The 72,089-nt window shown below is 41.4% G+C and overlaps 1 protein-coding gene across 4 annotated transcripts; it reads right to left on the bottom strand.

The window, feature by feature from the left end:
* Positions 1-12,668: 12,668 nt before the first annotated feature.
* On the bottom strand, positions 12,669-53,454 carry sall4 (spalt-like transcription factor 4). Of its 4 annotated transcripts, none has more exons than XM_078236442.1 (4): positions 53,321-53,454; positions 22,056-24,677; positions 15,705-16,018; positions 12,669-13,913 (listed from the first exon to the last, which is right to left on the bottom strand). In XM_078236442.1, the coding sequence occupies exons 1-4, from the start codon at positions 53,385-53,387 to the stop codon at positions 13,467-13,469; spliced, it is 3,450 nt and encodes a 1,149-aa protein (XP_078092568.1). In that variant the 5' UTR covers positions 53,388-53,454; the 3' UTR covers positions 12,669-13,466. The 4 variants fall into 4 exon arrangements, with proteins under 4 accessions (XP_078092568.1, XP_078092569.1, XP_078092570.1 ...); XM_078236443.1 differs by lacking the exon at positions 53,321-53,454 and adding an exon at positions 45,181-45,578; XM_078236444.1 differs by lacking the exon at positions 53,321-53,454 and adding an exon at positions 43,276-43,392.
* Positions 53,455-72,089: the final 18,635 nt, after the last annotated feature.

Below are 72,089 nucleotides of genomic sequence, written 5' to 3'. Positions count from 1 at the left end.
TATTGCCTCACTGAACTGCAAAGTCTCAGTCTGCCTTTTTTAATTATCTGACCAACAGCTTTAGAGATGATGAGTTCTGGCTCATGTTGGGCACATGGCTGTATCTACACTGCTTCTGCTGGAAATTCTGTACCACTGCCTACAAGACTGATTCTTCTCGTGTGCCTGCCGGTCTCATTGTGCGACACCACCACCACAGAAAAGTGAATTATACAGCATTGGCTTTCACCCTGCCAGCCTCCCATTAAGAAATACATCATTGGACTTTGATTCTGGATCAATGTGAACAAGTATTTATTTTCTCGGTGGTCTCTACACTACAAGACCTACTTTTCTCTAGCTCTCTTACTGTATGAATGCAAAGGCGGTGGTGGGGGTATGATGTGGCAACGCCTCTTTTCATGTTTTGAGAGTGTGCAAATAAACTAAGATGTGGAGATGCCAACATTGGATTAAGGAGGGCACAGTAAGAAGTCTCACAACACCAGGTTAAAGTCCAACAAGTTTATTTGGTATCATGAACTTTTGGAGCACTACTCCTTTATCAGGCGACTCACCTGATGAAGGAGCAGCGCTCCAAAAGCTTGTGTTGCGAGACTTCTTACTGTGCCCACCTTAGTCCAACGCCAGCATCTCCACATCATGGCTACCACCAACACCGCAAACCGCTGGCTCAAGAAGTTTGCACATATCGACACTCGCCTGATGAAGCAGCGCTCCAAAAGCTCATGATACCAAATAAACCTGTTGGACTTTAACCTGATGTTGTGAGACTTCTTACAAATAAACTAATCCATTGAGTTCATCCCATTTCGAGTTTGCTGTGGCGTTATTACTTGAATATTGGATCAGACCCAGAACAGAGGGGTTAGGAAATACGTTACCACTTCTAAAAGGGAGAAACAAATCAAAAACACCTGTTTATGAATGGGTAGTGAGAAGAGAAATGAATGCTGTTTAAATTAAGCCCCCTCCTGTCCATCACACAAAGGAAATGGAATACAAAAGTAGGGAAGTTTTATTGAAGCTATACAGTGCCTTGATGAAACCATATCTGGAACACTGTGTACAGTTTTGGTCTGTATTTGAAAAAAAAAGATATAATTGCATTAGAAATGGTTCACTTGACTCATTCCTGGGATCCAATTTGTCATCTGTTCCCCGTAATCCTCAACTCCATTTTCTATCAAAAACCAGTCTTAACTCTGTCTTGAATAAATTCATTGACCCAGGCTTCCCTCCTTTCTGAGGAAGATAATTCCACATACCAGTGATGGCTTTGAGAGAAAAATATTTCTTATCGATCCCTTAAACAGTAGGCCTCTTACAAGAAAGGTTGTACAGGTTGGGCCTACACCTATTTAAGTTTAGAAGAATGAGAGGTGACTTTATTGAAACATATAGAGATCCTGAGGGGATTTGATAGGAGATACCCAGATAATGTTTTGGGAGAGACTAAACAAGGGGACAGATGTTTAAGAATAAGAGGCCTACTGTTTAAAGGGATAGACAAGGAGAAATATTTTCCTATCAAAACAGACCACTGGTACTTGGAATTATCTTCCCCAGAAAGGAGTGGAGCCTGGGTCAATAAATTTATTCAAGTCAGAGTTAACACTGGTTTTTGATAGACAATGGGGTTGAGGATTATGGGGAACTGATGACAAAGTGGAGTTGAGGCCACAACCAGATCAGCTATGATCTATTATTGAATGGCAGAGCAGGCTCAAGGGGCTGGATTGCCTACTCCTGCTCCTCAGTCCTATGTTCCTATGATCTTACTTCTCTTTCCACTGTTGGGCAGTGGAGGAAGCAGAATCCAAATTAGACCACTGTTCATGTTCTAAAATGGTAGCTTGTGTAGCTCATGTCTGCAAGGTTATTTTAGCCATTGTTTCATGGCCTGAGTGATTAAATTTAATGTCCCATTTCCACCAGTTGAGTCTCAGTTGCTTGCCTTAAATATCATAGGAAGTAGGGTCACATTCCTCAAGGGTTTATTGCCTCTGGTGGGGTCTTCACAGACTTGACGTCTCTAACTCAATAAAGTGGAATGTGGACTGCATAGTGACGCAAATTGGCTGTGCCCGTTGGCTTAAAAAATCTGTTCGTATAAGTCCAAAAATGAAGCGAGTGGATTAAAAATCACTATTTGACATGAGCAAACTTCATGACAGGTTCCATCTCTTGGTGTTGGCTGGCAGAGTCTTTATTGGGCTTTGGGTGAAATTTTCCCATCCACCACAGGAATTATAACAGGTGGGACATGGACCATGCAACGGTCCATTGACCTCAGGCGGGATTTTTTGGCCTTGGGGCAAGCGCAGCCGGAAAATCCCGCCCTTTGAGTTAGCCTCCAACATTTCAACTAAGTCCACGGTGACTGATTTTGAACAATTTCCTCTACAATGCATAGCATGGGAGGTCAGCTGAGCCGACAAGTGCAGCCACAGAATGGCAAGCACAAGCCAAGTCAGTTAACATGAACATTTAATAAATAGTGAACAAAGAACAAAAAAACACAACATTGTTTCCTCCATCATTAGGTCATGTCCTTAATTGCCTGTACCTATCAGTACTTGCTAACTATGATGTATGCCAGTACACTTAGCTCTCTGCCTAAGTTAGTCTCAACAAATAATGATGAGGCACATAAGAATAAAGTGAACCAATGTAATATGAAATATTTACAAGTGCAATTTGATTTTGAAAAACATTGCTGTCACCTTTATGCCCCCAATGAGTCTGAGTCATGAGTTACTGACAATGAAGTTGGACAGGAAAGTTTTGTCTGTGATGCTGAGCCTCCCTGTTTGATCAGGAGGCATTTCTACAGTTCACCTATAGCTGCAGTATTGTCAGCTGACAGTTGCTTACGCCACTGAAAAGCATCCCGGCCACACGAGTGATTGCATCTCCCATGAACACAGCGGCACTAAAAACTTTAACCGTAATCCAATAGGAAATGGTAAAAAGAGAACAGAGGTGATGCACACTTCTAGCTACTCCATTGGCAATGGCATACTGTTGGAAAATCCTGCTCAACAAGCAAGGCATATTCAGAAATGAGGCTCAAGTTAGAAGCATTTTTTTTGTTACAACTTTTCTTACAAGTAGCTTTTCAGGCAGAGGCAAAAGCATCAAAGGGAACAAGATAAATATTTGAAAAATAATATAAAATAATACAGAGAAAGGCCAGGGGAATAGGATTGTTAGACCAAAGAACTCCAGTTGAAGATCTGGCAGCGATGCAGGTACAATGTGCTCAATGTATTTGCTATTGGAAATTTATGATTTAGCTGTCAAACAATTATTGAAAACTTTAGCACCTCAGTACACCTGTGTGGATTATAATTTATTTCCACAATTAACGTCACTTCTAGCCAACTCCTCCAAGTTCATTCAATATAATCTCTGCATCCTCATAAATCCAGGATTTTTCTTGTGTTGCTGAGTTTATGCTGTTCACTTATCTTAGCCAGGACAGTGCTGTTATTATTGACCTCATTGGGCTGATTACTCCTACATTCTGAGACCGTGCCAGTTCACTGAGGGGATCTCATTAAGTTGACCTGGTGCCTGCAAAGCAAAAGCGAAGCAAGTGAATAGCACGCTCATTGGTAGCTTATCTAACACATGAGCAGTAAGTACATCAGTACAGCTGGCACCAGTTAAAGGCAGTCAGCCCCTTTAAAAGGGGAAATGCACTTTATTTTACAACCAGCTTGGTTCTGCACACCACTAAAAATAGCAGGCAGAGGGGATACTGGAAGGGCTCCTCACTTTTCAGATGCAACGTTGGAAATGCTGGCTGAAGAGGTCAGCAAGAGGAGGAACTTCATCTTTCCACCCAGGGAAAGAAGGTAATCCAAGCAGTGGATAGAAATGTCAGAGTACATCAGTGCCAAGAGCTTTGCTTCAAGAGCCTGGTTAGAATACAGAAAAAGTTGTGATCTGAAGGGACCTAACACAATCTCTCATCATTCTCTGCTTAGCCTTGCATTAGCCGCAGTCTCAACAATCAAAAACCTTCCATTCCAGCACTCCTCTATAAATCACTGCAGCACAGTGCCGCTGCTGCTACTCCATCTGCTATCCATTATCACTTCCTTCGCCTTCTCACGTTAGTACCATTTTTCACAGGCCAGCAACACCATGATACCCAATATGCACACCCTATCCCATAGGAGGCCATTCAGCCCATCGAGTCTGTACTGACTCTCCGACAGAGCATCTTTCTCAGGGCCATCCCATCCCTGTCTCCCCACACATTTACCTCACCATTCCCCTGAACCTACACGTATTTAGACACTAAGGGGCAACTTAGCATTAAGGAGCAATTTGTATTCTAGTCAGACAGCCAACACTTTGAAAATCCACCCCAAGAAAACTGTTTGCTATACAGAATAAACAAGGCAGGGACTAGGGTGATTTTTAATTCTCTGTGTTCAGTGTAAGACATCGTCAAATGAAGAATGGTGCATCAAATGTAATTTCCTTGCGTAGAAGGCTTGATCTTGTACAGAGCTGAGATGGCCTTGTGAAAGCCTTGCACCTTGAAAATCCATCAGATCTTGCAAAGCTCAAGACACCCTCTTCTTCTTACCAGCCTCTATTGAGGTTAAGCATTTCTGGCTTCTAACAGAGCAGCAGTGGCTCCTTCATTGCAGTGTCCAGAGCAAACAGACATGTTACCTATGCCACCCACTGGAGGCTAGAAGGGAGCATACAAATTAGTGATGCTCACTGCCATAGGCAGCACTAAGATGCCCTGATGCTGGGCTGCAATTGTTGGTAAACCAGGTGCAGATCTCATGCAATGCCTCCCTGGAGAACAAGAACCCCCTGTTGCACTTTCCCTCTGTAAAGATAGATAAATGCAGTTTTTATACATTCTCATCATGTAAGTCATCGCCACACTTTGCCCTATTCCAGCAATTTCTGCTGCCAAATCTGACACTCCAACACCACCCATGTTATTCATGACACAGAGCCAGAGGGGAAGCTAATCCATTGAAACAAGTACAGAACCTCCCAAAAAGAAAATCTCACAGCTCAGCTCAGTAAAGCAGTAACCACAAAGGGATAAAAATAAACAGAATACTCTTCAGTCACTCATCCAATCCAAACAGAAACATAACTTAATAGAGGTGATCATCCCTTTAAAAAGCTCTTCTGCAGCACAATTCCCAATCGTTAGCTTCAACCAAGAAGGTAATGCCTTGACTGAGTAAAACTGACATTTTCACATATGAATTTATGAAAGACCATTTTTCCAAATGCATGACCACAATTTTAATGTTTACATTAATGGACTCCTTACACAGTCATCAAGGTGACCTAGAAATATCTCAGGACCATTTTAACCGTGGGGTTGATGCACTTGCAAATCTCGATGGGGCTAAAAGCCTCTTTCTGCACTGTAGGGTTTCTATGATCTATGAAATCGAGCAGGGGCTGTTACACGACAAAATGAGTCCTTGTGGTATCTTTGTGAATCACCAGAAGAACAATGTTGCAACAAAGTGGGAATTTTGAGTCCTGTTGATACAAGACTCTACAACCACGGACTTGCTTCCAGTCGTACCTTAATCAGATAATTTCCTAATCCGGTTTCTATACGCTTTGCAGTATATAATTTAGTGGATGGGATGAGAAGTGAAATCTTTTTCCTCCTCCTCAGCTTGGGCTATTGAGGCAAGTTGCAGGCTGTTACCACTGCCCAATTTCAACATGCTAAATCACCACCAAATTTGGGAGACATTTTCACAAATCAACTTTCAAGGGCTAATTTTGCAGCACAATAAAAAGATCTGCTACTGTAACCTTCCTAATTATATCAAGGGGATATCCCGAGAAGGTTCCCACAGCAATGAAAGGCTAAAAAAAAATAAGGTAGTTGGGAAAGAGGTTCTGATAAAACTAATGGAGTTAACTTGCTATATTGTGTAATAAATGTACTAATATGCAAGGGAGCATATTCACGATATCACAAAAATAACTATGTGAGCACCTAACATAGTAAAAAATATCAAAGTACTTCGCAAGTAGTATAAATGAGACAAATACCAATGCAAAATGAAAGGTAATGTCAGGAAGGATGGCTAAAACCTGCTGCAATTCAAGGGGACGTTTAGTGGTAATCTCACTGGGATAGTAATCCAGACTGATCTGGGGACACAAGTTCAAATCCCAACATGGCAGCTGGTGGAATTTAAATTCAATTAGTTAATAAACCTGGAATTAAAAGCTAGTCCCTGTTTTGGTACCCATAGAACTACTGTCGGTTGTTGTAAATATCTTTAGAGAAGGAAATCTGCCATCCTCTCTATCTGATCTCGATGCAACTTCAGACCCACAACAATGTGATTGACTCTAAGATGCCCTCTGAAATTTCCTAGAAAGCCACTCAGTTGTACTTACACCACCCTCCCTCGGTCATGTTCCAGATCATTACCACTTGTGTAAATGAAGTTCTTCCCTGCATCACCCCTGCAAGTCTTGCCTAAAACTTTAAATGTGTCCCTTACTCCTTTTACCCCATCAGCCAAGGATAAGTATTTTTCTTTGTTTATCTTATTTATCAGTCATAATCTTGTACAACTCTGTCAATCTCTTTTACTCCAAAGACAACCCAAACTTCTCCAAATTAACCTTGTAGCTAAAATCCCTCATCCCCAAAACCATTCTGGTGAATTTTCTCTGCACCCACTAGAAGACCTTCACATCTTTCCTAAAGTGCAGTGATCAGAACTGTACCCAACATTTTACAATGGTCTGGTTTGACCACCACTGAAAGTTCAGCACAATGGCTCTGCCTTATTATTTATTACCTGTACTTATAAAATTCAAGATCCCATATGCTTTGCTAATTACTCCCTCAATATGTTCAGCCACCTTCAAAAGATGCCCAAGAACTTCAAGTGTTTTCTTTCAGAAAATCTTCATGTTGCCATCATATCCTAGAGCACAGCAGAATTTAAAACATTGCACAAAAACTAGCTAGTTCCCTTGTGTTTTTACAGCACTATTGTCTGGTTTCTGTATTTCAATCAGCCATGAGGAAGAATTGCAAAATCTGGAAACATAGGGCAGGATTTTTGTACCTAATGAGGGCAGGCAGGTATGTATTTTACCGACGCCATTTTTGCTCAGGAAGAGGGAAAACAGAACCAGAAATTCATCCAATTCAGATCAATGTTCAACAGAACGTTAATAAACTTGCAGAATGGACAGGTTCAATCCAGATAAATGTGAGGTAGTACATGTTTGAGGGATCTAATTTCAACCTCAAATTCAATTCCCGCCTATCTCTTACACCTTTGCTGATCAAGAATCTGTCTACTTCTGCCTTAAAGAGATATTCAAAGACTCTCCTCTGGGTGCTCCAGTTTCTTCCCACAGTCCAAAGATGTGTGGGTTAGGACCATTGGCCATGCTAAATTGCCCCTTATTGTCCCAGGATGAGATTAGAGGGATTAGCCAGGTAAATGTGGGATTATGGGGATAGGGCCTGGGTGGGATTGTTGTCGGTGCAGACTCAATGGGCCGAATGGCCTCCTTCTGCATTGTAGGGTTTCTATGTTTCACAGCTACCTGTGGTCCATCATTGGCGGTACTGTATAATCCTGCCAGCAGGAACGGCCATGTTTCAATTAAATTGCTGCTTACTCTTCTAAACTCCAGCAGATGTAAGCCTACCTTGTGGAGCCCTTCCTCGGGACAACGCTTCCAGGTATTAGTCTCGTAACATTCTCTGAACTTCTTCCAATGCATTTACATAGTTCCTTAATGAGACTAATACTCCACACAATACTCTCATCAATGCTCTGCATAACTGAAGCATAATCTCAATATTCTTGCATTCAATTCTCCTCACAACTATGGGAACACACTTTATTTCACCCATTTTTAGCATTAGTACCCAAGATTTTTTAAAAATTTGCTTAGATATGATTCAAAGTGCTTCCGTACTGAATAAGGTACTAGAATATTCAAACTCCCACACAACGGCTCTCACACGCTGGAGGAATCACTGCAAATATATTTTAAGTTGCTATCGATACTCCCTCCTATAAAGACTGGGGAATTTCACATCTAGGTAAACTTCACATGGTTCAACAGCAGTCACCATCATTTTTCGGACAGTGTAGGGCATTTGAAAAAGCTCAAATGATAACATACTTGCACTTTGGAGAGGTGGTATTTGTGTTTTTCCGACAAAGCGTGCTGTCTCACATCTCCCTCTCCTCGGTCATGGACATTTTATCACATCAGCACCAAGTGAAGAATGCATTATGTCTCTCTTCCTTTTTAACTATGAAATTATTCAGGATTAAACAACCTTTCTCTTAGGCAATTTGAGTTGGTGAATAGTAAGGGTGTGGGGGTGATGAGGACAATACTAGGATCTTTCTTTCCCACCAGGCAACTCACTGATCTGAAAATGATTTTGAGCGATTGAGTTTGTAGTACCCAATGAGCCTGGTAGAACATGCTGAGGGAGGCATCTATATATAGGATGCAGGTCTGGTCCATTAGGACCTTTCTTCACAGACACACTCGTCATCCAGAAAATGATCATAGAAACCCTACAGTGCAGAAAGAGGCCATTTGGCCCATCGAGTCTGCACCGACCACAATCCCACCCAGGTCCTACCCCCATATCCCTCCATATTTTACCCGCTAATCCCTCTAACCTACGCATCTCAGGACACTAAGGGGCAATTTTAGCATGGCCAATCAACCGAACCCGCACATCTTTGGACTGTGGGAGGAAACCGGAGCACTGGGAGGAAACCCACGCAGACACGAGGAGAATGAGCAAACTCCACACAGACAGTGACCCAAGCCGGGAATCGAACCCAGGTCCCTGGAGCTGTGAAGTAGCAGTGCTAACCACTGTGCTACTGTGCCGCCCATGAGGAAGATGAGCTGACATTTAGCCAGTCGAGTGACCTTTTGGAGCCACACATCATTTTTAGATGGTTGTTTTTATTGTCATTTCAGATTGATCATTACATTGTTAATTTTGTGGGCACTCACAGACCAGACCTTCTATCAGCTGGACTGTGTAACATTGAGGTAACAAGGTTTTGAAATACCAGACCTAAGTTGACCCATGTTTGGATGGGCCCCGATACAGTGAAATCCAGATTTCCCAGCATAGAACAGATGGCTATCCATTTCACCCAAGCAAGGCAGCATCTGTACTCATCCTCAGAGGGATTGGCTCACAGCTGCCTCCTCTTACCTCCTCCTGCTCAACAGCCAGTGGCACCCTTTTACCCACATGAAGACCCATCGAGGCAAGTGCATCTGCATATAACAGAGGTACATCACTGCCAGTGTGGGGCTTCCATGTCCTTGGTGGACCCCAGCCATCCAAGAACCCCATAGATATACAGCATCACTGGCATGCTCCTTTCCACAACTGGCCCTGTGGGAGACAGAAAAGTTAGATCAAGGAGAACGCGTCTCTGACAGCTTGTCCCTGTAAAGCTGAGGCTTCTCAATAGAAGGGAGAGTGGGGTGCATGCATGAGTAGAGAGGGAGAGAGGGGATTTGTGCAATCAAATGCGGGAGCATGCATGAGTAGAGGGGCCACGCAATCGGGGGCAAGCACAATCATAGGAGTAGGTGAGGGTGCGCTCAAAGGCAAGGCGAAAGTGATTGGGTGCGAGAGCAAACACCAACTCATTACAAGAGCGAGCATAAGAGCAACACTCAGCAGTGTTGCAGTAAAGTAAGCAGCTTGAGAGAGAGAGAGAGAGAAAGAGAGTAATGGTAGACTAGGACACTAGAGTCAAAGTCTTAAAGCTGCAAAGGGGTTTGTATGCATGTTAGCTGACGAGGTTAAAATTGGGAAGAATATATAGTGAGTCAAAAGATAAGATTCAAGGAACCAAGAAGACCCCAGATGCATGGAAAGTCTGACCAACTTGCTTGGGTATTGTACCATATTTTGACTAGTAGTGTTAAGTATTCATCTTTGATGTTCAATAAACTTTGTTAGGTTGCACTCTAAATTAACATTTTAACCAATAAATTTTTACTCTGTGGTTTAGTATATAGTCCAAATTCTAACAAACGAATGGGTCATTAAGACTGTTTAACTACATAACTGATACACAGATGAGGTAGATAGTCAACAGCTTTTCCCAAAGGTAGGGGAGTCTAAAACTAGAGGACATAGTTTTAAGGTGAGAGGGGAGAAATACAAAAAGGTCCAGAGGGGCAATTTTTTTCACACAGAGGGTGATGAGTGTCTGGAAAGAGCTGCCAGGAGTAGTAGTAGAAGCGGGTACAATTTTGTCTTTTAAAAAGCATTTAGACAGTTACATGGGTAAGATGGGTACAGAGGGATATAGGCCAAATGCGGGCAACTGGGAACTAGCTTAGTGGTTAAAAACTGGGTGGCATGGATAAGTTGGGCCGAAGAGCCTGTTTCCATGCTGTAAACCTCAATGACTCTATAACTGAGCAATGCATGCCAGTCATATCACATACTCAATCCATGACCTGTAACGGTTAGGAAATTTCAGCCAAGGCAGAACCTAAATAATTAAGCTTCATTCTTCATTGCCTAAAATTGTCTGGAAAAACGGCAATATTGGAAACCATATTTTAAACAGTAATAAAATGTCTGTTGGATAAACAGTCTTACGAACAATAAGTAGTCAGATCACACTGATCATTCAGAAAAGTAGTATTTAACAATTAATTGTTGCTCATAGCATGAACAATCATAAAGGGCCGGTGAATACTCTCTATGACAAGCAGTAGTCCATTTAAGCGCATCAATCTCCCCCTTTGCAGCGATCTGTACTGTTGACTGAATGAACACTTACCTGTAAAAAGGGCATTCAGTGAGGCATTGTAACCAAGCCAGATTCCATCCTCACTTTATGGTTATACATACATACATATATATCAGTTAGTGTTTCAAAAATGCAAACCTTTGCTAATTTTGTCACTTCCTTTGCCCAAGGACACTGAAGCAGACTAGCGCCCGCACAATTACTTCTGGTGAGATCAGATAATGCAAAGGATAAAAGCTACAACTTTCATCTTTTGACATGAGGTCATCATAATGAAGATGAGCATCAAATGGCTGGTTTGAATGTTCTCATGCTGAGATTTGTAATTTTGTGTATGAATAACAAGGATCACCAAGTGACTGTGACAATGCTATCCTGCATTTATTCCCATATGCCAGAAAGAAAATCAAGTTTACATTCAGTAGATGTACTAGAGAGCCACTAAAACATTCATGAAAAGACAGCATATTCAAGGCATCAGCAACATGTAACAAAAGATCCATTTTTCATGTAAACCATATGGATTCTGCAGATTCAGTTAACCATGTCAGTCCACTTACATGTGAAAGCACCATGAAAATCATTGTGGTAAACTGAAATCATAAAAGCCAAAGTGAAGCAGTCATTTCAGAACTTTTAAAGAAAACACTGCATTGAAATGGTAGCTTACTCTTCCATGCTGGCATTGAAATCTTACTCCAGCTACCAGAACCCAAAGTATTCCATCTGGAAAGCAAGAAGCGGTGTCCATTTTTCCAGCACTCCAGTTGTACATTCAGTGTTAAACTATAGCACGCAGAAATGTCCCTTTTTTTTAAATAGATAAAGAAAACTGTTCATGTAATGCTCTCAAATCCCTGTCGACAAAGGCTTGGTCCATTTACTGATGTAACCATTGTCCAACTGCACAAGGTATCTACTTCAAGCCAGTTCATTTTACAAAAATGGTCAGATTCTACAAAAGTAACCAGTATGACCAAAACAAAACAAAAAACAAAAACTAAAATTAGAAAGTGAGGTAGTTAACAAAATTTCTTCAAGTTCGGGGCCCACTCTTCCCCACTTCCCTCGTATGCTACACGTGGGTCTCCTTTGGCTAAAGCATAAATGGTGTGCCATCCACAAATCAAACAAAAAAAACTTGGTTAAAACCAACCAAGGTAGGCAATGTTTTAAATCGATCAAGAACGAACTCTTGTTTTAATCAGTATTAAGCATACGCATGTTAATGCATCTTAGTATAATGCTGCAACCCTTTGGTTTCTCTAGTTGACTTTAAAAAGAGTCACATAATAAAGTCCCATAAATATAATTTTTGCAAGATGAATAGTTACTGATTTCTCCCAAATCTCAATTGCGAAAGTTGTCAAAACACCTGGATACATGTAGGAGTTGTATCTCTTCAGTTCACCCCCACCCCTCCAAACCAAAAATATATTGGGACCAAATCTATTTTAAGTCAGTGTATTATTTTACAAATGATAGTAATCCTATTTATTTGTTTTAACCAAATCCTCAAAGCATTTGCACAGAAAGATTAATTTTGTTATAAATACCTTTTCTCCATCTCTAGCTATTTCTCCCATCTTCTCCTAAAAGCAGCAGTAACTGGAGCCGGATTACAATTCTTTTGATGCCTACTGGCTTCTGTACTTTTCCCCAATAGCCACTGTACATGATAGTGCTAGCTACTTGTATGGAATATTTTATAGCTGATGCCAGTCCTGCCCTCGCCCAATCTCTAACCATACTCTTTCCAGCAGATATTAGTGCACTGTGATTGGGATTCATTATTTTTTTATCTGACTCTTCAGCCCAGAAGCAATGAGGTTCAGTGTCATCCTGCAACTAGTACTTTGTTTGAATCGGTTTCCTCCACCTCCCCTAGTTATTTGGTTCCAGTCCACAATTGGCAGAACACGTCCCAGCCTATAGGAATTTGCAAATGTTTCATTGGCTTTAATGATCTTTGAAGGAAGTTAATCCCCAGTAAAATTAAACTTTAATTCATCAAATGTGGAGTTCTATAAATTCATCTTAATTCTGGGATTTTATTTAAAACAAGAGTTCATTCAAGATTTTTTGTTTAAAAGAAACAGTTGTCATTAGAATTCTAAACAGATGGCACCAATTGACATTCTAGAACAGTTACCCGCATAAATGGTTTTAATGTATAAACAGTAAATACAATTACACACATTCTCAAAAAACAATTCTCTATAGTAGTTTATGGAAATGATTCATTTCAATTTCTACTCTTATTTCAAAACTAGCACTAATTACAGGATTTATTTCAATCTTTGGATTCATAAGGACCTTGTAGTAAAAATTCATGAGAAAGAGGCTGTACACATCAAATATTGTAAACTCAAGTCAATATTGTAAACGCTTCACTTTGCAAGACCCGCTTTATTATTTTATTCTTTTTTAGATAAATCCCAGAGTTTTATACAATAAATTTGCAAAGCAATGATTGTACTCATAACATAAATTCAGGAGGTACCCAGCAGTTGTTAGAGACAGCTACAGTAAAAAAAAATCTATTTTACATTTTTGGGGATTATATGAAAATAGTAGCCCATATTGAGGTCTGTGGTTGTTTTTCATAAAACCTAAGACTAAAAAGTACTCTACTCTGCACGTGTGCTACAGAATGTCATTTTTCTTTAAATTAACAGCTATTTTGCTTTCTTCCACAAAATGGGGGATGTGAGGCATAGCAACATTTTCAGAACTAGGTTTTTCCTCATCAGTGACTGCTGGACTAGTGCCAGATTGGGATACATCCACTTTGGAAACTGGAGTGCTAGTGCTCACAACAGAACCACTTGCCACACTAACTGCGATCGGAGGAATACCACCATTCTGAATTACAGAGATCTCATTGGTTTTCAAAGCCAAGCCATTGGCAAGCACGGTGGTATATTGGTTCCAGATGGTTGGTTCAATATTCATTGCAGGAGCCATTAGATCCTTTGGGAACATCTCAGAGATCTTCTTTGGGTCATTGCCAATCAATATCATAGGACTATCGAGTGAAAGACGTCTCCCGCGTCTGGCTGAATTATTCCACATGTGAGTTCCAACATGGACCTGCAATACAAAAAAGAAAGTGAACAGGTTGTGCAAAAAACTGAATCTCAGCATCAAGCATTCCCTGGTAAGGATTACTGGAGTTAATGCAGCTTAAGAGTTCCTCTGGACTGCAAGAGTATTTTCTCTCCTCACTCTCAAATAAACACGAACAGAGGAGCAATTTATATATTGATCTATTTGCATATTAATTATATCGATTACTGTTTTATAATCAACACTATTCACTACTCCCTCAACCCATTGCAAAAACTCACATCAACAAGCTTTTTGACTATGGGACTGGGTGAGGAAGAGGAGGGGTGAGCATAACCAAGGATGAGAATGGAGGACTGTCTGATTTTTTTAAAACAAGGAATCAGGTGCACAAGCAGCAAAGTCACTGCAGCCTGAGGCAGCTGGAAAATTATAGCACTTTTTAAATAAGCATTGCAATGCATATAGGCCACATGAGATGAGTGGAATTATTAGATTTCAATTGGGTAGAAAAATTAGTTTTCACTTTGTTAACCTTCTATTATAGGCAAGAACATGGATCAATGCATTTGTTACAAATCACCAAAGTAACCTCAGTATTTCAGCATTCAATGCAGTTAGTATGAATTTCATCCTGTATTACATGCACTAACAGCAGAACATGACCTTGTTGGATTTATATACATGTGAAACAAGGCAAGGACTAGAAAGAGGGAGATGGAAAAAGACATGAGTCAGAAAAACATTAGCAAGGGAGGATAATCAAAGTCAGAATTTCACTGAAAGCTGGAAATTTCTCATCCCTGCTATAACTCGCTCAACGTCCGGTAGGTTTTTAAGCACTGATGGTCAACAAGAAGCATAAAGCATTACTCACACTTGCCAAGCACAGGAGCACTGAATCATATTTCAGTGCCTCTACTAAAACTACTTTGGAGATCAGTTAATTCAGCACAGACCAGAGATCAAACCTGTGACTTTTTACATCCAAACTTCAAGTATCATATTAGGCAGTGCATTTACCCACTGAAATATTAGTGCGTAATCTGCCCACATTTTAAAATGAAAGCATTGTTTCAGCAAGATGCAAGCGAACCTCACGAATCAACTGCTGTTGCAAATAATGGCCTGGATTTTGCAATAGTGCCAACAGCTCAGAAAAATCAGACAGCAATTTGTACTTAAAATCAGAAATCCAGAAGTTGCTGTCAGAGATATCCTGCTCCTCCACAGGCTGCACTGTAGCAGCCCTTGCAAAAGGCTCAGCTCTGAAAATCACCAATAGAATGAACTTGGGTACTTGTCCCCTAGTTCCACAGGAAAAAATAAGTTAGGATTGGTACTTTTTTTTTAAGATGGCATGCAAGTGATAATTACTACCAAACAACCTTTCTAGCACTGGAAAGCGTACTTTTACAACTGTGGATCCTCATTACTCAGGCAGTTAATTAACATAGGAATGCTGTCGCACATTTCTCTTTAATCCCACCTCTCTTTTATTGTTTTCTGTACATGATCTAAATCGGTTTTACACTTTTGTGTGCTTCAGTGAGGATTCTTCAATCTGATTTGTTGAAAAGCCTGGTTATTTCTTGTACTGCTCACAGACACCATAGATCCCCTGTAGAGGGCAACACATTGAAATCAGGCGCTGGATTAATGAAAAACTACCTCGAGAAACCGGGGTATACTTTGTGGGCAGCTGTGATTGAGGTGAGCAGCGATCGTCGCTCCTTCTCCACTGACCACAAAATCCGGGTCATTACTTTGAGCTTAATATGTACTGTAGCATTTTTCTCAATCTGAACAAGTTACCTTGAGATTTCCTTTCGTTGTAAAAGCTCTTCCACAGATGGTGCATGCAAATGGCTTTTCACCAGTGTGCGTGCGTTCGTGAATCTGCAGAGCACTTGCTGAGGAGAAGCTCTTTCCACAAGTAGGGCAGTTGTGTTGTTTAGGTGTACGACGGGGTGGAGGTGCCAAAATAGGTGGCATGATTGGAGCCACAGCTGATGGGGCAAGAAACTGTGCAGTGGTTCCTGCTGGTCGTTCTCCATGGTCGCTTACTTCCACTTTGATCAGACAAGGAGGAGCCCTGATAAAGGAACCTGCAGGAACTTGAACAGCACCTAAAAACATACAATGGTTTTTCACTGTTTAGTCTAACAGGGTTGTAAATTATACATGGTGGATCCCTTACTAGAATTAATTCTCAATTGCCATACCAGATTTTACAATCTCAGCTCCAAATACTAATTCTTTAGCAGCAGCTAGATGAAACGGAGAAAAGCAGCCAGTTGAAACACACAAATCCACTCATTCATTCCTTGGACTCTTGCACCTAACCTGGCAGCTGTTTACTGAATTCAACTGGAAAAAGTCAGCATAGATCACTTGCACAATCACCTGCAACATTATTGAACACCCTGGGTACGTTGCTCAACATAGAGGAAAAACCCCACTGAACAAAACAAAAACCTGTCAACTTGAGGAAAATTCAAGAATGCTTTAATGAAATGGCCCTTGAACAATGAAATATACATTACTTGATCATTGTCTATCTCACCTGTACGATCAGAAGCAAGCCTTTTTTTCTAAACCCCCTTCTGTTTGACAATATGATAGAGGGCAAAGACTAAAGTGTGCACAGGCATCTCCCTTTACCAGCGCGATTCTGCAAAATTCAGCACCGTATTAACAGTTTGCACTGATCTGAGGGATAACAGTTGGCATCTACAAAGGACAAACACTTCTCTTAAGGAACTCAAATTTATCCAAATTGACCGTCACCTATCTGCCACCTCTTATCAGCATGGAAGAATTGCTTATTTAAATCATCCAGTACCCACATCAGAATCAAGTACTTACAGGTCAAACTTATGATAGCCTAGTCCTTCTAAAACATACAAGCAACAGCACAAAATTTCCATTTCTTTCAAAGAGCTATTTATTTGGCAATGTAAGGACAATACAACACATACTGTCGCTTAATATCTGGATCACAAACTTCTTATTGTCTGAGATTATAACGGAAAAATAGAGAAGAATGCTAAGTGATAAGAACTGGGAAGCAGGGGTGTGGAGGATTGGTCAATGTCATTATTTTGGGATTTATAACCAAAAGTGAACACCGGTTTTAATTTCATTTAGTTTAAATCTCAGTTTGTTATACTATTAAGTTACATTTACCTTCCAAAAGGATTAACTCTCAAAGATCACAGGCTATTTAGATGTTATTGAAATCATTTCTAGTGATGACACACAAGTCAGCACAGTTCTGACGTGAAGTCAAGAACACAATATTAGTTTTGAGACGATGGCTGTCCTGGATACTTTTGTACCCAGGAAGTGGCTCAACTGGACAATACAACTGCTGCAAAATTCCACTCCAAAAATTGAACTGGTGCCCTTCAAGATGAACTAGCAGTCCATCGGTACATCATAGAATCCCTACAGTGCAAAAGCATGCCATTCGGCCCATTGAGCCGACACTGACAACAATCCCACCCAGCACATATTTACCCCTGACATTAAGGGTCAATTTAGCACGGCCAATGCACATCTTTGGACTGAGAGGGGAAACCTGAGCACCTGGAGGAAACCCACGCAGACATGGGGAGAACATGCAAACTCCACACAAAGGCCAGAATTGAACCTAGGTCCCTGGTGCTGTGAGGCAGCAGTGCCAACTGTGCCACTATGTTGTGTAGTCAGCGAGAGGCACTGAAAGACCTCACTATTCAGATGGTGAAGGAGATAAAAGATACTCCAAGGCTAAGCTATGAATCATGTAGCTCATCATAAAACAAGTTCAAGGTTAACTAATTTGTAAGTGAGTGCCCCTAATAGTGGATTATACAAGGTGGGAGAAAATAGATGCATCTCATTCATACCCATGTTCTGTTTATTCATGCACTGTGTGAAATAAGCCAGTTTATCAACTAGCTTTATCTCATTAGAGTGCCTTTCATGCTTCTGAACACATGACATGTGTAAAATCATATTATACATACAATAAAGGGACTTGTTGATCCTCAGGTTGTACCATTTTGTACACAGTAATGCATGCATGCTCAAGATCTTAGAGGAAAACGTTTGCTTGAGGAATAACTGGTGATGTTGGAACCAATATCTAAACATAGATCAATTAAACTTGCAACAGGTAAGGAAAGCGCAAGAAGCAAATGGTCAGCAAAGTGATGAGATCAGAATAGGCTGGGAAGCAAATAGCAAAATTGTAGATGGGGTAGAGATGGTGAATCACTTGTTAATGGGGGAAGCTTTGACTTTGCATGGGTCACAAGGAAGGGCAAGAAAAAGGCAGAATAACAAAACATGTTTGGGTTTTCATCTGTGAGGAGCAACCAAATCAGTAGTTCGGGATCCGGAGGCCTATACTGAAAAGTTGGATATCTGTAGTGCAGTTATTACTATTTATGGCAGCGCAATAGAATGATGTACAATTCAGGTTTCAGCATCAGATACAAATCAGTCTGCATTGTTGTTCAGGCAGTATTTATTTGCTGCCCAGCAGCATCACTCTCCATGGGAAAGCAAATAGAATGTACTTTTCTTATGGGCCACATTTAATTTAGTTCAAAAAGCTATTAAAAATATATATACAGAGACAAAGAGCATAGCCACAATCATTTCAAATTAGTTCAGGGAATCAGCCTGCAGCTCAGCAATTGCAATCTCAACAAATGTAGAAGTGCTCTTCATTGTGAGAGAATTTTTGATCATGGGTTAATTATGAGATCAGCAATACCTCACCCCACTAATCTACATCATGAATGATGTAATCAGCTGGGTGCATGCAAATCACCTGAAGAAGCTGCACAAAAACAAGAAACAAAATCCATTGGGATTTTATGGGACCACACTGCCAGGGAAAGAGAAAGATCAAGTCTGTGGGCCATGAATTCTACAAATTGTCTGACTGAGAGTTTGTGAGAGGAAATAATGGATAAAGGAAATGCAGTTAGATACAGTTATTGATAATCCAGAGGTTTGGGGATACAATCCAGGCCACCTTGCAGTGCAGTTATGCTGCCAAAGGCAACACCTTTTAGCTAGGACATTAAACCAAGGACCCATCTGCCCTCTCAGGTAGTCATAAAGATTCAATGACAGCAACGGAGCTCTACCAGTTTCTAGGCCATTGTTTATTCCTCAACCTAGTGATCTGGTTATTTGTTTCATTGCTGATTACGAAACCCTGATGTGCGCAAACTGACCCCGCCTTTTTCTATATTACAACAATGATTACAACACTTCCAAGGTAGGTACTACATAAGCCACTGTGCCACCGTGGATGGCATGGTGGCTAACACTGCTGCTACACAGAGCCAAGAGACCCAGGTTCAATTCCGGCCTCGGGTAACTGCTTCTCCCTGTGTCTGTCTGTGTGGTTTCTTCCGGGAGCTCTGGTTTTCTCCCACAATTTGAAGTTGTTCAGGTTAGGTGGATTGCCCTTGCTAAACTGCCTCCTACTGTCCCAAAATGTGTACGTTAGGTGGATTAGCCATGGTAAGTGCAAGGGGGTGGGTTTAAGATGCTGAGTTGGTGCAGACTTGATGGGCCGAATGGCCTCCTTCTGCACTGGAGGGATTCTATGATAAGTATAAGTTATTTCAAGGGGATTTGACAGCATGTTTAATACAGGGAAATCAATTGGGGATTAACAAGTGCTTTTTGAATTGGTGTTATCCAGGAAGGAGGTTTGCAAATGACTTTGGGAGGATACAAACACACACAAAATATAAAAGCAGCCAAGTGACTTTGGACTTAAAATAAGTTGTGTTAAAAGTGGGAGGACAAGTTGTAGAGGAAAAATAAAATCTTAAATTTTTTTAAAACAGGTGCATGGAGGAATACAGATGCTAAGTAATAGAAAGCAAAAAAGACCCGCATTTATATCAACGCCTTTTACAAGTTCAGGAAGTTCAAAAGCACTTGCAGCCAAAAAAGCATTTCTGAAATATAGTCACTATTGCAATTTGTATCGACCATTATTCGGCTGTAATTCAAATATTACTTCCACTTTTGGGCACCTTACTTTTAAGCATGAGGTTGAGGCCATGGAAAGAACGCTGAAAAGCTTCATGATACCAAGAGTTAGGAGCATTAGTTACAGAAAAAGAATAGATTAAAAAGGCACTTTTTGTTTTTAAAAAATAAGACCTTAAAAAAAGAATTAAAATAGTAAATGGCTTCCCCTGGTCACAAAGTCAGAAACCATATGACATACAATATTGTTATAAGGAAGATATTTTATATATAGAGGTTTAGGATATGGAACACCCTGACAAAACAGTGGTGAAAATATAATCCATAAAACACAAGTAAATTTTTGAAAAGAAATACAGCTAAAAGGACATAGGGAAAGAGAATGGAAGACTAATGGGATGTACACTTATTGAACCACTAGTGTGTATCAGAGACACTAGAGCTGCAGCCATGAACATCAGTCAACCTTTAACTGCAAGGGACAAGAGATGTGTCTCAGCCAACTGAGGTCATCAAGCATATGCCCTTCCAGCTGGAGCTGCTGGACAGACATCAGGGGCATGGGCCAAATTTCACCCAACCAGTTGAAAGTGAAATCAGTTGCGGAATCCCTAGCTTACCAGCTGTCTGGTTGATATGAACTAATTCAAGACACATGAGCAATCAAGCCTCTGGTCTTAAGGATTGTCAAATCTACCACTGGGAGAAGATGGGGAACGGAGGAAATTTAGAGATTTTGTTCTCTCGCTCAACTATAAACCCAAAATATACTCTGGTCCTGATACTATTGCTCAGGCTAGCAAAAAGATATAGAATCCCTACAGTGCAAGAGGAGGCTATTCGACCCATCGAGTCTGCACCGACCACAATTCTACCCAGGACCTATTCCAGTAACCCCACATATTTACCCTGCACATCCCCCTGACACAAAAGGGTCAATTTAGCATGGCCAATCAACCTAACCTGCACATCTTTGGAATGTGGGAGGAAACCGGAAAAAACCCACACAGACACAGGGAGAATGCGCAAACTCCACACAGAGTTACCAGAGGCTGGAATTGAACCCGGGTCCTGTAAGGCAGCAGTGCTAACCACTGTGTCACCGTGCCACCCCAGGTATCCAAGTTAAAAGGCAGTCAATAATTGAGAGAACCAACTGAAAGTTAAAAGAATATGATGCAATTTAGGGCTTGGTATTTTCAAATATGGGGTTCTAGCTCCATTAACCTCTGATGGATTTGAATCAAGATTCGCTGCTAGCTGTAAGCCACATTAAAAACATGCACACCCAGCTCTTAAGATGATATTTCACAAATTTGTGCCCATTACCTTCACTTTTTAAGGCTGCTAAGGTCATGAATTAAAACAGTGAACAAGAAGCAGTTCTTTCTGATGGCGGAATTGCAAATAAAGCAGTTACAGGCTAAAACTACAATTGAAAGATGCTGTTCATTACAGACCACAAAGTATGTGGGCCAGACAAAAGGGGAGTTGCATTTTATAAAATTCTCAGGTTCAATCTCTGATCTCATGAGTTCACTGATCTCAGCCTACCCAGTGATGGAGGAACTACAGTTGGCTCCAAAGCCCTCAAGACACTGGAGATAGGGTGGACATAAATAAAAGGAATCAGGCATCATCATCATGATCCAGAGAAGCCTGCAAGTTCATCTTCAGAGTGAGTGCTGGAATAGCTGTGGACACTCAAAGCTTACACATGAATGTTGTCCATTACCTCCCCAACTCTGTGCTCACTTTGAGAGGAAGGGAGACAATGGTCACTCTCTCCCCTGTACTAAAATAAAATCCGAAGATGAAAGATCTGTTACTTGCTGTTTTACACCACAGGCAAAGGTCATGCTTCACATATCTGAACTTAATCTCAACATAGGAAACTCATATGTACTTTACATCTGCTCAGATCCTTTTACTCTTTAATTCATTAAAAATCAAGTGCCTCAAAATTATTTTTGTTTAAAACATCAAATAAAAGGCTCCAAGTAACTATTATGAGGATCTTTCTGTTGAGCTCTGTTATCTCAAGTTAGTCTATTTAGCTGCATTTATGAAATTGCAACATGAGACTCGAACAATTGACTAGAGCTGCTGCCTAAGTTATTCACAAGATTTAAATTGTAGTAATATTTTCATACTTACTGCAGTCCCCATTAGTAAATGGTACACTAGGCACTTCTTCCTTAATTTTGCGATGAAGATTGGCAGATGTTAAATCTAACGCACCATCATTTGGCAGTTCAGATGTCTCAACAGGCTCAATTTTTGTTCCCGAATTTTCACATGAAGCAGGAAGCCCTGGTGACTTTGACAGATGACTACCATTATAGCTGTTAGCAGGAGACGAAGCTTGGAACAATACAGATTCTGAAGCACCTGGACTCCGATTATTCGGGCATTCTTGATCCCCAACTGCTGAAGAAGAATCATTAGCCATACCTTCACTTTCTGGTGAGCCATTCTCACTAGATTTCAAACTGCTCTGTCGTTGCAAGTTCACGCTAGAATTGATCATTTTCATCTGACTCTCCAAAGCAGCTATATTTGAGAACACTAGCAAAGGAGAGTTGGCTGGCAAGTCACTGTAAGGCAAAACTGGTTTTGAATATTCAACTGTAGGTGCCTTTGTACCTTTGTCCCCTTCCAACTCAGATTCATCCATATTTTCATCGGTAAAACTGCTGTCTAGTTCAGCACTTTCATCAGCCAAAGTTGGCTCTGGATCGGAACCATCATAGTAGCCCTCAGGCAAAGGTGTGTTAGGGATCTGTCCTCCCATGTGCATTCTAATATGCTGCTGAAGAACAACAGCATTGGTGAATCTCTTGTGGCAGATAGGGCACGAATGCTGCACTCGCAAAGGTGGTTTTGCCCTATGTACCCCATAGTGAGTCTTGAGGTTGCCTTTTGTGGAAAAAGCCCTGCCACAAACTTTACATTTGAATGGTCTTTCACCAGTGTGAGTACGGTAATGCATTTTTAGTGAACTCTGGCAACTCAGTATACGATGGCACACAGCACATTCATTTGGGTCAGTGGATGTTTTGTCTATATTTTCCACCAGTTGTTGAAGTTTGGACGTCTCAGATGCTTGGCTATTATCTAGTGTGTTTCCAAAAGCTAGCTTGGGTTTTGGGGTTTCAGACATTATGGAAGTAGCCAAAGGCGGTGCACTGCCATTTTCATTTGTAGATTTAATTTCTAGGTTAGATTCGTAGTTGCTGATATTTGATGACATAGAAGCAGTTTCACTTACTGCTGGAGATCGTCTTTGCAGAAAATCGCTCACAGGAACCTTATCTGATGTATCCTCAAAACTAGTTGACAGCTTCACGCCAACTGAATTGGACAATGTTTGTAAGACAGGCTTGGTGTCCACCCAGTTTGCCGAATTGTCAACAGGTATTGACATGCCATACGGAATTCCGCTGCTAGTTGGAACATTGTCCAGATGTTCGGGAACAGGATATGGATTCATTCGGATATGGGGATACTTCTCCTTATGACGCTGGAAATGGACCTTCAGATTGCCTTTGGTTGTAAAGCGATTGCCGCAGATGTTGCACTTGTAAGGCCTTTCACCAGTGTGGGAACGGATGTGAATCTGCAGAGCGCTGTCATTTCCAAATACTTTGCCACAGAACTTGCACTTATGTTTGAAAAAGGACTCTTCTGAACTGGACTTTGTTTCAAACACTGCAACATTTGGTGGCTTGCCCTTCTGATTTCGTGCGGCCGAGGCTGCAGATAGTCCCATCAGCGGGCTGTGGATAGTTGCCGAATTTGGAGACTGAGGTAGCAAGGGGTTTGGAAATCTTGCAGCTGAGCTTGTAAGGTTTCCATGTTTGAGCCTAGATGGGTTTTCAGAGCAAGTAATGGAATCAGGCTTGGAGGTCAATGAAGCTAGAGCGCTAGCAGTTTGGAGAGACCCTGATTCAGAGTGGTGTAAACCCTTGTTAAAATGAGTTGTAGCAACAGAAGAATGAGGTAGCTGTACTGGCTTAAAACCATCTATAGTAAAGGTTTGGCTACCAACTTTCTGCCCAATTAAAGCAGCAGCAGCAGAAAGCTGTTGTGACAGGTGAGCCCCCAATGTTTTAAGGGGGTCTGCAGCTGCAACGATGGAGGGATGCAGAGAATGGGGTGCCATCATTGCCACTTGGATGCGGATTTGCTCTGTTAACTGAATCTGCTGAAGTTGCTGCTGCTGCAAACAGACCAATTGCTCAAGCAATATAGGAATGACATTGACATTTCCAGTTGGATTTGAATTGCTGACGGGCACATTGTCTGGAACGTGCTGAGTCACTGCCACTTTAGTGTTCTGAATAGTCTCCAATGTGACATTAGTGTTTGGTATTTTGGATTGGGGGACATAGCTCACGTCAGAGGCTGGATGTAAACTTGAGGCAGCATTTGAGGCACATGATTTTTGAGATTCTACAATATCAACATTCATCTCAGCAGCGTCACTTTCTTCGTGTACTTTTTCTTCAGGGCTATCATTGCTTTTAGATTGATCTGTCAGTTGGCCATTTGCAAAGTTATCTGGACAAGATTCTGGGCTGTCTTTGGGAGGCATTTCCCTCTCACCTTCATTCATAATCAAAACTGGTGGGTTTTTAGTGCAATTTTTTCTGTGCTCAAGGAACTTGGAGAGATCAAAGAATTCGGCACAACATTTCTTACAGATGTTGGTTTCCTCGGTCCTGCATTTCTTTGCGTTTACTTCCCCATCTCCATCATCTTGACATTCCTGCGAACCTGTGAAAAATATTAGAGAAACACAGTAACTACTTGGTGCAAAAGAATACTAAACGTAGAGGCCCCTTGCAGTTTCTTAGCTCAACCTAAACTGATTCTACATCATGATCTTCTGACTGAATACCCTCACTTGCTCATCTATTGAATACCCTCTCTTGCTAATGTACTGATCCCATCCTTTTATGAACAGTGTACAAAATGGCAGTGAACAGAAATGAGCTAATTGCCATTACAGAGACATAGCTGCAGGGTGACCCACGGTTGGGAACTGAAAGTTCCAAGGTATTTGACATTTAGGAAGGATAGGCAAAAAAGAAAAGAATGTGCTGTTGCAGTTAATAAAAGATGGAATTGGTATATTAGTACGAGGAGATCTCAGATCAGAAGATCAAGATGTAGAATCAGTTTGGGTGGAGCTAAGAAATAGCACCATTGGATGGAGTTCTTTATAGGCCACCAACTAGTAGTGGTAATGTGGAGCAGGGCATACATCAGGAAATTTGAGGTGCATGTATTAAGGGTAACATAACAATCATGAGACACTTCAATCTACATGTAGACTGGGTAACCTAATTAGCATTAATGCTGAAGAGAACAAACTCCTGGAATGTATACGTGGCGGTTTTCTAGAACAGTATGTTGAGGAACCAACTAGAGAACGGGTTATTATAGATCTAGTATTGTGCCACGAGAAAGGGTTAATTATAAATCTTGTGTGAGTTTTTAAAGAGGAGTGGCTATAATATCATTGAACTGCTTCACTTTCAAATGCAATCTGAAACTAGGGTTCAAATGTAAACAAAAGAGACTGTGGCAGATGCAGCAATCCAGCCAAATGTCCATTGACTTTGACACTGGCAAATCTCAGGTGGAACCACTGTGCCTGTTTTCAAGGAGTAAGATACAAAAGATGTTCCTGAAATATTGAGCAAAGGGACCAGTGAGATTGAAAACCAGAAAGAAATTACTTATCAGTAATAAAGTGGTACTGAAGAAATTAATGGGACTGAAAGTTGATTAATCTCCTGGACCTGATGATCTACATCCCAGAGTGCTGGAAACAATGGCTGAACAAGATAATTGATGCATTGGTGGTCATCTTTCAACAGATTTTGGAATGATGCTGTGAATTGAGAGGGAGCAACTGTAACCCCACTATTTTAGAATGGAGGGAGAGAGAAAACAGGGAACCACAGACCTGTTAGCCTGGGGTGGCACAGTGGTTAACATGCTGCCCCACAGAATCAGGGACCCAGGTTCAATTCCGGCCTTCGGTGACTGTGTGGAATCTGCAAGTTCTCCCTACGTCTGCGTGGGTTTCCTCCGGGTGCTCTGGTTTTCTCCCACAGTCCAAAGATGTGCAAGTTAGGAGGATTGGCCATGCTAAATTGTCACATAGTGTCAGGGGATAAGCAGGATACATAAGTGGGGTTACAGGGATAGGGCCTGGCTGGGATTGTTGTCGGTACAGACTCAGTGGGCCGAATGGCCTCCTTCTGCACTGCAGGGATTCTATGATATCAGTGGAAGTAAAATATTAAAATTTATTCTAAAAGGATATAATAACTGTGCACTTAGAAAATGGTAAATTGAGTCAACAAGGATTTGTGGAGAAAAAAAATCATTTTTGAAAATCCTGTTGGGAGTTTGGGGATGTTACCAGCAGAATAACTCGGAGAACCAGTGTAAGTAGTCATTTGAATCTTCAGAAGGCTTTCGATAAAGTCCCACACAAGAGTTAGTAAAGTCAGAACACATGGATGGGGATAATATACTGGGGCAAGAGGCTTCAATGGGATTTGGCAGGCAAACTGAGTGGGGAAGAATATTGCAAATGGCATCCAACGTGAAAAATGTCAAGTTATCCACTTTGGTCGGAAAAACAGAAATGCAGAGTACTTTTTTTAAAATTTGGAAGTGGTGCTGTTGAAAGGTACTTGGGTATTCCTGTTTGTAAGTCGCGGAAAGCTGACATGCAGGTACAACAAGAAGCTAAGGAGGAAAATGGTATGATAGCCTTTATGGCAAGGGGATTGGAGTACAGGAGTAAGGAAGCCTTACTGCATTGTGTAGTGCCATGGTGAGAACAGATATGGGAGGAGTGTGTGCAGTTTTGGTCTCCTCATCCAAGGAAGGATATACTGCCACAGAAAGAGTGCAATGAAGGTTCACCAGGCTGATTCCAAGATGGTAGGATTACCCTAGGAAGGAGAGATTGAGGAAACTGGACTTCAACTACAAAATTCTCACAGGCTTGTCAGGGCAGATGCAGGAAGGATGTTTCCTCTGGTTGGTAGATCCAGGGAAAAAATGTCTCAGGACAAAGGATAGGCCCTTTGGGACGGAGATGAGGAGGAACTCCTTCAATCAGAAGGTGGGGCAGTACGGTGGCACAGTGGTTAGCGTTGTTGCCTCACAGCGCCAGGGTCCGATTCCCAGCTTGGTTCACTGTCTGTGTGGAGTTCGCATGTTCTCCCCGTGTCTGCGAGGGTTTCCTCCGGGTGTTCCGGTTTCCTCCCACATTCTGAAAGACGTGCTGGTTAGGTGCGTTGACCAAAACAGGTGCCGGACTGTGCCAACTAGAATTTCATAGTAACTTCATTGCTGTATTAATGTAAGCCTTACCTAATAAATAAACTTAACTTTGGCGAATTTTTGGAATTCTCCACCCCAGAGGGCTGTGGAGGCTCAGATCAAGTACATTCAAAGCAGAGGCCGATAGATATCTAGATACTAGATATCTATCGGCCAGTGATAGGAGGATAATGCAGGAAGATGGTGTTGAGGTAGATCAGCCATGATCTGGTTGAACGGCTGAGCAAGCTCGTGGTCTACTCCTGCCCCTATATTCCCAACACCCTTCATGCTTCTACATGATTGCAGGCAGGATCCACAATGGGAAGGATTTCCTCAATTTTTTACCCCTGCATTGAAATAGTTAACTCAAAATTACTTTGTCACAAAAATAGGGTACATGGCAATCTTCCTATGATTTACCTTATTCCAGTCCTTAAAAATGGAACTAAGAAGGCAGAGAATATTAATAGAAAATTCAGATTTCTTTTACTAAAATTGTTGGAAATTACAAAAAGAGCCACAAGAAAATTGGCAACTATAGCACAAGCACAAAGGGCAAACTATCCATTAAGAAAACATTTCATATTAGTCATTTTTTTCATTCTAGGAAGAGACAGATTCGTTATTTGTATTTTACACCCTGGTTTTAGTCCACTGATCAAGTGCCATATTCAGACCACAAGAAAAGGCATGGCAAATTGAGTCAACTCTTCTCCCTGCAACAACAGTTCTCCAATCAGGCAGAATTTCTGTTCATTTATTATCATACTCATCTCCAGTACCACCTCTGGAGACATGAATGTCTCTATTCAGGACCACATTATTTTATTGTTAAATAGCCAGGAAGGGAAAACACGCTGATTTTTAATTTTAAAAAGACAAAATAACTGCAAAACAGTTTCGCTTTTCTATTTTACTTCCAGTCAAATTAAAGGTCAATAAGTACAGACAAGCTACAAAACTATTAAAATTCATTGAAAAAGTAATCAAATTTTGTCACTGTTAATGGATTAATTTCAATCTCCAAACATTGCAGAGGCAGGAACTTGCCCTTAAACGCAGTGTCTTTTTTTCCAGGAATTCAGCTCCCATTGCTGTAAACAAAGAATCAAATCTCCATTTTATAAATCCTTTGTAGCACCAAACAAGATGTGCAAGTGCTCTCTCAGCAAGCATGGTTACTCAAAAATGGATACTAGTACGTCCGATTGAAGAGTTCAGCTTCACATATACAAATAGCTATTTAAAGTGCCTTAGATATGGATGCAAAAGCTTCAAAAGGCAAATCCAAACTTAGAATTTAAAACTTAATAGGGAAACGTTGCACCATATAAATATCCAAAGTGAGATATGACAATAGGCAGGATCAAGTGCTATGGGAGTGGCACAGTGGTTAGCAGTGCTGCCTCACAGCGCCAGGGACCTGGGTTCGATTCCTGGCTTGGGTCATTGTCTGCGCAGACTCTGCACGTTCTCCCCACATCTGCGTGGGTTTCCTCCGTGTGCTCCAGTTTCCTCCCACGGTCCAAAAGATGTGCTGATTAGGTGAAACGGCCATGCTAAATTCTCCCTCAGTGTTCCGAGCAGGCGCCAGAGATTGGCGACTAGGGGATTTTCACAGTAACTTTATTGCAGTGTTAATGTAAGCCTACTTCCAGTCTACTAGACAGGCTGGAAAATAGGGCAGAGAAATGGCAGATGGAATTCAATCCGGACAAATGTGGGGTGATGCATTTTGGTAGGTCCAATTCAGGTGGGAGCTATAAAATAAATGGCAAAACCATCAGGAGCATAGACACACAGAGAGATCTGGACGTGCAGGTCCACAGGTCCTTAAGTAGCAGCACAGGTGGAAAAGGTGGTGAAGAAAGCATATGGCTTGCTTACCTTCGTCGGATGGGGCATCAAGTATAAAAGTTAGCAAATCATGTTACAGTTATATAAAACGTTGGTTAGGCCACATTTGGAATATGGTGTCCAATTCTGGTCACCGCACTACCAGAAGGGTATGGAGGCCTTGGAGAGAGTACAGAAAAAGTTTACCAGAGTGTTGCCTGGTACAGAGGGTATTAGCTATGAGGAGAGATTGAATAAACTGGGATTGTTCTCCCTGGAAAGACGGAGACTGAGGGACAACATGATAGAAGTTTATAAAATTATGAGGGGTATAGATAGGGTGAACAGTTGGAAGCTTTTTCCCCAGGGCAGACTTGACAATTACAAGGGGGCACAAGTTCAAAGAAAGGGAGGGGAGGGGAGGAGGTTCAGTGGAGATGGGGAAGTTTTTTTTAATAGAGTGGCGGGTGCCTGGAATGCACTGAGGTGGTTGAGGCAGACACGTTAGCGACATTTAAGACTTATCTGGATAGAAATTTGAACAGATGGGGAATAAAGGGATACGGGCAGTTGGTTTAGATCGGACAATGTGCAGACTTGGAGAGCCAAAGGGCCTGTTCCTGTGCTGTACTATTCTTTGTACTTGTGACCAATAAATAAACTTAAATTAATTCTTTCCACTTTTCTTCAGAACGACTCAAGTAAATTAGGCAGTGAGAATATACGAGAGAAGAAACAGAATGACCTGTAATGCAATGAAGGGGAAAATGGGAGGAGGCTAAACTGCACAAGTGGTAGAGTTGAGAAACAAATATTTTCTAACAGGGGTCATTATTGGTGACTCAACTGTAATACCACTGTCAACTGGCTGAAATCAACTAACTTTACGTAGATGCTATCCTTTGCTCCTGCATGTTCTGCTCACTGCTATGTCATTCAATTCACCCAAAGCATCAGGAGTGCATTAACGGAAGTATAATCCCAATTAGAAAGGAGCCCTGATCCTGCCACCAGACAAAAGGGCCAACAGTGCGCAAGCTTTCACAAGTCTCCAAAACCAAACTGTCCCAATGGCATATTGTCGGGTGCAGTGCATCACATATCAGCAGCAAATTGAAGTTAGCAGGTTCAGTTTGGAGTGTTTCAAAGTGGTTACAAATTCCTAAATATTTTAAGTAATGGAATGCTTTTCAAGGCAAGTTTTACAAGGGATGACTGTTTCTGTTTACAACCGTTAACCACTTGCTTGGAATTTCATTCGAAAGGAAGATTACATGGCTTAAATGGAAGAAACTAAAAATTAAAACGACGAACAGCTCAGCTTAATTGCTGCCAGTTAAGTCTGTTAGGAAATGCCTGAAGGTACTGTCAGTAACACTAAATAAATGCCCAGATGGTGAATGGTTAAAGTTCTTTATTCTCTCTCAATGAAAAAATGCCCATAAGACCTGTTAAATTTTCTCCTATCCTCAACTTTCTTTTCTCCAGGTACCACCTGAAGAGCAATCCTTCCATTTAACTAACACTTTCAAAAGTAGAATCTTGCGTTAGTAAGGATGACCAGCCTATTGAGATAACACACAAGAGCCTCACCTTCCAATGAGAAACATAACATACAAGTTGCACTGAAGATAGCTCCACAATCATAAAGCATTCTCAGTCATAGCTCACACACGATTAAAAGAATTGCATTTGGATAACCCATGAGACAGTACTCAACATCCATGTAAGCTTACATCCTTACATGGGAGTAAAATGAAAAGAGAGAAATAGATAAGTTCATAACAGACTAATGAATACGTGGGGCTGGGGTGTAGAACTGAGAAACAAAAAGGCATCAAATATTTCAAAAATATACCTGTGTAAAAAAGGTGAGAAGTTTTAAACAGTTTTCACTGCATTCTGCAGGAACCTTAGAGTGTCCAAATTAAATTCTCTACAGCAAGGTTTGTCTGGCTAATTTACTGCAGAGGGAGCAGTAAACACATTGGACTGGTTACACTTGAAATAGCACGTTAGCTACTAAAATCTTTCAGACAGAAATTAACTCATGAAAAATTCATGTTTTTTTTGCTCCCATGGATGGGGAGACAGTTGTGGTTCAATGTTGAGGTTAACATTCCATTCAACAGTTTCAAATGACACAATCTGAATGCTTAAGATGCCACAGGAATGGATCTCTCCTTGCAGATGTTCAGGGTATGGGCAATGGCCTGACTTGGATGGCCACAGTCAGAATTTGAGCTGTTTCTCATGTTCCACGTGGAGCAAATGGCCACATTTGGCCTGGCCTATCCTCAAGTGACTGAGGGTTGCAAGATTTTCCGTGGAAAATTGAAACCTGGGATTTCATCGTGGGTCAGTTACCAGGTCACAGTCGGTGATGTGTTCAGTCAACTGGTAGGTATGCCACTGAGGAGAGAGGCTGTCGTCAGTTTGTAGGGTGTGTGAATGTGTTCCAATAGGGACAGTGGGATTTCAGATAAGTGGGTAATTTTTTTTACCGAGGTGCTGTGTCAATGTGAGTGCTTTGTTAGCTGCCAGCCAAGGTGTTCTGTGAGGGGGATGTTTTTTTCTGTGGACATCAGAAGGTTCAATACATTAGCATAGGAAGCCATCGAGCGGTGTTGGTCTCGACATCCCAGAAATAATTTGTATGACTTCTCAAAGGTGAATAATTACCACATCTGTGGCAGCTCCTGGGCCAGGTTGGACAGACCAGGGAAAGTGAAGCAATGCAGAGTGTGTTGGCTCTGCTGCCCAGATGGTACCTGCCCATTTCCATACGAGATTCACTCTCATCTTGACCTTGCCTCTGGTGTTATGGAGATATTGCTGGCAGCACGGTTACCTGAATGATGCCACAGTATTCTGGGATGGAGACAGCAACCTTCGCATAGTCATAAATTAATGGTCAAGAATGTGATTGAACCCCTGCTTACTGGGCTCCCAGCCCAAGCATTAAAACTCACTGGAAAATGGTTTCAAGGATTGAAACAAGTGGAACAGAAAAATTGTAAAATGACTTGAGGTTAATTTAATGTATGTAAATGATGACCTGAAGAATTATAACAAAGCTGTTGGAGCAGACTACCTACCATCATATAAAGCTACAGAAAAAGAGAAAGAAAGATAATTAAAGCTTAAGGAGAAGCACTGATCACTCTGTGAAGATGCTCAAGGAGCTCAGTTGTGGTAATAAGGTATTAAATGATTCTGCCCCTCTACTGCAGCTTGTCCAAAACTCTATGCCTATATCCTAACAGGCACCAAGTTCTGTCCTATGTTGGACCCTACTACAGCAATGCCATGAATTTAAAAATCTTGGTTTCCAAATCTCACTCTGGCCTTGTCCCTACCTCCCCATCTCTGTAACCTCCTTTAGCCATACAAGGTTCTAACATTTCTGCAGTTCACCAATTCTGACTGCTTGCACATCCCCAAACTCCTTTGCCCCATCAATGGCAGCTGTACCTTTGGCAGCCTACACCCTAAATTCCACAATTCCCCCCCCCAACTCTCTGTATGCCCTGTGTGAGCATTTCTCCACTCCACCTGACGAAGGGACAGCCTGTTCTGAAAGCTAGTGACATTTGCTACCAAATAAACCTGTTGGACTTTAACCTGGTGTTGTTAAACTTCTTACTGTGTTTACCCCAGTCCAACGCCAACATCTCCACATCATGACTAACTACTGCAGTCAGAGTTTAATGTAACTGTACAGGATGTGGTGACTGATGACCTTTGATAGGAGGAACAATCAAATCAATTACTCTTTTACTTGGAAGAGAATGGACATCTTGGAAAGAACATACACGTTTTTTATGGAATTGTGGCGATCTTCTCAAATTTAGTACTCTGAATAGTAACACTGAACCACTAAACCACATTTCATTAACAAATATATACAGGTTTTCTGTTTTTCCTCAGTCTCTATAATATATTCAAACACAAAGGAATTATGTTCTTCCTTTGAGCATGCTATGGTCCCCACTTACAATGTTCAGTCTACAATTTCTCAAACTACATAGAATTTATAGCACCAGATGATCCACAGTCTGCCAAATATATCATCCTCAAAAATTAAATCACAAGTGCCTTTGTATTTGGCCAGATTCAAAGTAATAATGAAAATAAAAAGAAACTTCAAAATAAGAGTTAACGGAACAGAATCTCACTTCCCAGAAATTATCCCAAACATAGAAACTGTATAAAGTAGGTTCACGATACAGAGAAGGAAGAAGTAAAGGTTGACTGTCACATAAATCAACTCTAGAAATAACTGATAGCCAACTCTGGCTGAGATAGTGGTGCAGAGAGAAAAAAAACATTTAGGCTCTGCTGTGATAACTCATAGTTAAAAAGCCTGCCAACACGGTCATTTGGCCAACGTGCTATTTGGTAAGAAATACCTGTGTAACTGCACCTTGGGAAGAGAGAGGAGTTTAGAAGGAGAAGAGGGATAAAAGACTCAGTCCACTTGGAAATGTACAATCCGCAGATCACAATCTTCAGGGAGAAGGATGTCTTAAAAAGACCACAAACCCATACAGCGCAGATAGTAGTTTAAATATGGGACTATACTGAAACATTAATGTTAAACCAAATCATAAGAGAAGGTTTTACTCCTCAACATTCTTATCAAGGCAGCTATTCCTTCTGGGGAGATGGCGATTCAACACCCAAAATGGTTTGACATCAAAAAAAGTTTTTTTTCCATGCACTTTGGATTCTCAAACACTGCACCCTGACTCTTCAAAATATAAATATCTATTAGGAGATTCTGTTTGAATAGAATGCATATTCATTGGATTTCAATTCAGTAGGGAAGTGTTGCAATTGTGTTTTGCAACGCACTGCTTACACAATCATTCAAAATCCACACACAACCTGAATGAAGAAAGCCATCGTATTACAATTTTATCCACCTGAAAATCTGCAGCCCAATCCAATCAACCTCTTTCTTTAAAGCATTCCTAAAACTACCACCTTAATACTGCTACGGAAAAAGTCTAAAACATCTGAAAATGCTGAAATACACAAGTCAGTTGTTGTTTATAAAATGAACAAAAATAGTTAAAGCATTTTGGAGGTGTATGCTTCAGAACAAAAAGATAATCTATCTTTTTTCTATGTAGAATTTTGTTTTGTCACTTCCGAGTGAAAAAAATGACCCGTAATCTCAAAGGGAGAGCTCGCATTCATAAAGTGCCTTTCACAACCTCAACTGCCCCAGTGAAGTACTTTAAGTAATGTAGGAAATTTGTGCATACCAAGATCCCACAAACAATAAGATAAATATTCAGATCATCTGTCTTTTGAGAGGTTGGCTGAGGAATAAAATGTTGGCAGGACAACTACCCAACACTTCTTTAAATCTTGCTAGACTTGGGGACCCAGAACAAGTGTTTCAATCAACAATGCAGACTACTCAGTACGGCACCGTAAGTGGAAGGTTACATTTTATGCTAAGATCTACAGTGTGAGTCTTGAACCACTGTAAGCAAAGTGAAGAGTACTACATGTCTGCTCAGAGAAGCTATCTACAGCCACGAGGTGGTGCTCTTCCCAGAGATTATTTCAGTAATTGTTCTGCTGAATCTTCAATTAATGTTTGCTGTGAAGACTGAAGCACAGTTAGCAGATTTTGTTTTTAGGTTTTGCTAAGGAGTCAGTGTCCCCCAGTCCAATTTTCTCCAAGGTGATGAACACGCTGGGGCAAATGGTTGGTATTGACATATAGAACTGGTCCAAGCATGAGCAAGTCATTCAAGTCATAGGTGCAAAGGGAAAAAAGGGACCTCGTCCCAGTCTTCAGCCAACATCTATACACGCACACTTCAGTCAGAGTCAGTGCACCGTGATCCGAAATGGGTAGGTTTTCTTTATTTTCAGGGATGGAAGCAAAACTCCCAGGCTTTTTAAAAAAAAATGAAAAGTAGATCCCTCAGTATAGACTATTACCTTTCAGTCAAAACTTAAAAAACACAAATTGTAAACTGAATAAAGACAAACACCAATGTTTCTTACTACTATGGAAATTATCTACAAAAAAGTGTTTTAAAAAATCAGATACTTTAGATACCAGTTCACAGCAATTAATACGCAATTGATTTCTTCAAGAGAGCAAAGTGAAGATTTGGAAAATGACTGAGAAGCTACTTGGCTATTAACACTATTCACACCAGCCATGCTCACCTTCCCATCGTGCACTGAAAAATGTATTACAACATGCTCAGATTAACTTCAACAACTTTTTAAATTATGGATTCTACAGTGCAAGCCAGAATTACTACATCATTAAAATTAGTTTTATATAGCAACCCATGTTTTACCCCAACATATATTGAGCATTTCATATTTTGTGGAGAGCTAAGAAATCAATTTATTCTCATGGGGAAGTGCAGCAGACAATGCAACGAGCAGCTCCTATTTACCATTGGATATATGTTCCATGTTCAAATCTGGTGACTGGAACACTGTACTTCATTCATTGTAATGACTTTGATTTGATTTATTATTGTCACATGTATTAGCATACAGTGAAAAGTATTGTTTCTTGTGCGCTATACAGACAAAGCATATCGTTCATAGAGAAGGAAAGGAGAGAGTGCAGAATGTAGTGTTATAGTCACAGCTAGGGTATAGAGAAAGATCAACTTAATATGAGTTAGGTCCATTCAAAAAAGTGTGATGGCAGCAGGGAAGAAACTGTTTTTGAGTCAGTTGGTATGTGTCCTCAGACTTTTGTATCTTTTTCTCGACCGAGGAAGGCGGAAGAGTGTATGAGGCCATTGTGTCTGAATGGCTGGACACTTAAATGGCATGGTGGAAATTACAATACAAAATTATTACCTCCACATGAGGTGTAGTTCCAATTCCATATGCCGGCTATGTTTTAAATAACTTTCTGTGTCTCAAAGCTTACATCTAAACTATTCTTTAGGAGGAGAAGTAACATTACAAGATCCAAATAACATCAGAGGACCCCAATTATTAGCTTACTATTCTGAAAGTATACTTTCAGAAACAAAAGCATCTTTTGCTAACTATTGCAGTTAGGATTTAATGTAACTGGACAGCATGTGGTGAGTGATGACCTTTGATAGGAGGAACAATCAAATCAGTTACTCTTTTACTTGGAAGAGAATGGGTGTCCTGGAAAGAACCTGCACGTTGTGTATGGGATTGTGGAGATTTTCTCAACTTTAGTAGTCTATCTGCAGAGTAACACTGAACCATTAGGCAAGATTTCACTAACAAGGTCTATACAGGTTTTCTGTCTTTGCTCAGTCTCTAATATATTCAGACATGTAAAGGAATTACATTTTTCATACATAAACTGAGACCATAGCGTGTTCAATATTCAGTCTACAATTTCTCAATTCACATAGGATCAGGATCTCAGCGAGTGTTATGGGAACACATTAAGGCAGCATTTCTACAAATAGATAGTTGAAAAGAGGCAAATTAAAATAACCACAAGACAAGTACAGATTTTGAAAACAGAAAGTATATTCACCCTCACAGTTCATTAGAAATCTGGTGAAGACCTTCATGGTAAAGAGCTCCTCCTGGTAGTGTTTAAAATGCTCAAGGTACATGTTCATTATTTAAAACTATGTCAAAACAGTAAAGTTTTTAAAGTGTATTTACTGTCACAAGTAGGCTTACATTAACAATGCAGTGAAGTTACTGTGAAAATCCCTTAGCTACAACACTCCGGCGCCTGTTCGGGTACACCGAGGGAGAATTTAGTATGGCCAATGCAGCTAACCAGCATGTCTTTTGGACTGTGGGAGGAAACTGGAGCACCCGGAGAAATACGCGCAGACACAGGGAGATGCACATACAGTGGCCTAAGCCGGGAATTGAACCTGGGTCCTTGATGCTATGAGGCAGCAGTGGTAACCACTGTGCCACCATGCCGTCCAATTTCTTTGAAGTGGGAAATGCAGCTGATTTAATTTGGTAGTGAGGCCGGAAGATTTATATCTAACCATGCTATCTAAATCAGGATGTGGAGATCTAAATCAGGTACATGGCAAAAACAAGTCAATTTAAAAAGGAAAAGAAACTTGCATCCTTTTAAAAAAACACCTTCTGTAACCTTAAGACCATCCCAGGCACTTCTCAACCGATAAGTACTTCCGAAGTATAGTCACTGTTATAATGTAGATAAACATAGCAGCCAATTTACACATAGCAAGGTCCCACAAACAGCAGTGAGGTGTCAGGACACCAGTAGAACACTTCTGTTCCACTCTGAATCACACACCATTCCCCCACCCCTCAAGATAGGGTCATGCACAAAACCTTTCAGAGACACTTTCTAAACTGTGGAACCCCAGTGCCACACTGCTGCAGAGTGCGGTGGTGGAATTTTCAAAATTTCTTTTGGAATATGGTGGCAAAGGGGGCAGATTTTGTGTCTCTCCATCTATGATTAATTAAATAGAGGAAGGTATATTAAATTTTATGGACCCGAAAGTGACAGCAATATGAAAATACGAAAGATTCCATTCAAAGACATATGTGAGGGCACTGGAATCTGAGAAAGGGGAAAACGATATTTATGGAAAGATGTGTAGCTGAAATGAGGGGATGGCTGTGGGTGGGGAAAATGTCCCAAATCCAGAATTGTGCTGGGAGAAGAAAGCGCAAAAGTTGTGAATGTAAAATAGCTAGTCTTTGCTTTCAGAAAGATTCATTATTTCATTTAGATTTCCACATAAGTGTTTGAGGAACTGTGTGATATGCGTTGATTAAAAAATGACAGCAGTTCTTTGTCTTGGGTAGTATTACTGGATTTTTGTGGAGTTGTTGCCAAGAAGGAGGTTTACTCATGTGTTCTGACCAAGTGAGTTTTTTTAGGGGCTGTTCTGCAAGACTGTTTTAACTGTGTATCTTTAATCTTAAATCTGTTTCTTGTAAATAAATCTTATAAATTTAAAATCTTAAGGATGTTACTGAGTTCTATAAATTATAGAATCAACAGTGCAGAAGGACGCCATTCGGTCCATTGAGCCTGCACCGACAACAATCCCACCCAGGTCCCATCACCATAACCCCACAAATTTACCCTCCTAATCCTCCTGACACTAAGGGGCAATATATCTTGGCCAATCAACCTAACCTGCACATCTTTGGATTGTGGGAGGAAACCCACACAGATACAGCGAGAACGTGCAAACTCCACACAGACAGTCATATGAGGCCGGAATTGAACCCGGGTCCCTGGTGCTGTGAGGCAGAGTGCGAACCACTGTGCCACCCTATGCTTTTGGGGTCTGTAGTATTTCCCCCTGGTTTCCAAAATACAAAAAGAAGTTGGATTAACAAGACAGGTTTCCCTTTGGGATCTGGCTTGTTCAGCAAATAACATCTGCTGTGGTCATAATAAAGAAGGGTAGCACAGTGCCAAGCACCACTGCCTCACAGTGCCAGGGACCTTGGTTCAATCCCAGCCTCACGACTTGGCTGTATGGAGTTTGCACGTTCTCCACTCAGTGGGTCAAATGGCCTCCTTCTGCACTGTAGGGATTCTAAGAAAATAGAAAAACTATTCATTTGAAATACTGAATACTAGAGAAATATTGAATACTTTTCTCGTGCTTTTCTATAACTGTAGACTACACTTTTAAAAGTACTTAATTGGCTGTAAACTGCTTTGGGACATCCAGAAGTTGTGAAAAGGTGCAATATGTATGCAACCTTGTTCTCTTTTCCTGGTGTCGGTGATTGCTCTTATTGCCTCAATCTAGAACAGTGGTCCCCAGCCAGTGTGCTGGTTGTGGCCCCACTTGGAGGGCCTCAAGTGTGCTGTGAAAAAAAGATTCAAAATGATTTTTAAAATGCATGTAATTAAACTAAAACTAACCCTCGTCTCAAGCTCTGTGGTCAGCATCTCCAAGTCCCAACTCAGGCGTCCCGCGCATGCGACAGCTGGAAAGAGCCGCAGGTGCATGTTTAGATGTTTTACGTTGGTCAGACCCATGCGCATAACCAACGGAACTGGGAGCTGAAGACAAAGGCCCCATGCTCCAGTACAAAAAGCAAAAACTCAAAAACAGTACAAACACCCTGGGAGAAGTAAGAGGCAGGGAGGGCTAAAAAAAAAAATGGCTGTTCTGAAAAATCACAATATTGAAATCGTGGCAATAACTTGGCTAATGCCGAGGAATTAGATTAGCATTATGCTGACACTTCGGTCCTTCAGCTTTCTCCTCTTCTTAAAAAAAATTATTTTGTTGCTTTTTCTACATACTTTAGTTTTCTACCCGAGGTAATGGTACTCAAAATACTACGACAAAGGCAAAATACTGCAGATGCTGAAAATCTGACAAGAAATAATAGAGCTGGGGGGGGGGAAATGCAGATAATCAAGGCAGCATCGGAGAAAAACAGTCATATTCATGCAGATGACCATTTCAAAATATTAAATGTATGAGCTGAATAAATCAAAGTTCCTTTTATACAGTTTACATTTCTATTGTATTTACATTTTTCCAAGTCAATGGTCCAAGTTTTGCAATAGCTAGAACTGAAGCCATCAGTGCTCATTATGGTGGAAGTCAGATTTTTGGCATCCACACATGCACAGTAAAACACAGAAACTTGCATTTCCCGATTAGAACATAGGACATAGAAAAACTACAGCACAAACAGGCCCTTCGGCCCACAAGTTGTGCCGAACACATCCCTACCTTCTAGACCTACCTATAACCCTCCATCCTATTAAGCTCCATGTACTCATCCAGGAGTCTCTTAAAAGACCCTATTGAGTTCGCCTGCACCACCACTGACAGCAGCCGATTCCACTCGCCCACCACCCTCTGTGTGAAAAACCTACCCCTAACATCTCCCCTGTACCTACCCCCCAGCACCTTAAACCTGTGTCCTCTCGTAGCAGACATTTTCACCCTGGGAAAAAAGGGTTAAAAAACTCCAGATTTTTCATCTGCATCGCCTTTCCGATAGCGAATACAGACTGACCATCAATCACCCCCAAAAAAATATTTAATGAGAGGTCAGTTCAAAGAAAATAGGAGATGCGCCTCAAAAATATTTTTATGGTATAAAAGGTGTACCATGACATACAAGAAGGTTGGGAACCACTGATCTAGAAGATTACAAAGGCATTCAAAGATAAAAATATTTAAACAAGTTTGCTTGGTTAAAGCTTTATCACTCACATGCTGTACTACATTTATGGTGGACACAGAACTATAAAGACTACCTCTGGGAAGATCAATTGCATGGCAGCCATGTATTTTGTGCGCACGTTCCGCTAATAGTTCAGTCAGCTTATCCAGCAAGTAGCAAAACTATTCAGAGAAGGTGGTTCCAAATTTCGCCTTCTCTGTGCTAAAAGAATGTAGAAATATTACACTTAGTTTCGACATCTTTACTCTAGCCCTGGCTAGAGAGAGGGGAGGGAATAGAAATTAGGGTTATCACTCCTGATTGCTATCCAACAGATCCAGTTAGAATTGTACATATATTGGCATTACCAGAGAAAAGAAACAAATAATCTTCCTGCTTTTGGCAATAATTTCTCAATTCTCACAGTCTTAATTCACATGAAAGAAAAAGTGCCAGAGGTTTGTGGAACTGAACCCAATAATGCCCTCAAGAGCTTTAGGCAGACTGGCACAAAATAAAACAGACCCAGGAAAGAAGAGGACTCATTTGCAAAACTTCTCTGGTACGAACATGAGATGTTACACAAATTTATGATGAGTGCAAAAGCGAAAGTTCCCAGAATACAGTCAAATGTGTGTGAAACAAATTGCCCAATTATAGCGAAATGAGAAGCAGGCCACATAGACGTACAAGAGATATTCCAGCCATTGCAATAATATCTCCCTCGTCCTTCCTTTCCACACAATCCTCCCCCACCACCTTCCCCCAACCCACCTCAAGCCCAAACAAAAGCCCTCCCATTCTGACGAAGCATTGTGCCATTCAATAAGAGCAGTTGGCACATCACCACATTCTCCACTCATACACAACAGAAGTGGACATATATATAAAATACATACACACACACATACAGTCAAGCGGAAGGCAACTGAACACTGTAAACTAGTTAAAAGCCTGAGAAGAAACAGTTGTCTTTGTCTCATTAGTGAGGCTCTCTGAACTTCCTGCACAGATTGTAATCAGTGTTCTTACTCACTGAAGGCTGATGGTCCGGTCCCTGTTGGCTTCAATTTCTCAGATAAGGTCAAATAAACTAAAGCTCTTCATTGATTTGGAAACTGTTAAGTAGAACAGATAGGTATATTCCTCACTTTGTACAGTATATATCAATCCAGCACACGGGGAACAGCAGCAAATTTCACAATGGAAACTAGTGCAGCACAACAGGAGTTAGGTTTCTAAATAATTAAAATCTAGAGTTTGGGAGCGGTGGTCCTCTCCTCACAGGGAGTTTGCATTCGTAATCACGACAAAAATAGAGTAATATTTCTGTTGAAAAGCTCATTCCTCATCTCACAAAACTTATTGCATTATTCATATTAGTTGAAAAACTCCGAAGTTAATGTCCAAATATTTGGGAAGCCCTGGCTTCTATTTTCTTTAAGACAAACTAGGTTGCTAGATAGCCAAGATTCAGAGATACTACTCAATTGTGGCAGAAAGTGCATTAAGCAAGAACCAATAAAGGGAAAATCACCACAAACTTTAAAAAAGATTTATAGGACAGCTATTAAAAAAATGGCCAAATTGGGCTGAAGAAAGCCAGAACCAAAGAACACTTGTTGCTGTCATAAAGTTTTTCATTTTATGGATGAGAGTAGCAAGCACAGCACTGACGAGTGTTTCATGCTTCACTTCACACAAGAGGTCAAATGCCCTCTAATAATACAGGCTGCTTTCAGAAACTTAAGGAGCATGCCTAGCTTTAAACAATTAAACGATAATGCAGTTTTCCAACAAAAAAAAGTAGTTATATAGTTTTAACTATTAAAAACTGAACAAATTAGCCCTACCTTAGGCCAGACCCCGTAGTACACAACTACACTCAAGACATTATTATGGGGGGGGGGGGGGGGGGGGGGGCTGCGTTTGAAGAGAAAACATAAAAAACTTCACTTCATTGTTTTTTTTCTTATTCTTTTATCTAGATCCTAGAATTTCAAGAATGTAATCTCCAAGCATCCTGTAATCCAATAAATGTTGGGAATGCACCAAGCTCAGCAGGGAATTGAGATCCAACTGTTGCCAAATGGTATTAAGACAAAAAGAAAGCATTAACTGATTCCAACAGGGCAATGTAAAGATAAGGGCAGCATTATACTTAGTCAACTCACAGAACAATTAAAAAGATGTTCAAATTAACAGTTGAAATACCCTTTCAATAGCATAAACCTGCATCTAAAATGCAAACAAAATACCCTCAAGAAAAGAAGTTACCTGAGTAATTGAGAATGGCGGGGCAGGACACAAATATATGGGCACACATAAACCAGATTACACAAACTTTCAAAGAAACAAACTAGATAACTTAACACATTTGATACAGAAGCAGTAATTGCTTAAGTGATTTAAATAAACCAGCGGTCAAAAATTGTACAATTACCATCCATACAATAATATTTTTAGAAGCACTTCATGACTGAAAAAGTTAACTTTAATCAGGATGCAGCAAGCTTTCAGGCAAAGTATTAAGATGTCTAAATCCCTGACAGGAGAAAAATGTTATATTTCATTCTTGAAAGTGGCAACATTTCCCATTTGGAACAACAGAAAGCCTTACTCCAAATTTCCATTTATAATCCATACTATTTTGCACCAGAATACTTGACTAATAATAACATTTGACTTTAACCTCCTGGCTAAAACACAAAGATATAAATTCACCTTCCCTAAATATCACAGCCATCTTGGGTGAATAAACTACAGAACTTACCCAAGACTTTTTTTCTTTTAAAAACGCAACAGTTCTACTTGAGACTTTATATAATTAGTATGCAACATTCCCGAAGGAAAACTGACTAAACGTCACCTTGGGTAAACACAAGAAATGCAACACATTTAGCTCCAATGCTTGCATTTCAAACACACTACCCCTTTTTCATTTTGTAGTCTAAATTCTATCCATAATACAGTACGAAGAAAATGCTGTCCTTACCAAGAGCAAAAACAGAATTTAAAGTAAAATTAATATGCTACTCACCAAACCAATTTTTAGCAATAAACAACAATTTTTTAAAAAATTAAGATTAAAATGTTGTGGAAATATACTGGCAAATAGCACGTCCAATCTCTGTAAACAGAGACTGATCACCTGCTGGGGGCAGAATGCTGAAATCTCTCTGATAAACATCTGTTTTACTGGTGTGCTGCTTACACAATGACTGCAACTAGAAGGATTAACACAGGAGGGCACCCAAGTCAAGCAAACAGTGCAAAAAAAGTGTTCACAGGTAACATACTGATATGGTCATAAAACTAAAAATTACAAATTTTCCAGCTTTTCCTTAACATCCACTGTTTGATATTTGGTTGGGGCACATTGTTAAATCACTGACTGGCCTTTCACCCTGGAACAAAATCCAACTACAACTGATCGGATCAAAGTCTTCTCTGTCTACAAGGTGACAACGTGAAATAAACTTGGACAGTCTCAATCTGGTTCCCAGTGGCATGGGTCTACAGCATAAAACTACCCCAAACTGACAGTCTCACTCATGAGGATATAGGATGGCAGTTCCGAAAACAAGAGTTCTTCTTGTGTTGAAGTGTATTGTTGCAAGTAAGGGCAGCTGTATGCAACTTGGGTGTGCCTGATGCAGCTATCAAGTGCCTTAAATTGGAGAGACTTCCATTCTCCCACAATAACTATAAAAACTTTAACCGGGCGGGCGGGGGAGGAGAAGAGGAGAGAGAGAGAGAGAGGAGGAGGAGGAGGAGGCGGAGAAGAGAAAACAGAAATGGTGCGATCTTGCATTTGAAAAGTCACTGACATTCAGGGACTCAAATTGTTTGTGTAAAAAGATGCACACAGTGCAAATACCAGCAGGGATACCAAGTTATATAAAGAGTCTCAGGATACATTGGGTAACATACAAAGTAGACACTTCTAAAATATCATCCAAGTCACTCAAGTCAAAATTGCAGATATCACCATCAGGCTAAAACCATTAGACTGTCTAGTTAGTCAGGGCAGAGGTAAAAATGGAGGCAATGAGTGAGGAAAACAGAATTCTTCCAAAATCAAATATCCATTGCACTTTATTCACAGTATTCCCATGCAAACAATGCATTACAAATTGCATACCAATGGTCACGTGTAACACTTGAACTCAAGGTGTACAAAGTGTGAACTCATTTCATATTAGGGTTGCAACAAGAAATGTTCCACAAATGAGATAAGAATTCAACAACAGCTTGCATATAGTGCCTTTAACGGTCTCAAAGTGCTGCCTGAGGGAATTATCAAAACAATATTTGATAGCAGAGCAAACCACATAATGGGATATCAGAGGTGACCAAAAGCTTGGAGCAAAGATCAAGTTTTAAAGGAGTGTCTTAAAAGGAGAGAAGCAGAGATATGTGGAGATTCAAGGAGGGACTTCCAGAAATTAGAGTCAAAATAAGTAAGGCCCAGCACCTATGGTGGAGTAACTTAAATGAAAAAATAAGTGGGGATTTGAAAAGTTCAGAATCGTAGGAACAGAGAACTCTTGGCTGCGGGATAATATGGGGGGGGGGGGGGGGGGGGGGGCGGCGGGTGAGGGGGGGGGAGTGTTGCAAAGAAATATACATGTGGCCACAAAGGGATTTGAATGTTAGCATTACATTTTAAAAATTGAGTTGCTGCCAGAAAGGGTGTCCTTGTTCATCAGGTGAAAAGGACTTGGCGTGAGTTAGGATGCAAGTAGAGTTTTGGATGAGCCCAAATTTGTGGAGGATTGGGAGTTCAAGTTTCACAACATGTATAAAAGCAAATTACTGCGGATGCTGCAGAGCTCTTTTCTCTCCTTACAGATGCTGCCAGACCTGCTGAGATTTTCCAGCATTTTCTGTTTTGGTTTCACAACATGTAGTTTAAATTGATTTATTTCCTCAATTTGCTTACCTCCTTTTTGGTGCATCAACTAGCTGTGCAGGGTTTCACAGCTGCCTCCAGCACCTCATCCAAGTAATAATTCTTCATGCATTACTATCACAGTGAGAGTCACAAAGCTATGTGGCCAACAGATGAGCAGATTTTTAAAAATACTGCCAAATCCAATCAGGTTTTATCCACATTTCCAGTAGAATGAGTGAACGGTGGGTGATAAGATGTTATAATCCCCTCTCTAGCACCAAAACCAATTGTAGCACCCCTAGTTACCAAGCAGGGATAGCAGCGCTGACCAAAAAAGAAAATCAAGCTGGAGATCTCCTGTCTGCATGCTGAAATGCAACATGGTACTGAAGCTGCTTCTACACTGTCAGCTTGTTCTCTGATGGCATGGGCCTCACACAGCCAACAGCATACGCAAAGTGGCATGGGCCTCACACAGCCAACAGCATACGCAAAGTGGCATGGGCCTCACACAGCCAACAGCATACGCAAAGTGGCATGGGCCTCACACAGCCAGCAGCATACGCAAAGTAAATTTATTAAGTTGCCAAAGCTGGCAGCAGAGAAACAACCTTTCCAGCAGCCAGCTTCAGCAAACCAAACAGGTTTACTGGAGGGGGGGGGGGGGTTGCTACTGTTGTGCAAGGATAGCACTTAACCCAATGTAAATGCAGCTCAATTCATTAGGGGAGTGGACAGGAGTGGTTTGATTGGAATCAAATTTTCATGCAGTTACTGGTGTGATAGCCTGTAAGCAGTTTCGCCAAATAATCAAAATACCTGGACAATAGAGCCCATATTTAGTGCAAGAAAAAAAAATCAAGACAACCAAAAGACTATATTTTCAGCATTCGGAGTTAATGATGAAAAAGAAGTGGCATTGTAACTCAGTAGTGTGCAGGGAAGCTAATACAGACCAGAAGGGTTAAAAATGTTTTCAGTATTGAATTTATTCATTTACATTTTTAAAAAATATCTGTAAGGTAGTTTGGATGCCTTACTTTTTAAGGATCTCAAGTTAAGTCATTCACAATTATCTGCATCAGTACTTCAAATTAAAGACTAAAAACTAATTCATTAATTAGCTACAATTAAAAATTTGCTGATGATATGAAAATTACCAGCACTTCTTATGACTCAAGTGACTTGATAGTTGCTAAAACAACTTTAAAAGGGCCTAGAAAAATAAAGCCTCCAAAAAGAGAACTGAAAACAATGAACCCCTGTGCATTTCCAAATCTTCCAGAGCAAAAGTACTCGACAGAAAGATTAACACAGAGACTAAAATTGTACGCTCCTAGCAAGCACCTCCAATAAGCTTTAGTTGGTAAACAGGCTATGCCAAGTCATGCTTAACACTACCGTGGTGTTAACAGTAAACTAAACAACGCAAAACCCTGCTGCCAAGGTCAATTGCTTGGGAGCCCTAATTGTTAGCTTGACATCAACTTGCCACCCAGCAGGCCCAAGAAGGCAAAGGTTACATCAGCAGTTTCATGAAGACGTTTGGTGCTCATGTAGAAATCTGCTATACAGTATGACATTAAAAAAATGTACACATACAGAATAAGACTTGCCTACTCTTTTTTTGTAAAAACAGAATACAGGCCCATCAAGCCAACAGACACCATCATTGTTCAGCTCATAAATAGCGGATGATTAGAATTAATATGCAATGTGGACAGATTTCAGAGTTTGCGAGGAGAGCTAAAATTAAAATCCAAACTAAATAGATACCCTTTGAAATAAAATCTCACAGATGCTCATTTGGGAATTGCCAGTTGTAACAATTTATAGGCTCGGCATAACCCAATTAGTTTTATGGACCATTTCAAACTTATTCACTGGTGGAGATCTATGCGGCGATGTGGTGCTGGATTAATTTACACAGGAAGCTATTGGGATTGGTTCAAGGGGTCAGCGATATTTCTATTCTACACATCCAAAATTACATTAATCTGGACAAGCATGCTCAACCACAGCAATATTAGGTGCTGTACCAATCCACATTACTTTTCTACTGAATAACACACTTTCCCGATATCCATGTAGACTGAATAACCTGGGATATTTTAACTTGAACATTCTTTTTCAGCTTTCAAAGTATATTCTATTAACAAAAAAAGACTTTGAAATACAAAATTTCCAAAAAAGCATTATTAATAGGAACTTGTGAAAAAAATGAAGCAATTCACAGTACTCAGATTAAAGTTTTTAAAAGAGCAATTTTGTCCAATGTTGGTTTACTTGAAATCCTCCAATGCTGCAGACTGCAATATTTTGGGCAGAACTGGTGAAACACACACAGAAAGGCAAAGAAAAAGGATGCATCCCTGACAGGAATGGCACTCCTAGGATTAAAATTTCAACTTGGAATAAAAACTGGAAATGGGGGTAAACAAACATTCATTCTTGGGAGACATTTCCTGCCAGTTACAGCCAGGAATGAAAGCAGAGGAAGAAAATACAAGTCTTCCAGCAAATGAGTTGGGTCAATTTGTTTTTAAATAGAGTTTGGTGTGAAGTTTCAGGATGACAATTTTCTCCCCCCACCATAGAGGAATATCCTTTATCTATTCCATCGAACTATTAAAAAGGTTAGTGACAAAGGCAGCTACAATTTACGGTGGTTTTTGTACACAACTGTTTAGATTCAAGGCAAAACAATGCTAAACTCAAGATAAAACACACTCCCTTTAGTTCGTTACTGCCATTGGAAGTTCCACAACCCCATAATCTTTTAGAAAAACATTTAAGTTTCACATTTCCAAGCATCTCTTTACTACATCGCAGCTGGCTAGATCCAAAACAATGCAAGGCTGATGTAGCACAGTCTACAATTACTGTGGTTTTAGAATACTGCTTCCAAGATAAATCACTCTTTACTGCCACTTGTAACATAATTGCTGAAGAAGAATAACATCCAGTAACTTCACCGTTGGCAATAACTGAGTTTTTGAAATCCAGTTCAACTTTAGATTTTTGTTTTCCTGCTGCCCTCTCTAAAAAGGAAGGGTGAACACTACTTTGGAAGTCAGTCCATGTGGTAAATAAGTATTTGTCGAACTGGAATAGGCTCTGAAGTTTAAAAAATGGATATGTATAAAGCAAAATTGTTGGGCTCTTCACATCTTCCAATAAGGTAAACTATCTGATGGGAAATATTGCCAACTATTTTTTGCCAGCGCAAGTTTCTGATTAAGATATGATTATTACTCAATTAATTTAGTATTTGTATCCATTGGAGCTTGCTATCAACCTGAACATTGGTTGTGTATTGCATCTTGCATCTAATCACACTGCAGCTTTGCACAGCCCTTTACCTTTCATAATTACTTATTAGTTTGAAGACTTGCACTATTCATTTGAAGCATATTTTGCTCTTTCCACCACCTTGTCTACAGTTCTTGTTTTAAAATTTTAAAAATCCTTCATTTTGGTGTAGCCAAAGCTAAAACTGCATATCTTAAAATACACATGAAAGAGTTAGTAAGTTATGACATACCCTCTGTGACATGATTTATCTAATTCTACATATTGTTACCTCTTTTGTCACTCTGGAGTAGTTAATTGCCCTCCAGGTAAGGGAACAGATATATTGCAAACAGCATTGTTTTCTAGGGTGGAACTTTAAATTGTTGCTTTATACACATCATTCTGAGAAACCATGCAATATATTCAGGGACAAATCAGAAGCAAAACGACCACCAAGAAACACCTCTGCAAATACAGTGAAGTTTCAATGAGTAAGTCAGAGGACTTTAGAACTTTGTCTTTTGATAATTCATTTCCTTAAAGGAAGCAAAAACAAGCCATGCTCACTACATACCCAAATAGGAATCAACCTGGCAAAAAGAAAATGGTTTGGGTGATGAGGTCGCAATATTTTATGACTGTCTTTCGATAGCTTCCCAAAAACAAAACTCCCACTCTCATCATGCACACAAAAAACTAACGGATCCTAAATGCATTCATATTAAGTGACTAAGAATCTGTTTTTAAAATGCCAGTTTAACAGAAGATTGGGGAGAGTTTAAGATATACAACAGATAACCGAGTAAAAAATTAATTTGCGACAACAAATATAGCTAGTACGCAAATTATTTCCCCCTCCATATGGTATCCAATAGATTAGTCTCAGCTATATTACAAACATAGTTCTCTGAGCTCCCTGGGCAACACTGTAAAATATTTGAATCATTTCCACTTGAATCCGTTTGTTCCAGCAAGCACAATATTGACAGTGACAAATAATCCACCAAGGTTTCCGGAATATCCTGAGTGTCTATTCATTTGATGATTATATTATCTTTTTATTAAATTGTATGAAATTGCACCATTGGGTCTGGAGGTAGCTGGACAAGGCCATTTCTAATTTCCAGTTGATGAGCCACTGTTATAATAACTGCAGTTTAGGAGAATTCTCTAGTCCACAGAGCAGTATCTGGTACCTTTGATAACCTGGTGGACAGCCAGAAGGACAAAGTCCCATAGCAATTTGCAGCCAGTGAAATAATTACTGTTTCAATGTGGGAAACAAGTCACATTTCATAGATTGTTCATTCAAATTTACCAGTATTCTCATTTTTACATTTTAAATAGAGAATTATCCAAAAAAATGAAACGTCATGAAATATTATAACCTCATCACTCTAGAAGCTTCTTCCCCTCCCCCAATGTAGAGTAAAGTGACTCTAAAGAATCTGGGCATACCAGCATGGAGACTTCCCAAAAGGAAAAATGTTGCACGCTAAACAATATCCCTTTTTTAAAAAACTGGGTTTCAGGTAGTGTTTTTTTAAAAATCTTGTTTGTACTGCCATGTCCATCTCATTGATGCACATTCTTCCTGGACGGGACAATGATCGTGCTTCATCACAAAGTTAATGTAAGGGTCATGTTTAACATGTTTTTTGTATTGCTTTACAACGTACAATTGTGCCAACCTCCAGTAAGTGCATTTTTGTCTTGTTATTGTATTTTAATGCTGCGTGTAAATACACCAAACCAGTCCAGCTCAAATTGATATTCATCCCATTTACACCAAATATTTACTTCGAAGTTGAGTCAAAATTGATTCAATTTATCATACAAACCATGCATGTCTTAAATAACAAATGGGGTTCTAGATTAAAACTGGCTCAAGATTCATCAAGAGTGATGCCAAAACACAGAGCAATTTAAAATCAACTTGCTCCAACATAGCTCCAGGATAACCTCTTAACAATTCAACATACAATACAATATGTCATGCCTCAGATCTCATCTTTCAATGAAAAGTGTATCAAGACAGGCAAGCTTTTTTAAAGATCTATTGTTTTGCATTGACTACCCACTTTTTGAAGTTAGTTGTGAAAACATTTGAATGAAATCGGCATGTAAAAGTAGCAATATAGTTTTTAGAGGGAACAGTTGTGCCTAATTTGCAAGATTTTGGGCTTATTGTTAAACCTGACTATTTGGTCAAAATTATGAACATGGCAGGAGTGTTTGTTGTCACTGCAGTCTAAATGTGACAGCTTTCATTATAACAAAGTTGCAGCAAGTATCAATAGAGATCAGAGGGAAAGAAACATTTTTTACCAATGTATCATCCTAAAATAAGCCTCTCCATTTAATTTAAATTTAACCAAGATAGTCTCAGATAGAATTGCTTGATGAAACAAAATAAACTGATGAAATCATGCGCAAAACTAATAAGATGCACGAGTGAGGGGAGTGCTAAACAGAATAAATAAGATTAAAGGGCTGATTACTTAAACCACAGTTTCAACAATATAAGGGTCTCTCTGACTCAACATGATCCCCCTTCCCTCAAGTATCCTGTACATTAATGCTGCTCACTCCATACAGCATACTCATGAAGCTGGCATGCAGATGAGCTTCTTTGTGACAAGTGGATACCCAGGGTTTCACAAGCTTTTGTGCCATGTGTTAGTACATATACAGGCACTGCCATTCCATCCCCCACTTGCACTCAAGGTATAAAGCACTGAAGTAGAAGTTACAGAATGATTCTTCAGAGCACATTAACATTCAAAATGGTTCTTTGAGGATTTGCCACTGCAAACAATGGGTGGGACGTAAGACAGTTAAGCACTTGGACAATAACAAATGTTGGGGGGGGGGGGGGGGGGGTGGAGAAGAGTTCTACCACCAGCATAATTGTTGTGCAAGTAACTCTGTTTAATTTAATTTTACAAGCAAATGACAAAAAGTGTGTTGGTGAGTCTGGCCATCCATGCTTCTCGCACACAACTGCAATTAACTGCAATACTAATGGGTTCCAGCTGTATTACATTAGAGAGATATAAATAAACCCCTTCCAGAGGGGGTAAATGCAGCAAACGTTTCAATAACTGATAAAATAAGTTTGTCGGGGGAAGAAATGCCCAGTGCAAAAAGATCTTTTGGGGGACGAAAAAAACAGTGTGCACAACATGACTGCCATTAAAGATAATTAATGTCAAACGTGGCTAAGATATTTTAATGTCCAGATACCTACGATCGCAAAAAGTACCACCACGTGCTCCAATTAGATCCCAAACGATCATTCATGATGCAGCGAACTTTTAAAACAATATGTGGTTACAATTTTGTAAATACCAATTTAAAAGCAGATTTGATCAAAATTGGATGCATCAGTGATAAAACGGCACAACACCCTTTTAAAAAAAACACCAAGGCGAAGAGATGCAAAACAGCACGGTTGTGTGCCTTTTTGAAACAATCTTTGATATTGTAACCCAGCCCGATCTCACACCGATACACTTCAGAGTGGCTTGCTGCGGAGTACTGTACAAGTCTTAAAAAACAAGGTCTTACTGTCTCTCGCGAATTAAAGTTTGAATATCCCACCATGTGAATCCAGATGATTGGCATCAGTGGATTGAAGGTATCCCAGGTCTCATTTATTTTTTAAAAAGGTAACATTTAACCTGAATCTCCCCCTTTTTTGCAACACAACTGCAACTTTCTGTGACATTTTTTTAAAATAGAACAAATGCGTCCATTGAGTGGCTGTAGGAAGTCGGAAATCAAAGATGGCTGTAGGTCATGGCTCGGAGTCCAGGGTGATCGCGATCTCGCCCTATCCTCAACACACACACACAAAAAACCCCTACCACCACCTTTGAAATGAAAAGCAATCACCAGCTTTTTAAGTACCGGAAAGGATCAGAAGCAATAAGTTCCTCACAAAAGTTAGTCAAAAAATATTAATCTGAGAGAAAAAAAGTGTAAATAATTTAAAAAACGTTTATTGCAAACGAATCCGAATAGTACAAACATGATAAGCGTCAACCTTCCCTTTAAACAAGTTGCAACATCAACTGGTAGCGAGCTGCATGGGGAAAAAAAACGCACTCCGCTTGATAGAGTCACAAAATAATCGGGGGACAGGTACAAAAAAAAGGAAGAAAATGAAATATATGCAACAGAAATTGTGACAAGACAAGATAGGATCTTCTTTGTGTTACATGTTGTAACTATTTATACCTACCTCGATCAATAGGAGTGAGTCACGCTAAGCGTGTGTGCACCAGACCCGTCCCATAATCTGGAGTCAAACATTCCCCCCCCTTAAAAAATGATACTTTTTTTTAATACAGTAAATCTAGATGGGAGAATTTTTTAAAAATTGTTTTTACATAGGATTGCCAGGGCAACAGCAGCCAGATCTGGCTCTTTTTTGGGAGATTTTTTTTCCCTGGGAGGGATTTGCAGTCGGTCAGCGGTCAGAGCCCGGGTCTTGCTCCCTACGGCCATGGCAAGGACACAAGCACTGGTCATTTAAAAAAAACTCTTCCTTTTCTCTCTCTCTCTATTTTTCCTCATCCCAACCTTTTGAGAGGAATTGAGAAGAAGAACTTTTCTTTATTTTCCCTCAATTTCATCACACCGCCCCCCCCCCTCCCAAAAAAGAGAAACTATTCCGATCTTTTGATATTTTCATATCTGATAACCAGTTCAAGAGAGAAGAGAGTCGAACCGGACACGTACTCCTGAGAGAGAAAAAAGAGGGGGGGGGGGGGGAAAAAAGTCCCCCCTCCCCTTATAATCTGTTGATCAATCGAATAAGGGATGAATTTGGAAAGATTTTTCTCTCAGATTTTTATTTGCCCCCTCACCTCACAAAAATGCATCTTACCGTTTCCAACTATGAGCTGCTCATCCGAGTTGATGTGCTGGGGTTTCGCCTGCTTGCGACGCGACATGGTAGATGCATCAGTAACAAATAAAAGAAGGGGAAAAAAAAATTCAAACAAATTCTTGGAGTTGCCAAATTACTCCATTAAGTGGAGTGCGCATGTGTCATGGTAATTATGATTATCAATAATGCATTGCGATTTATCATAGGCTCCTGACAGCTGATTGGCTTGGGTCCAAATGCTCTCAGATTATTCAAATGAATGGGCAGTGCGCGCCCCCCTGCCTGGTGCGCGCCCCCTGCCTGATGCGCGCCCCCTTCCCCTCCCTCCCGCGCGCACCAGGGCCACTGCACACTGGGGACTGTAGTCCTGGATTCCCCACAGCTGACCACTGCCCACCCACCCCCCTCTCTCTCTCTCTCCCTGCAATTGTCTCCCTTATCACCCAGAAGTTACTACTGTTTGCAACAACACCAGCCCTCCCCTGTTGCATTTTCTCACTGCTCGGCTTGACTTTGCAGAAATTCTTTGGACTTTTTAAATCTTCCTCCTCCCCCCCCCCCCCCCTACTCGGTGATTGTTTGTCGTTTTCGCACAAGTGATAAAACAGAACAAAATGAATCATTACCACCCTCCCCCCCCCCCCACACTCCTCGCAGTTACATAAGGGCTGATCACTTGACATTTCACAAATTTGAAGCATATTGCCCAATGCTGCGAGGTGGTTAAACAAAAATTGGGTTGGCCTCAGGTGAAAGGACAAATTCAGGTGGCAGCAAAGCAGTAATTCTACACCCCCCCCCCCCCCAGCCCCCCGACATCAAATATATTAAAGTAGAAAGACAATGGATGCTTAGCAAAAGAGAAAAGTTAAAAAGAAAAAATGTTGAGGTCGGGTAACAAAGGCAATAATCAAAGTGTAGCAGGACTTTTTGCTGGTACCTTTCATTACTTTAATTCTAATCAAAAAAGCCAATTTCAATTAAGTCCAATCGTGGTTCCCAGATGAGGGACAGACAAGATCCAAGCTGACAGGATAAGATATTACATCCCACCTTGGGCTTGATCAAACAAGATCCAAGCTGACAGGATGAGGCATTGCACCCCCGCCCGTTAGACTTGATCTAACGCTTCATCTTAGCCAAAATGTCCAAGGTGGCTTTGAAAAATTGCATCAGGCAAAGCTTCAGTTTAACCTTACTGGCTACCCTGATCCTTTATTCTATCCTAGCCTGGGCAAAATACGATCGCAGGTGTCAGGACACCCCCAAGTGCAATGAGCTAGCCTCATCCCCTGCCTGATCATTGACTCTTACTGCTTGATCATGATCTGGAGGTAGATCTGGAGAGGGAGCTGCAGATAGCAGTGGCATGGTGGTAATTCAAGTGGTCACCTTTTTTGCGAAGAGGGTTTGAAAAAAAAGTAGAAGGAGGCCTTTCGGCCCATTGAGTCTGTACCAACCACAATCCCACCCAGGCCCAATTCCCATAACCCCACACATTTACCCTGCTAATCCCCCTGACACTAGAGTCAATTTAGCATGGCCAATCAACCTAACTCGCACATCTTTGGACTGTGGGAGGAAACCGGAGCACCCGGAGGAAACCCATGCAGACACAGGGAGAAAGTGCAAACTCCACACAGACAGTGACATGAAACCTGAATTGAACCTGGGTCCCTGGTGCTGTGAGGCAACTGTGCCACCGTGCCGCCCCAAATGTAGTAGGGTATCAGGGTGGCAGAGAACGTGCAGGAACATGTGGATAGAGGAGACATGTTGTGGCAAGACAAAGGTGGAATTTGAAAGAAAGAACAAAGATCTTGATGCCAGTTTTCTGAAGATTGGAAAAAGTAGGGATGGAAGGGTGCAGGACTTTGAGTGAGAACCGCACTGCTGGGAGTGTGCAAATCCCAACATTTATCCTGTTCATTCAGCAGAAACTAACTATTTTTAAAATGTTGAGATTTTAAAATTGGAGACCAATATATGTCAGTGAATGAAAGAGTGATGGGCTAAGGAGATTTGATCCAGATAGAATACTTTGTTAAATTTTTTGCACCATCTTTAAAGCTACAAAGCCAATGCTCAGAATGGACCGGGAAACCCCAAATCCATTCCTTGCTTTCTCCAAAACCAAATTCAAAATTGAATCCAATTCAGCGTCCATAAAAGAGACAGACAAGATCTAAGCTGACAAGATAAGGCATTGCACCCCACCTTGGGCTTGATCTGACACTTGATCTTAGCTAAAAGACTGAGAAGCAATAGAATGTCGGCAACAGATTTGTGGATGTGTTGCAGTTCATAGAGTTTCGGGGACAGAATGGGATGGAGTCCAATTCTGGGATCCACGTTTTACAAAAGATGTCATAATTTTGAATAAGGTAGAGAGTACAGACGAGATTTAGTATAATTATATCAGGGAAGATGGACTTCAGTAATGTGACGAGATTAGAGAAACTGGGATTGTTCTCCTTAGAGTATAGATAATTAAGGGGAGATTTTATGCAGGTATTCACAATTATCAGGGACTTTGGTGGAGTAAAAAAGGAGAAATTAATTCCACTGACAAGGGGGCCAATTATCAGACGATGCAGATTTAAGATAATTAACAAAAAATCCAGAGACGAGATGATTTTTTAAAATTACAGTGAGTTGTTATGCTCCATGATGCATTGTCTGAAAGGAAGCAGATTTAATAATATCTTTAATTTTTTTTGGATATACACTAGAAAAGAGAAAATGCTAGGGGGAAAGAACAAGGGAATGGAAATATCAGGATAACTTTTTCAAAGATCTAGCACAGAAATGATGGTCCAAATAGCTTCCTTTTGTGTTGTAAAATTCCATGATTTCTATGATTTGCAGTATATGCATGTTTCCATTCTTCAGGGAGGAACAGATGCATTTTGCCCATGTAAGAGAAGTCATTCACTCCTGTCTTTTTAAAAAATTCACAAATGCCATGTGTTTGCTAGACATAGGACAGAGCACATTGTTTATTTTCCAAAGTAAAAGAGAACCATAGAAACACTACTGTGTACAGATGACACCTAGGTGAATCCATGTCCTATCTATGACTTTTGTTTTCAGGATGTGGAGATGCCGGCGTTGGACTGGGGTAAGCACAGTAAGAAGTCTCACAACACCAGGTTAACTCTGATAGCTCTGTTGGAGAACAGAGACCACTCCATCTGACGAAGGAGCAGCAAGCTCCGAAAGCTTTGGTATTTGCTACCAAATAAACCTGTTGGACTTTAACCTGGTGTTGTGAGACTTCTTATTTTGTTTTCAGAGCAGGGCACACTGCAAACATCTCAGGTCCAGTCTTATTGTCTCCAGAATGACTTCTCCACATAACCCAGATGTTGATACTCCAATGCCAATCTATCTTGATTACAATATAAAAAAATAAATATTCAAAGTTCTCTTTGCTCTTGCTCAAATGTAATCATCACTTGGACTTCCAACATTGTACACTATCAAAAATGTGACCCATAAAGTTATTTTTAGAGTTATTAAAAGAACAATAAAATATATTAACCTGTAAAAAGCACTTCATGAAAATACTCAGTGGTCAATTGGGTTATGTGCATCCTTTCATCACAGTTATTTACCACAGATCATCATTGGTGTATATTCAATGATAGCTCTTTGTATACAATGCTATAATTAATGAATATAATTTTAGTTAAAAATGTTGGTGACAGATAAAACCCAAGCTCATATCATGTGACATCATCAAAATTACATCTGAGTTAAAAATAACGAATGGAAAATAACTTGCTGCATTACACAGACACATTTCATATGTGGTATAAACTGTGGTTATGACTTTGGATCAGTAATTATAGATTAAAATGCAGGTTCTCAACAACAATAAAAATAACTAAATTAACTGCGCCCTAATAAGAGAAGACAGCACAGTAACACTCAGGACCTGCGTTCATATATTCTGGCAGCAGTATTTTGCTGAGGTACTGTAATATTCAAAGCCAAATTTTCATTTTTTTTAATGAGCAAAAAAGCTTGCCTTTATTAAGGGTAACTAAATCCATAATGTGACTGTGTGGCTTGAGAGGTCACTAACCATAATGGCTTTAATCAGCAATGTCACATCAGCAAAAGTAGCGTACAAAACCCTAGTTGCAGTAAATGGTGTACCAGCACCTTTTATTTTGCAATCTGTATCAGATGAGTTTTTTTCACATGCTTCTGGAATTATGTAGCTCCCTTAATTGGGAAAGGTATGGAAAGATGGATTCTTCATGTAATACCTAAATAATTATTGCAACTATAATGGTGAATTAATGGGCCCAGTTTTAACTGTGTGTAATTGGATGGGTTTATAAGTGTGTTAAAATCTTGCCCAATATATTATTTTATTCAAACTACAACCTTTGTGTTTACTTCTCATCTAACAAATTATTGAATTCTCAAAACCTTGATGTAAACAATCGATGAACAATTACTGAAATAGAGGGTAATATGTGCATTTCAGTAATGCTTCTGCCACCATTCTGGTCATGATGTGGAGTTGCCGGCATTGGACTGGGGTAGGCACAATAAGTAAGCTCACAACACCAGGTTAAAGTCCAACAGGATTATTTGGCAGCACAAGCTTTTGGTGAGTTCACCTGATGAAGGGGCAATGTTCCAAAAGCTCGTGCTACCAAATGAACCTGTTGGACTTTAACCTGTGAGGCTACTTACTATACCATTCTGGTCAGTATTTGGTTGATCCAGCTTTGTAATGTCCATGTTAAAATCTATATGTGGCTGAAGCAGGTTTTAAAAATTAGTCTACCACTGTTCTGTCCTGATGTTCAGCTTGATTCTCCCATTGAGGACAGATATTTCTATGTGGAGAAAGTAATTCCCGAAGTAAAAAGGGAAATTATTTTGTTTGCTTCTTTAGTAATAAATTGTGTAAAGAAAAATCTTTCAATATTTCATATATTGTTTGGTGTGAATGCCCATTAAGCATTGTGAAAAGTGTTTGTGATGGGAATTTCCCAGATTCAGTTAGATTACCTCCGAATGAAGGAGTGAAAAGCCTGACAGTCTAGTTTAAGAGGATCTGGGGTGAGCTGCTTGTGGCACAAGGGCACAAGAGATAGTAGCAGAAGACCATTTGGCCCTTTGCACCTCCTCTGTCATTTAACATGATCTTGGCTGATCTTGGGCTTCAACTTCACTTTCTTGCCCACTTCCCATAACCCCTGGTTTTCTGAGAGACCAAAAATCTGTCTATCGCAGCTTTAAATATAATCAAAGCTGGAGCATCCACGACCCTCAGGAGTAGAGAACTCCAAAGATCCACAGCCCTCAGAATGAAGACATTTCTCCTCACCATAGTCCTAAATGATTGACCCTTTATCTTGAGACTGTTCCCCTATATTTTAGATTCCACAACCAACCTGTCGGTGTCTATTCTGTCAAGCCCCTTCTTAAGCTTGCATGTTTCAATTAGATCTCTTATTCTCCTAAACTCCACATAGTATAGGTCCAATTAACTCAGCCTCTCCAATCTCATGAACCTTTGCTGTACAGCCTCCAACTGCAAATATATCCTTCCTTAAATATGGAGACCAAAACTATGCACAGTATTCCAGCTTGTCTCTCCAAAGCCCTGTAAAATTGTAGCAAGACTTCTTTATTCCTGCACTCCAGCTCCCTTGCAATAGGGTAAACATGTCATTTGCCTTCCTAATTCCTTGCTATAACTAAATGCTAACTTTCTGAGGTTTTTATACGAGTACCTAAAAGTACCTTTGAACATTCACAAGTTTTGCAACTTTTAAGAAATACTCTATTTTTCTATTCTTATGCCCAAAGTGAATAACTTCACATTTTCCCACATCTATACTCCACTTGCCATTGATTCCTGGCTTTTGCTGGATCTTTTAACTATCGATTATTTGTGATTTATTTTTTTTATAATTGGAGTGAGCTCAGCTGCCACATGGTCAGACTCTGACTTGGGACCTGGGCTGCTTACAGGGCAATTCTGACTGCTGCTGACTTGAAAGCTTTCTTAAACTCGTTCTGGCTGAGAACTTTAATTTTTTTAGTTCAGCCCTGCGAAGGGTATTCTGCACTCTTTGGGTATGGAAGCCCAAGCTCCATGAAATTCAATGGAGTCTTCTGCTGCAGTGTGGAGCTGTATTTCAGCCTTCTGCTTCCAATCCTGCTTTGGAACTTCTCTCAGGCTCCCTTTGTGTCTTTGCCTCTGGTGCTTTCAGTCAGGTCTGAATGCTGCTTTTTAATTTTCCAGCTTTTCAATTTCTGCTCCAGTTTCTGAGGTTCTGGGTTTTCTGATATATTGTAAGTTGTTGAGTGTAGGTCTGATTAAATGGTTTGGAGTCTTATATAGTTTAACAATGAACATTTATTGACTATTCATCACAGTGTACATATATACAATGAAAGGTCTAAGTTAGGAGCTGTCTGCATGCTTGCTCCTACACATGTCTCTGTCTAGTCCATGACGGCCTCCTAGACTTGGGTCATGCGTTTCTTTACATCACTGTGTGTGTGCAGTACTGTATCCAGTCCCATGTTAACCCTTTCTATTACAGACCCTTATACTACATACGACTCTCTGTCTCTTTGTCTAAGCTATTAGCATGGACTACATAAAAAGCAAAACACTGCAGATGCTGGAATCTGAAACAAAAACAGAAAATGCTGGAAAATCTCAGCAGGTCTGACAGCATCTGTGGGGAGAGAATAGAGCCAATGCTTTGAGTCTAGATGACCCTTCGCCTGAACATGGACTAAGTAGCTGAGACCTCCCGGCATGGATTCTGTGACTCCACTAGTCACAAACTTCCAACATGCTGACTGCTCCATTTATGCCTATTCTTTGCTCCCTGTCTGTTAATCAATACTCTATCCATGCTAATATATTACTCCCAGCTCCAGGAACCCTTATCTTGCCTCTTAACTTTTTCTTTGTGGCAAATTATCAAATGACAATCCAGATATACTACACCTACTGGTTCGGCTTTATCTACTCCACTGGTTATAAACTCAAAATCTGTAATAAATTTCCCTTTTGTAAAACCACATTGACTTTGCATAATCATACAATATTTTTTGAAGCACGTTGTTAAGAATTTCTTTATAATAGCTTCCAGCACTTTGCCGACAACTGTCAGGCTAACTGTTTTTCTGTTGCCTGCTTTCAGCCTCCCTCCTTTCATGAGTGATGGTTTTGTTACTTGGAACATATAAATTGCCAATATGTTCAGTGACCATTCAGCCCAGACATGATCCAATTTAGGTTTAACTTTGCTTATATATTTTTTTCTCTTACCAATTTTCTCCCTGCCTTCCTTACCTGGAGGTATTAACTCCTTGCACAAGTCAATCCACTCACCCAGCACCCCTCCCCCTGCCCCCCTCCCCCCCACCCACTCTCCCCAGGTTCCTTTGCAAAATGCCCATCATTTGTGAGCCTTGGTAGGGAATACCAGCATGTTATTTATTTAATTACTGGGTCCAAAATGCTGTTACCCCATTTTATCCTGCCAGCAAATCCTGTTAAACCATTATGTGTGTATTTGCTGATTCACTTTGGCTCTTGTTCCCCTAATTCTTCAACTTTAAAATTTTCCTTCTCATATTTCTCAAAATGTTTAAGTATCATAATTTGATGTTTTTGTTAAATCTACAGCCCCTCAAACATGAAAATAACAGGCTGAAGTTGTCAGAATTGCAATAAACCCTTTGCTGGACTGCCTTGCTGTAGGTTAGAAAACAATCAACCATCTGTTCCTGCAGTTTCAATAGACATCTTTGTTGACATTTCCTAAGAACTATTATTAAAGCTGAGATCGTTATGAATGCTTGGCTGAGTTTCAAAATCTACTAAAACACCTATCTCAGGGGGGTGGCTGATCTCATATTTTGATTGGCAGTATCTTTGACATGGTTACTGAATATTAGTTTTTTTTTGTTTTTATAACAGATTAAACACCTGAGAGGATTTTAAATCTTTGAACTGGTTGCATGAATGGGAGTCTTTCAGTTTCAAATCTGTGTGAATGAGAGCTCTATTAGATTGTTAGAATTTTTAAATTTCTACATAGGTCTTGAGGCCTGTCCATAGTGGATACTGGGTGAGTGGTTATGGAGATGATATGGAGGTATGAGGTGGCATGGAGAGGCATGGGGAGCAAATGGTATGTCTGGAGTGAGGGCTGGAGGATCAAACATCTTCTAACAACTGGTACAAAGTCCCAGAGAATTGAGCTGAGCCTTCTAAGCAGCCAACTCTGGTACTTGCCTGCACTCATGTCCACCTACAATCTCCTTCCAGGGTCAGTGCGTGTGACTTTATCCTGCCACCCCCCCCCCCCCCCCCACCCCGCCCCCCACCATCCCCAGAGCAAAAATGTCTATTAAATGACCCTTTAAACTGGGTCCGTTGAGTCGCAAAATTTTCTAGCTTGAACTATCCAGTCTGGTAGCAAAAATCCAACCCCTTGTCTGATATTAAGTTATTGAAATTATTGAATAGGATATATAATCAGTAAGATTAAAGACAATCACCACAAGAATTCCACATATTTGCTATCAACTTCTCTCCCTAGCTTATACCATGGCTGAACATGAGTACATTCAACCTCAATGTTCTGTTTGACTCTGATGTGAGCTGTAAGTCTCATGTTCTTTCCAATCAGCAAGGCAATTCATTTCCAACTTTACAACCTTGCCTCATTTGAGCTCATTGCCACCAAAACCACACTTCATCATCTCTCGACTCCAGCACCCTCCTACCTTTCGCTCAACCATCACCTAATCCACTGGCTTCCTGTTCAGTGACGCATCAAGTATCTTATCCCTTGTTTATATGTTGCTCCATAAGTTTTCCCACCTTACCTTCTTATTCATATGCTCTGATTCCTTGACTCTGTATTCCAAGCGTCCTAATCCCCTTCAGTGGCAGAGTTCAAAACAGCTCAACATTACACTTTCTAGGTTATTATAATATAGTTCTTTGAACAAGGAAGCGATTAAGCATTTGGACATTGAATGTTACAGTACAATCAGCACAATGCTACAAATATTGGACCAAACATTTTATTTGCACCTGAGCTTCAGTTGAAAAAAATGCTTACCCTAGACACAAGCAACAGTAAGAATGTATTTATTATTATTAATACAATACCAGTTCAGGACTCTGCAATGCTTTTTCATGCACAAGGAGCCACACCTACTGCAAATTTCCATAATATTTTTCATAAAATATAGCGGGGCGGTGGAATTCCAGCATTGGTGTCCCAAGCATTATTTGTTAAATGACATAATTGGCAGGTAACCATTTCCCAGATTGGTTTCAATGATGGCAGATTTCCGTCTCATTAGGTGATGGAATGCACCGTGGTGTTGGTCAGCACTGTGTTAAGCATCACCTGGTGCGGCTCAGAGCCCCACTCTGGCATGGCAGCCTCTGCCACATTTACTGCCGAGGAAGATACAGAAGCCGCAAGATGCAGGATTCACTGACCTGTTCCTGCCCGCCCCTCCCAAGGCCCTTCGAAACAGTTTCTGCAATCTATTCCTTGGAAATCTGCAAGAATGACCTAAAGTGACATCTAATTGCCTCCCTCTATCACTTGTGCTTGGAAGGAAAATAAGTCAATCTTAAGCAGAAAAATTGCTTAATGTGGATGCAGTGGAACAGGTCTTTTTTCCATGGCTTAACTTGCTGACCATCTAAAAAGCTTTGCACCTTCAGTCTTTGGCCTTTGCCTGTATGCTTTTGGGTATTAACAGTAGCATCAATCTTATCCCTTAACACTGCACCTTTGGAGAAGGAGCTCACTATCACATGATGCATTACACTTACCTAATTTTAATAACATATTTAGTATTCAGGATAAATATTGCAAGTACTGTATATGGAAATTCAGACAAATTTGACATCTGTTTATCTCCTAGGTCGTTAAAACTAGCCTGTTAATACTGTAGGGCATTTTCATTAACCAACAGGTAGAACAAAATCATGATTACCAATGTTCTGACAGCTTCTCCTGCTGCATCTGTTATGTTATTTTGTGAGTTGTTTGGATGATTCTTATGTAGTTAACCACTCTGTGCAAGCAATTGCAAATGGATAAATAAGATCAATATCATAGAAATCATAGAAACCCTACAGTGCAGAAGGAGGCCATTCGGCCCATCGAGTCTGCACCGACCACAATCCCACCCAGGCCCTACCCCCACATATTTTACCCGCTAATCCCTCTAACCTACGCATCCCAGGACTCTAAGGGGCAATTTTTTTTTTAACCTGGCCAATCAACCTAACCCGCACATCTTTGGACTGTGGGAGGAAACCGGAGCACCCGGAGGAAACCCACGCAGACACGAGGAGAATGTGCAAACTCCACGCAGACAGTGACCCGAGCCGGGAATCGAACCCGGGACCCTGGAGCTGTGAAGCAGCAGTGCTAACCACTGTGCTACCGTGCCGCCACGGTAGCACATATCGGAGGAAGATAATTAGACACTCATGCTCAGTAACCATTTCCTCTGTCAATAGTCTTCTATGCCCCATTCATGTGTAACTTTAAATGGTTCCACTGGTACTAAGTGCCCTCTGGTGCCATACCTGAATGTTCATTGTTCCCATGTGTACCTCAACAGTGAGTATCGACCGACTAACCAAGTGTTATAATCAGGAGCAGCCAATTTTCTCCTCTGTAACCCAGAATACGGTGGCACCCATACCCCATTTCATCTGGGTGGAATTCCCCCATCCGGCCCGCAGTGGGATTGGTGGCGGGTGGGACCAGAGAATCGAATGGGAGCTAGAAAGTCGGAATCCCACCGGCATAAAATTATGTTGTAATTCTCCCAATGGCAGGTTAATGGTGGGCTGGTCTTCTCACTGGCTTGTGGCATGAACACCATTTGCAATCATTTTCACCTTAAGAACGCTCATTAAAACAGCTAACTGCCAGTATCCTGTCAGGCCTTCCAATCTTGCTTCATGCCAGTGTAAAATTACATCAGTCTGAAAACTGATTGATAAAGAATGGTGTGCAAAAGGCAGCCCTCAGTTTGCCAGAGTCTTCAGGGTGAGCACAACAAAGGCTACCCGCCATAGTGTTGCACTGCTCCTGATGCGCTGTACACCACTCTCTGGAGCCAGACCAGTTCCTGCCCTCCATCTCTATACAGAGTCGGTCTTCATGGACAGGCTGGAACCATGGATCCTCCTGTGTTACTGTCTTGGATCAGTACTGCACCTGGGGTTGGGGAGTACATGGGTCTCTTTCCCTGCCCCAATGCCATGCACCATGTCTCACTAGACAGCACTCTGCTGCAGGACGGCAACAAAGGTCCAAATTTCGACCAGGGGTGGGGTGCAAGGTGAGACTGGATGGGGGGCTACTGATGAAGACAAGGGAGCGGCAATGTGGAAGGAGGGCTGTGCAAGGAGGGGCATGAGGAAGTGCATGTACTCGGGGGGGCAATGTGGAAGGAAGGCTGTGCAAAAGCGGGGGGAAGGGTAAGGGTGAGGGCTCGCAATTGCAGGCAGAGGGGCAAGGAGGTGGGTGAGGAGGACAAACAATAGAAGGCAGAGCAAAGACCAAGGGGAAGGAAGCTGAACTCCTATGAGGTCGCATGAAACACAATCAAACAAGGGGGTCTAAGGGATAGTACATGTGTTACTGGAGAAGGATGCACACAGACTAGTTTATGGGGTTAGTGTGGCACTAACAGTCCCCCACCCCATGGTTCGCATAAACACTGAACAGGTCAGGTCTGAAGAGCTTTGTGAAGGTCGCTGTTGTCTATAGTTCTCTTTGGAAATAGGAACTCTGTCAAGGCACTTGTTTAAGTTCAAGGGCTGGCAGGCGGTATCAGAGAGTGTAGACATTTCTGCTGCAAAATGGAGAGGAGTCTCAGAGGAGTCTCAGATGATAGGCAGTCCAGGGACTATGTGGACCTTACAGTCTGAAGTCAGAGATAGGAGAGGGTGCACAAGGCTGCCTCATAGGTGAAGGGTGACAATATCCAGTATCAATTCTCTGAGCAGACCAGACGTCACATCCACTTCACCCTCTCAGTGGCCCTGAAGGTGACGGCAGCACTCAATTTCTTTGCCTCTGGTTCTTTTCAGGGAGCAGTTGGGGACCTATGCGGCATTTCTTAGCCAGCAATACATTACTGCATTCAGGAGGTGACCAATACCCTTTGCAAATGGCCCATCAGTTTCTGAACTTTGCTGTGGTCGAGGAAAGCCAGACTCAGAGATTCACAGGCTTCATCATTAGCTCAAGGTTTCCAAGAGTGCAGGGAGCAATAGATTGCACCCATGTGGCTATACAGGCTCCCTGGCAGCAGCCCTTAAAATTAATCAACCATAAGGTCCACTCCTTCAACGTGCAGTTGGTGTGCGACAATCAAAAGCAAATCCTGCACATATGTGCTTGGGTTCCCTGGGAGTTACCATGACTCCTATGTCCTCAGTCACTCCCAGATGCGTGGGATCTTTAAAGGGTCAGCGATTCTGCAGGAATGGTTGCTGGGGACAAGGGCCAGCCACTGAAACACTGACTCATAAAGAACAAAGAACAAAGAACAATACAGCACAGGAACAGGCCCTTCGGCCCTCCAAGCCCGCACCGCACCCTGGTCCAAACTAGACCATTCTTTCGTATCCCTCCATTCCCACTCCGTTCATGTGGCTATCTAGATAAGTCTTAAACGTTCCCAGTGTGCCCGCCTCCACCACCTTGACTGGCAGCGCATTCCAGGCCCCCACCACCCTCTGTGTAAAATATGTCCTTCTGATATCTGTGTTAAACCTCCCCCCCTTCACCTTGAACCTATGACCCCTCGTGAACGTCACCACTGACCTGGGAAAAAGCTTCCCACCGTTCACCCTATCTATACCTTTCATAATTTCATACACCTCTATTAGGTCTCCCCTCATCCTCCATCTTTCCAGTGAGAACAACCCCAGTTTACCCAATCTCTCCTCATAACTCAGCCCCTCCATACCAGGCAACATCCTGGTAAACCTCCTCTGCACTCTCTCCAAAGCCTCCACGTCCTTCTGATAGTGTGACTCTATCACCCTCAGACTCCAGCCAGGGGAAGTTACAACGCTGCTCACACCACCACACGCTCCCTCATAGGGCAGACCATTGGACTTCTGAAGATGTGATTTAGATGCCTGGACCGTGAAGGTGGCTCTCTGCAATATGCACCAGTGTGGGTTTGCTACATGGTCGCAGTTTGTTCTGCCCTTCACAATCTGGTGATGCAGAGAGGCGAGTTCCTGCCAGAGTGTGAACTGGAGGAGGAGGAGTCATCCTTGGAAGCTGAAGATGAGGAGGTGTAGGAAGCCCAGCAAGATGCTGAGGGACAACATGAGTACACTTGGGCTTTAAGAGATCATGTCTCATAAGGATCAAATCTTAGCTGTTGTCATTGGTGTCCTGCTAATGGGCTGTCAACTTAAAGTCCACCAAGGAAGTACAGCGATGTGAGTTGAGGCTGGATACATCCTACGAAATGCAGACCAGCATAGAGCTCTCATCTTAAAGTACATGTCTTGGTTTGGGACGCTATCAGTACGGAAACCTAGATTGCTAATGAGCCCTCCTCAGCCATTGCTTTCCCTTGAGGACTGAGGGTTGAGAACTTACCCATCATACACTCTGAATAAAGAATTACACAAATCTCCCTGACAACACACAAGGGTCCGGAAGCAAGTTGCATTGACGTTGACATCTCATGAATGTTAATCTTAAAAGGGGACACTCTAAATGTGAGGAAGGTTGAACGTTGGGATAAGAGAATTGCAAAGATCCAAACCAAAATACTTTAATCTGACCTTTACATTCTCGTACCCATGGAATGGTTTTCAAAACATGCAATTAATTCACCTCTGACCCTGAGGTGACATTAAAACTTTTTAACTTTTCCAACCCGACCACTGCGCCTTAGTGCAGCCCCAACATCTGCAGCAGAGGTGGAGGCAGCCTGCTGACTGCTACATCCTGATGCCTATGATGACCTTAGCAGATATTTTCAGGTGGCCCAAGTTAGAAATCACCACAGAAATCATAGAAACCCTACAGTACAGAAAGAGGCCATTCGGCCCATCGAGTCTGCACCGACCACAATCCCACCCAGGCCCTACCCTCATATCCCTACATATTTTACCCACTAATCCCTCTAACCTACGCATCTCAGGACACTAAGGGCAATTTTTAGCATGGCCAATCAACCTAACCCGCACATCTTTGGACTGGAGTTCTGGAGGGGTCCGGCCTAATAAGGGACTCCTGCTCAGAAGCAGAAGCACCCTCAGTGGCTTGTATTGCTGGAGTTGGCGTGGGCACAGGCAGAGGGGACTCTGAGCAGTTGCACACCCTCGGGGTGTCCTGAGTGGGGGCCACCAGGGTGTCTGGCTGATACTCATCTTCCCTGTGGGTGTCAAAGGGCCCCAGTCTGACTCCTGCAGAAGATAGGGCATCTGGAGGGAGGTCAAGGTGCCTCGTCCCCATGTGGCCTATATCCTAATAGTGCCCAGCAAAGTGTGAAGTCATGGAATATAGGGCTGAGCACAAATCCGGCAGGATCTGCTGGACCAAGGTCTCCATGGTAGTCACCAAACCTTCCCATAATGGCCTTGAGGTGCTCATATATCAAAAACATGGTATCACTCAGAATGCAACGGATTCCTCCATCGTTCGCTCTAGTCGAATCTCTGTCCAATATTCCACTGCCTCCTTTTGCATCTCCACCAGTGAGCTGGCAGCCACTTCCAGAGGCTCATCATCTGACTGAGACAGAGCAAGTGGCTGGTCTCCAGCAGCCCTCCGAGTGCCGGAGATCTGCGCTGTCCCTTCCTCCGACTGCTGCAGGGATGTGTCTGTGAGTTACAAACAGAAAATGCTGGAAATTCTCAGCAGGTTGGACAACATCTGTGGAAAGAGAATAGAGCTAACATTTCAAGTCTGAGCTGTGAGGTGTTCCCCAGCAAGTGACCAGAGTCTAACCTTGAATGATGCTCCATTGAGGTGTGTGTCTCTGCGCTGATGGAGGGTGTGGGTGAGCCCCCTTTATGCCCAGACATGTTCCAGGGGCTCAGAGAGCTGTCTGTGGGCTGCGCGTACCTGAAAAATACAAGAGGGCACTTCCACTGGATGAGTCGAAACTATTTCTGAGTTACGTGGCACTCAGTGTGAATTGCAGGATTCGATGAAGCGATGGAACTGAGATCCATACCAGGTTGTTGCAAGAGGCAAAACTCTGCATCCACCCTGTCCCCGCCAGCAAACTCTGCTGCAGTCTCCTCAAATTCACTGAGGGTGAATGTCTTTGCCATCACTCACCCAGTCTGGGCTCCCTCTCACTTATTATGAGCAGTTTGGCCTGTATTGAGACAGAACAAAGCATATGATCAAAGTTTTGTTGAGAGAGTAAGTGTTGATATGTGTCTGCCACGACTGAATGTCATGATGTGGAGATGCCGGCGTTGGACTGGGGTGGGCACAGTAAGAAGTCTCACAACACCAGGTTAAAGTCCAAAAGGTTTATTTGGTATCACGAGCTTTGGAACGCTGCTCCTTCATCAGGTGAGTCAACAGGTGATACCAAATAAACCTGTTGGACTTTAACCTGGAGTTGTGAGACGTACGACTGAATGTGTGAGATTCATGAAGAGGGTATTTTGAACCCATGATGACATGCTAAGAGTTTGGTAGTGGAAGGAGTAGAGAGAGGACTCACCGTGGTGGAGGGTTTGAGTTCATTCATCCCATTCGTGCACTGAATGACACTTTGCTGGGGATAGCAGCCACATTGACCTGCTGGGCATTGACCTCTTGGGCTGGAGAAGTGAGTTGGTATGCTTCCACAAGCCATTCCTTGGGTAGAGTATATGCCGGTGGGTCCAGGCTCCTTGAATAAGGAATCAACAGCCTCGGCGGTGACAGCCGGTGCTACCTTCTTCATGAGGCTGCTAGCCTTTTGCCTCTAGATTGCTGACATCCTACACAGTGTGGTGAAGCCAAATGAGCTGGAGAGAGTGATAAGAATGTGCTGGACTGGTGTTTAGATATGGAGCACAGATCTTCAAACGCCAGTTGAGAGCAGGGTGATTAACCAGGGGCGGCACAGGTTCAATTCGGGCCTCGGGTGATTATGTAGAGGCTGCACGTTCTCACCGTGCCTGCATGGGTTTTCTCTGGATGCTCCAGTTTCCTCCCACAGTCCAAAGATGTGCAGGTTAGGTGGATTGACCATGGTAACATTGCCCCTTATGGTCCCAAGATGTGTCGGTTAGATGGATTAGCCATCACTAGCAATTTAGCGTGGCCAATCAACCTAACGCACAAAACGTATGGGGTATTCTGTGAAAGAATTCAATATATCTGTTGCATAGTTAACATAGCAGAATATCATATCTGTGAATATTCCATTTATCCCTTTCACTGAGTTGAAATTCCAACAGCAACAAGCATGAAAAATCACTTGGTTATGGACAGTGATTATTGCTATTTCCTCCAAATGATTATTCATGGATTCAGCAGAAGATTATCTGGCCTGACAAGGGAGACAGGCACCTAAATTGTGCCACCATCCTTAGTATAAACTTGGTCTTCAATAAATAACTTCTCAATGGCTTGTTAAGCCTTTCTAAGCATGATGAATGATCATTATGCTCTAATATCCATATTAGCACATGGTAATCACTTCCTTTATACATTACCTTTAAAGGGAATGTTTTACCATTCGCACCTTATCCTCTTCATATAATTCCAGAACCAGCCTTTCCAGCTAAAGCAGAAGCACTGAGACAATACAATATCTTAAAAGCTCTGTTTATTTTGTCCTCTTCTATTGTCCATAAGAACATAAGAACATTAGAAATAGGAGCAGGAGTAGGCCATCTAGCCCCTCGAGCCTGCCCCGCCATTCAATAAGATCATGGCTGATCTGAAGTGGATCAGTTCCACTTACCCGCCTGATCCCTATAACCCCTAATTCCCTTACCGATCAGGAATCCATCAATCCCTGATTTAAACATATTCAACGAGGTAGCCTCCACCACTTCAGTGGGCAGAGAATTCCAGAGATTCACCACCCTCTGAGAGAAGTTCCTCCTCAACTCTGTCCTAAACTGACCCCCCTTTATTTTGAGGCTGTGCCCTCTAGTTCTAGTTTCCTTTCTAAGTGGAAAGAATCTCTCCATCTCTACCCTATCCAGCCCCTTCATTATCTTATAGGTCTCTATAAGATCCCCCCTCAGCCTTCTAAATTCCAACGAATACAAACCCAATCTGCTCAGTCTCTCCTCATAATCAACACCCCTCATCTCTGGTATCAACCTGGTGAACCTTCTCTGCACTCCCTCCAAGGCCAATATATCCTTCCGCAAATAAGGGGACCAATACTGCACACAGTATTCCAGCTGCGGCCTCACCAATGCCCTGTACAGATGTAGCAAGACCTCCCTGCTTTTATATTCTATCCCCCTTGCGATATAGGCCAACATCCCATTTGCCTTCTTGATCACTTGTTGCACCTGCAGACTGGGTTTTTGCGTCCCTCTGCACAGCAGCATGTTGTAATTTCTTTCCATTTAGATAATAATCCAATTTGCTATTATTGGATAGCAGTCCAGGATAGCAGTTTGTTCCCTTCTCATTCTTCTTTACTTGCCTCCCCCTTGGTGCCCTTGCCAAAAATCTTTATCAAAAGCATAAGACAGATGTAAAGCAAGAGAAGACAGAAGGGGAAATTCCAGGTTGTTGAGCCCCAGTTTGTGGAAGCACTATCATAGAATCCCTCCAGTGCAGAAGAGGCCATTCAGCCCACCAAGTCTGCACCAACTCTCCAACAGAGCATCTTACCCAGGCCTTCTTTAGCATGGCCAGTCCACCTAACCTGCACATCTTTGGACTGTGGGAGAAAACTGGAGCACCGGAGGAAACATGGACTCTAAACATGGACTGGGCGGCACGGTGGCACAGTAGTTGGCATTGCTGCCTCACACCGGGGCCAATTCCAGCCTCAGGTCACTATGTGTGGAGTTTGCACATTCTCCCCGTGTCTGCGTTGGTTTCATCTGGGTGTTCCAGTTTCCTCCCACAGTTCAAAGGTGTGCAGGTTAGGTTGATTGGCCCAAGTGTCAGGGGGACTAGCAGGGTAAATACATGGGGTTATGGAGATGGGGCTTGGGTGAAATTGTTGTCGGTGCAGCTCGATGGGCCGAATGGCCTCCTTGTGCACTGCAGGTATTCTATAATTTAATGATTCTATGAAACCCACACAGACACGGGGAAGACATGCAAACTCCACACAGCCAATCACCCAAGGCTGAAACTGAGCCCGGGCCTCCGGAGCTGTGAGGCAGCAGTGTTGACCACACCTGCTAGAACTGGTTGAGCCCCTAACTCAACCAGTTCTAGCAGGTGCCACTATGCTGCCCCATCATGCATGGCTGGGTAAAGGGAGGATGGAGATGCGTGTGAGGTCAGAATCAGAGGGAAGGAGAGTTCTGGAGGTAGAGCTGGAGAAGCTGGAGGTAGGGTACGAACTAATCTGAAGATATTTGGCATATGGTAACATTAAGGGATTCCAAGGCGGAAGAACATGTCAAGTGGCTCATTGTGTAGAAACTGGAAATATGTCTATAAGCAAAGTACAATAGTTCATACGCTCCATTTCTTGCTTTCTCTTTATTTTTCTTTCTCTGTTTCTCTTTCTTTCTCTCTCTGGAGTC

Source organism: Mustelus asterias, chromosome 20 (genome assembly GCF_964213995.1).
Source record: "Mustelus asterias chromosome 20, sMusAst1.hap1.1, whole genome shotgun sequence".
Taxonomy (NCBI): domain Eukaryota; kingdom Metazoa; phylum Chordata; class Chondrichthyes; order Carcharhiniformes; family Triakidae; genus Mustelus; species Mustelus asterias.
This window is presented reverse-complemented; position numbering and strand designations above follow the sequence as displayed.

Excerpts from the sequence above, each read along its gene's own strand:
- sall4 (XM_078236442.1), bottom strand. The coding sequence starts at position 53,387 with ATGTCGCGTCGCAAGCAGGCGAAACCCCAGCACATCAACTCGGATGAG. Across the intron at positions 24,678-53,320 it reads GCAGCTCATAGTTGGAAACG|GTTCGCAGGAATGTCAAGAT; the intron begins GTAAGATGCATT and ends TATTTTTCACAG. Across the intron at positions 16,019-22,055 it reads ATTTACTAATGGGGACTGCA|GTGCTGTTCAAGTTCCTGCA; the intron begins GTAAGTATGAAA and ends GTATGTTTTTAG.